This window comes from Rhinolophus sinicus, chromosome 12 (assembly GCF_057876585.1).
Source record: "Rhinolophus sinicus isolate RSI-liver-muscle chromosome 12, RSI-T2T, whole genome shotgun sequence".
Lineage (NCBI taxonomy): Eukaryota > Metazoa > Chordata > Mammalia > Chiroptera > Rhinolophidae > Rhinolophus > Rhinolophus sinicus.
In genome coordinates, this window is record NC_142512.1 from 36,358,481 (window position 1) to 36,419,428 (window position 60,948).

General features: G+C 50.7%; 1 protein-coding gene and 1 long non-coding RNA gene across 3 annotated transcripts; one reads left to right on the forward strand and one right to left on the reverse strand.

Moving 5' to 3' along the window:
* Positions 1 to 26,090: 26,090 nt before the first annotated feature.
* LOC148756545 (uncharacterized) lies at positions 26,091 to 44,954 on the reverse strand. Its single transcript, XR_016018078.1, has 3 exons — positions 44,395 to 44,954; positions 42,950 to 43,010; positions 26,091 to 26,806 (listed from the first exon to the last, which is right to left on the reverse strand). It is a non-coding gene; the product is annotated as an uncharacterized LOC148756545 (long non-coding RNA).
* A 2,453-nt stretch (positions 44,955 to 47,407) lies between these two features.
* On the forward strand, positions 47,408 to 57,322 carry PHB1 (prohibitin 1). 2 transcript variants are annotated; one of them, XM_019740669.3, is made up of 7 exons: positions 47,408 to 47,525; positions 48,633 to 48,747; positions 50,090 to 50,251; positions 52,410 to 52,552; positions 52,703 to 52,819; positions 55,084 to 55,179; positions 56,965 to 57,322. In XM_019740669.3, exons 2-7 carry the CDS (start codon positions 48,660 to 48,662, stop codon positions 57,175 to 57,177), a joined length of 819 nt encoding a protein of 272 aa, XP_019596228.1. In that variant the 5' UTR covers positions 47,408 to 47,525; positions 48,633 to 48,659; the 3' UTR covers positions 57,178 to 57,322. The 2 variants fall into 2 exon arrangements, with proteins under 2 accessions (XP_019596228.1, XP_088658341.1); XM_088802215.1 differs by lacking the exon at positions 47,408 to 47,525 and adding an exon at positions 47,528 to 47,693.
* The last annotated feature ends 3,626 nt before the right edge of the window (positions 57,323 to 60,948 follow it).

Below are 60,948 nucleotides of genomic sequence, written 5' to 3' on the forward strand. Positions count from 1 at the left end.
TCACAGTCAGATGTCACTTGGGGCTGCAGACATCTGAAGGTTTGACTGGAACTGCAGGATCCACTTCAAAGATGGTGCACACTCACCTGATGCTGGCTGTTGGCTGGAGGCCTCGGCACATGGGCCTCTCCATGGGGATGCTTGAGTGTCCTCCCAACATGGCGGTCAGTTTCCCCCCAAGCAAGTGGTCTAGGAGAGAACAAGGAGGAAGCCACTTGTCTGTTATGTCACTTCTGCAGTAGTCTATTGGTGGCCACCAGCTTTTCCTAATGGAATATTTTTCCATTACCCCTTGGCCCTGTGCAAGTGGGAGGGGACTCAGAAGATGAAAACCAGGAGGGTGAGGTTCACGGGGAACACATTGGGGAGTAGCTACCACACGAAGTCTGACCACCTCCATTTCCTGGATGGAGAAAACGGAGGCTCACCCAGCGTTACTCCAGGCATCCAAAGCAGAGGCCTGAACGCTGCTTTTCCTCTTCTCTGAGCCCAGCAACTTTCTACCACCCCCAAGCTCCTTGGAGAAGAACCCGCTGGTGGTGAAGCCTAGGTCTGCGTGCCCCCAGCTGGGGGGAGGGGAGGGGTGACAATCTGGCCTCCCAGGCCTGCGAAATAAATATAATCACATGTTTGCCTCAGCAGAAAGAAAGCTTCTAGGTGGGTGAGGGAGGGAGGGGCTTTCTTCATCTAAACATGCTTCTGCCCTCACGGGCTATGTTTTCCATTTAAAACCACACTCGGGATGGCTGGGAAAATACGCTTGATCCGGGTGCATTTTTCGGAAATTCAACCTGTTGGGGTTCTTGCCCCTTTCCCAGTGCCTCCAAGCATGGGCTTATCCCACCCTCCACAGCCTTCGCGGCTCACTCACAGGGTGGTCTCAGACCCCTGTCTCTCCCTCTCTGAGCCCCCAGGAGCTGGGGTGGCTGCCAACGCCTCCTGGTGTTGGAGCAACGTCAGTCTTTGTGTCTCGATGTCACAGACTTTGGGGGAGAGCTGCCTTAGGCCAGGGAGACCTCTGCTTTCAAAGGGCTTGAGGGAAGCGGCTGTGCCTCCTCCATTAGACTGGGGCTCCCCAAGGGCCTGTGACTCCCAGTAAGTGGTATCCCCCCCAGAGTAGGGCTGTACCTCCTTCCTCAGCTGACAGTGGGTGGGGAGAGATGGTTTATGGGGAGGTGGCTGGGCGTCCTCCCATTCCTTCTGCTGTTTTCCTCCATTGCCTGCTCCCCAGTTTTCTTTCTCCCAAACAGCACCCTTGGGCTGGGGAAGAAGAGGGTCAGTGGAGAAATACAATGAAGAAGACGAGAGAGCAGCCAAGGCAATAGGTCTCAGAATGGTATCCAGGCTGTTCCTGCTGGTGGGCACTCCCCTTATCCGCGTGTTGACCCCCTCCCCCAGCTCTCCAGCTACACGGACTTCACAGAATAAAAAGCTGCAGAGCTGGAAGGGACCCTTGGGCTCACTGTGCAAATGGAGAAACCGAGGCTCAGAGAAGGACCAAAGTGCCCACTGAGTTGGCTATGGAAGGCAAGCAGCTTCCTCAGGTGTAGGCACTGGACAGCTGGCAGTGGCCACCATCAGGGTCAAAGGTCACCACATTCCTTCAGGAAATCCAGCTCTCCTAAGGGGAGGAAGGAAAACAGAAGGAGAGGGTGCTTAGACTTCTCAGGGAATCCTCCTGGTGGTGGAGGGAGAGGGGAGGGGGCAGGAAGGCATATCAGGCTTTAGGCAGAGGGAACCAACCCTTCGGGACTCAGTTTTACCATTTGAAAAATGGGGGTTCGTTTCTCCAGTCTGGCCCACTGCTGATTGCAGATCAGAACCTTTCCTTGTTGGCCCTGGCCTTTACGCACAGAGGACATGAACTTGGCCTCCTCTCTCCTGACCCCTGACCCACAGTTTCCTCTGTAGTGGGCTGGGGGGAGGCAAATAAATCCTGTGGGAGGATTAGGGTCACTCAGGTCACTTGAAAGCTCCAATTGCAGCAGCGTGGAGGGATACAGGTGAGAAGGACTTCCTGGCCCAGTGGGCAGTGACCCTGTAGGGTGTGGCCACCCCCAGCTGGCAGGGAGATCCTCTCTCCCAACACAGCCACCTGTTGCTCCTCTTCCCTGGGGACAGGGTGGGGAAGTGATGGTGTGGCGGGTGGGATGCCCCTCCCCACCAGCTTCATGAACCCACAAGTCACCTGTCCCATTACAAAGCCACAGAGACCTTGAGCAAGGGAGGACCATCCTCTGGTGATCACTCTCCCCACGCACACACAGCTCTGGCCCTAGGTTTCCTGAGTGCTGGAGGCAGTGGAGTAAGATGAGGTGGGGAGAGAGAAGGTAACCGTGAAGGGGTTGGACTGGCCATAGGAGACGGCCAGCTAGCCAACCATGGGGAAAGGGCATGGAGAAAACAAACATTTCACACAGAAAGAAGAAGAATAATATTCCATTAGGAAAAGCTGGTGGCAAGACCTGCCCTTTCAGTCCTTCATCCAACCTGGGAGAGACCCAGATATCCCTGAAAAACAGGGAAGGCTCAGGGGACAGGCTCAGGGGACAGGACTCAGGGGAAGAGGGCCAATTTACAAATAAATGGGAATTTATCAGGTAGTTTTAAGGCTTTGAAGACAATAAAATAGATTGGTATGATAGAGAGCCCCTGGGGGCTACACCACATGAAGTGGTCAGGGAGGCCCTCTCAGAGGAGGTGACATTTGAGCTGACACCTGGAGGCCAGGAAGGAGCCCACCATGTGCAACACTGCGGGTGCGGGAGCAGCATTCTGGGCAGAAGGAACAGCTGGTGCAAAGGCCCTGAAATGGAAATAAGCTTGGTCGATTTTGAGCCAGAGTAAGCAGGCCAGAGTGAGTAGGGGTGAGGCTGGCTGGACATGGGGTCAGAGAGGTAGTCAGGGGCCAGATCACCTAGGGCCTTGTGAGGTAAGGCAAGGAGGTTGATTTTCTGCTAAATGTGATGGGAAACTATGAGAGCGTTTTGACAGGGCAGTGATCAGGTCTGACTTATGTTTTAAAAGATCCAAGTGCTGTGTGGAGAATGGATTATAGGTGCCAGAGAGAGGCCGGGAGGCAACCTGGGCTTCTGCAGTGTCCAGCCAACAGCCTCTGCAGGCAGTGGAGACAGAGAAGAGAGCCTGATGTGGGTTTGGTTTAGAATAAGAGCCAGCAGGCCCTGCTGACAACTGGATGTGGCTGAGGGTCAAAAGGAAGAGTGGAAATGATGCCTGGGCTCTTGGCTGCAGCAGCCAAGAAGCTGGTGGTGCCTCCCTCTCTGTGGACTATTCTCCATTCATCTCCTGCTGCAAGCCCAGGCCTCCATCTGCAGAGGCTGCAGGACAGTTATTCATTCATGGATTCCTGCAGGAGGTATTTCTGGAACTCCAGTCAGGCCTCTTCCAGCCCCTGCCCTGTTTCTGACAGTCGGTAGACAGCTGTCTTCCATCCAGCCTGGAGGGTGTGGCCTCGTATGTTGCCTCAGCCCAGATGTGGGGTACAGACATTAGGGGTCCTGGAGAGCTTGAACATCTCTGTGTAGTAAGATGCTCTGGAGGACGAAGGGGCAGGGAGTGTCCCTGTCCAGGGAGTGGAGCTCTCTATCCATCCCTGTACCTGGGAGGGCAGGTACCCGTGGACGCTTTGCCATTGTGGAGTGTAATACATGACACTTATAGGGGTCTTGGGTGCCTGGACTAAGACACTGCCAGAGGGATGTCCCCAAGAGTCTATGCGCAGGGGTGATTGTCTTCTATTAAAGGTCCTGAGATATGGAGGCTCAGATTGGTTAAGTGACTTACCAAAGGTCACACAGCAATTTCTCAAACAAAACCTCAGACCTCTTTTGTCGTGTTCTGGGCAACGTAAGATGAAGCTTCAGAGTACTATGCTACAGCTCTCTGCTCTGAGTCACTCGCCAGCTTCATCTCTCACAATTCCCTGTTCCCTTTGAGTCAAACCCTCATTTGCTTCCAAGCTTTTGCCCAAGCCTTTCTTCCTGCCCCTAATGCTCTGCCCATTTCCAACTGCATCCTATCTCCCCTCTTCTAGAAAGCCACCCCTCACCACTCACACCTGCCTGGATGTCCCTAGTGTTGCTCCGGAAGACCTAAGGCCCCAGCTGCCCTCGGATGCCCCTCCGTGGCTGGGGTGGGGAAGGAAGCATTAGATGGCAGTTCCCTACCGGCGTCCCCGCCCCCACCTCAGAGGCCCAGACTGTCAGCAGTGATGGATGCCGGGCAGCGGTCCCTTGGAACGGATCCTGGATCTAAAAGCCTCACGCAGCCATCCTGGGCGGGAGGCGGGGGAGGGACACGGGGGTCCCTCAGAGCCCGGCTCCCCGCCATGAATCAGGCTGCCGGCAGAGCCAATTAGCGCAGACAAGAGCCCAGCGATGAATCATAAGCCCATTAGTCCAGCCAGCTCGTTCCTCACCCCCACCCAGGGGGGATCCTGGCCAGGGGTAGGGGGATGGGGGTCCTTCCTCCCTACAGACAGCCTCTTCCTCCCCAGAGCCCCTCCCCCTAAGAACTGCTGAAAGACCCTCCCACCTCGGAAGCTGCTTTGGACAGGGTGGCACTACAGTCATTTGCATTCATTTGCATGGTGGAGGACACTGGAGGCTCCCAGACATGCCCCCCCACCCCCACCAGACTGGTTCAACCAGATAAAAGACCTGGTGGGTGACCCCTTAGCCAGGCCCTTTCCTCCATCCTCCAAGGACAGAGGGCTAGACCTGGGTTGGCTGGTGATATGAAATATGAGCCCTGGACCCAGCTTCAGGGGTCACCCAAGTGAGCCCCTCTCATCCAAACCTGGCCCTCCTCCGACACAAGCGAGGTGAAGCCCACAGAAGGTCAGGGGTTTCTCAGAGACCCAGTTCAGCCAGGTAGTAGATAACCACACCTGTCAGTCTAGCCAGTGCCGAGGGCCAGCTCCCAGAGCCCTCGCCAGTCTCTGTGTTTGTGTCATTCGCAGCCGGCTGAAGCCCCAAAGTTGGACTCTGGTGACTGGTCAATGATTGGCATCAAGCCCATGTTGGGCAATGGCAGGGGAGGAAGGGAGTGCCCTCTGTGTGGACACTCTTAGGTAGTAGGATCAGAGTTGGAGATCTAGAGATTGCAGAGGGGTGTCAGAGAAGATGGAGGGAGAAATGCAACAGCCAGAGCTTTGGATGCCACGTGACAACTGTTGGCCAATGATGTGGCCCTGGCCTCTCTGACCTGGACGATTCCAGTGCTGGCCAATGACCAAGTCAGTAATGAGGGGTTACGTTCATAGTTGATCCTCACTGTTACTTTCTCCATTTTATAGGTGAAATTATTAGGTCTGGAGAGGGTGAGGGACTTGTCCAAAGTCTCAGAGCAAGAACATGGGAATCAGATTTGAAGCCAGGTCTGGCTGACTTCAGTGCTTGAGCAGATAATGTCTGAGCCCCACGACTCTGATCTGTCCTGAACTTAACCCCCTTTATCCAACTGCCTAGTTGCCATCGCCAACCAACTGTCCCACAGGGGCCTCTAACGCAGTGTGTTGAAATCGGAACTCACCGTCCCTCCCTCCCCAGCCCAATCCTCTCTCCTGCAAAAGGTACCTTCAGCCACTAGCTGCCCAAGCCAGCCGCCTGGGACTGTTCCTCCCGCCTCCCTTTCTTCCTCCACATCTGAGCAGGCATGTGAGTGTGGAATCTGGTCCATTCCTCTATGGCCCCTTCTCCCCAGCTGTGTGGCAGTGTGGCTCAGGCCGTGGGCCTCTCTCACCTGGGTGACTCCAAGACTCCTAGTGGGCCTCTAGGATCCCCCCACCAATTCCTTCTTCCATGTCGCTGCCACAGTCCCTGGATACAATCTAATCTTTTACTTCCTACCTTAAAAGTGTTGGTTCCCCATTACTTTCAACATAAGGCGTCAAGGGGCCTCCAAAAGTGGGCCCAGCACGCCTTTCTAAACCCACCTCTGACCACTTCCTTCTGAACACTCAGCGAGCTCCTGGCCACATGGGATTGCTCAACTTGCCCAGCACATACCAAGGTTTGCATTCCTCTTAGCTTTTGCTCTTGCGGTAACTCGGCCGGAAATGCGCCTTGCCCCATCTCTGCCTGGAAAACTCTTCCTTCTAGGATTGGTGACATGCCACTTCTCGATGAAACTTCCCCTGCCCTGCCCTGCCCAGGCAGGATGAATTGCCCCCTCCTCTGTGCTCCCACAGCACTTTGCTCAAACTGCTGGCCTAGCATTTCCCCACCCAGTGGTGCCGTTAGCGGATGCCTGCCTGCCCGACCCCCCTTGCCTGAGAGGCGGGGGTCATGGCTTGCTTAATTCAGCTTTCCTGATAAGTCTGACACGTCAGAGATGTTCAGTAAAGGTTGGATAGTTGGGTGGACTCACTCTCTAACTTCCTGTTCTTCGGGCCTCACTCCCGAGTTGAAACTGTCCAGTGAAAGGAGTCGTGCTGGAAGGCAATCCCGAGAGTTGGCCGTGGTCCGTGCGACCCCTGGGACGGCAAGTACCTGATCTGAACCACCACACGGCTCAGCAAACACAGATTGGAGTCAGGGACTCCGGATTCTGAACCTAAGTGTGAGACCTTGAATGAGTCACTTCTCTTCTGTGGCCTCAGTGTCCCCATGTTAAGTGGGGGTATGGGTAGAGGGCAGATGACATTTCTAAAGTCCCTTCCAACTCTGATAGTGTATGATTTATTGCTTTATGGTTCCATGGCCTATGGAGGGCCTTGGATAGTTGCCATGTTACATGGATGAAAAGCAAGAGCTATATCTTGGGTACGGGCTGTCTAGGGCAGACAAGCAGCTGTCTGGGAGGTGGCTCCTGGGAAAATGAGGGACCAGTGGGAGAGGAGATCAGGGCGGGCACACACTGAGAGGATGGCTCTTGGTCTTGAGATCCAGTTAATTGTGAAAATCAATGGTCTGGCGGGAGGCTGGAGCCAGGGGAAAGCCTGGGGGTGGAGACTCCCTGAGAATGAATGGGATGGGGTGTGGCATTCCTTCTGTATCCTCAGGGGTTCTATAACAGAACAAGGTCCCGGATGGCTGGAGCTCAGGGGAGTAGTGCCAGGGGGAAAGCCTGCTGTTAGAATTTGGGGGGATAGGGAAACTGGGGGTACAATGAAAACAGTCATCATATGCACTCCCTCCCCACCCTCCAGACCTGGATTCTAGTGCTGGCTCTGTCACTGACTCGTGGTTGTGTGACCTTAAGCAAGTCCCTATTTGCTTGTGAGACTCTGTTTCTCCATCTGTAAAATAATGGTTGTTCTTGACCATTTGTGAGGGCCGAGGGCCTGACACAGTATGTGGTCCCACCAAGGGTCCTGCCAGCCTCGGCCCCAACACCACGTTGACCACCTCTGACCCCTCCATCCAGGCGTTACCCGCAGGACCTGGGTTCTTTTTCTGGGCTCCTTCTCAAAGCAGCCCTTTCTCCCCTCGGCTTCCCTGTTTCCTACTTCCTTCCAGGCAGGCAGGCTTTCCAGCCTCTTCCAGACCCTGGTTTTGAGTCAGTCAGAAGGCAAAGCCAACTGACTTGATTTTCACAATCAGGCTAAGAGAGCACAGGTTGTGGTAGGACAGCCCAGACCTCCCACCCTTCTCCCCTCCTCATCCCCCAGCTGATAGCACCCCAATCGTCTCTCACTCCACAGGAGGAAAAGAACAGCCACTGGGGGTCCTGGGGGAGGGGAAGAGGAGGACCCTGGTGGTGATGGCAGGAGACTAAGGGGACCCTGGTGGGCGTAGGGGAGGACCTTGGTGGAGATAGGGGAAGGAGGAAGAGGAGGGAGCTGCAAGAAGCCGCTCTCCTGTAATTAGCAGCCTCCCAGGATGAAACAGTACTCCATTTGCTGGGGTAGAAAGGAGGTGCCAGTGTTGAACCTGAACCTGCAAGGAACCCTCAGCAGTGGGCCCCCAGCCCACCTCTTTGATCGCCCCTCACCAGCTCCCTAAGAGGTTGTTAACATCTTTCTTTATGGGGCTGGGATACAGCCAAGACTCACACCTCATCTGGGCCCTAGGCGGCTGCCTTTGTACTTCTCCCCATGCCAGGCGCCTGTCATGGGGACCAACCTGGCCCCCCTCCACAGGACTGTAAACGAGCAGTAGTTAGGTGATCTGATGGGGGTTCCCAGTCTGATGGGGGGCAGGTGGGACACGCACCTCAGCTAACAGATTGAAGAGACAGACGGTCCAGCAGGACGAACTGAGTGAGAACCTCTGGCGGGCTTCCTAGAGGAGGAAGCAAGGAGAGGCCAGAGGAGCAAGGTCAAGGAAAAAGAGGAAGACTCTATGGTGAGACTGAGTGAGGGGAGAGCGGTCTGCAGGGGAGGTAGGGGTGGTTTGTCCATCTGGAGTGCGGAAGAGGTGGTAAGGAGGTGAGGCAGGAAGGTGGGCGATCTCAGAAGCTCAGATGGCAGTGCTGAGTCTCAGTTGACTCATCTGTAAAAATGGGCCCGACGCCTGCTTCCCCAATTGCTCTGAGAATTAGCCAAGACCCTATCTATAAAGGCCCTGGCTAGAGATCACACTCCCTCACTCCTTTCCTGTCCCTCCTTCATCCCCCCACCCTTCCAAGCCCAGAGGGGCCAGCCCCTTCCCCCTATCTCAGCATCTGGCCTCATCTGGAAACATCTGCCTCTCCGCATGCAGGAGGTCTCAGTTAAGGCTCTGAAGGAAGAGCCATTGGAGGCCAGGGCTGAGGTGGGGGCAGCTGACGGAAGCAGCTGGAGGTGCATCTTCCTGGCCCCCACCTCCCGCCGGCCTCATTCAGCACAGATTTGCCCTTCATCTCTTCATGTCCCCTCCCTCCTGGCTGCCCCTAACACACACCTGCTTTCTCCATCGGCTCCTCGGTGTGGCCCCTCCAGGGCCCCCAGTAGAGGCCTCCACTTGGCTTCCTCCAGCTTGTCCTTCAGTGGCTGCCCCACGATGGGTTTTCCAGTTTCGTTTCCAAACTTCTGGCCAATTTTGTATTTTACTCTGTAACACATCCATGTTGTTCTATAAACAAAATCGGATAAAATAGGAAAATATTTTATCTCCCAGGTAAATTAAAAAAGCTTTCCCTGAAATATCTTTGTGGGAGAAGCAGTACCCTTTTTTACTCTGTGGCTTTGCCTGACAAGGACTCAGGGGGCCCGGTACCCCCATTTGAGCCATGCCGCGGGGTTCCATGGGACACAGACCCCACCGGTCCCTCTGTCCTGCCCCAGGAAAGGCGGCAAGGGCATGAAATGGAGCTGCGGCGTGGGCGTGGGCGTGGGGAGGGCAGAGGCAGGGAGAGGCGAGGAGGCCGGCGTTCCTGTGCTCTGCCCTGCCGGGCTCGTCAGATCCAAGCTGTCCTCAGTGCCAAGGGCTTGGACCTTTGACAACAAGACAGACTGGAAATAAAATAGGCAAGGCCACTTCAACCTTACAACCAAGTCTCCTGACTTGCGTCCCAAAGTCCCAGTAAGGTAGCAGGCTGACCCCACATTACTCTTGGGGATGAGCGATCAACCCCATCAATGAGGGTGAAAAAACAACACAGGACCACCTGAATGAATCTCAAAGAATTTATTGATTCTTGAAAAGAGAAAGGAGAGGAAGCCAACCAAAGACAAGGGCTGCCAGTTCAATACGTCATCAGGAGTCTTCTTGGATCAGAGATGTGGTTCAATTGGCAGCAGCAGTCAGCATCTTCTGCCTCGGAGGAGAGTTCCTGGTGGGACTTTGCCTCGCCCCTTGCACCCACTGCCCGACTGCAAGCTCACTGAGGACAGGAACCATGGTTGGCAGGGTGCCTGGCTAGCAGAGTGCTCTGCTCCCCTTTCGCAGACGGTCAGTTGAGCCTAAGTGCTTTCTCTGCCTCTGTCTTGGCTCCTGCCGTGTACCCACCAATCTTCCTCAACACCAATTAGATCCTCTGACTCCGCTTAAATGCCTTCAGGGACTTTCCACAGCTACAGCGATCATTCTCAAAGTGTGCCCTGGGGCACATCAGTCCCAAGAAATACTCCTGAAGAAACAGTTTGGGGGCCAAATAAGTTGGGAAAATGCTCTTTACTAGAGTTTCCCACCCCTTGGAGACTCACATTCCTCTTGAACATAATAAAGGCTCTGAGAAGTCCTGCAAGATTAGCATGCAGCCAGTTTTGACAGTTTTGCCAAACTTATTTCACCACACACAATCATTTTAGCAAGAAATACCTATAAATAGCCAGTAAACAACCCCATGGAACATACTTCAGGAAGCAGTGAACTGAACAGTAAAGCGTGAAGTCCATTTGGGGAGAGGAAGGACAGCTGTGACATGACAAGCCCCTGCCTAAAGGAGCGTGGGTCTATGGGAGCACTCAGAGAACAGCACTGGCCCAGGGTGCCAAAGGGTAGGTATGGCTGCGGGCAATAGGACAGAGACTGTGGGTCAAGAGATTCCATCAACAGCTCTCTTCTCTGAAGATGGATGTCCTGGGCAAGTGTGTGTGTTTCTGGACCTGGCATATCCTGAATGAATCTTGGCCTCTCGTTGGACCCAGCAGTCCTCAACTAGAGGCTTACTAAGATGGCATGCAATTATGAGATCTTCCCCCAAAAGAATATTCCAGCTTGTCAAGTAGATAGTCGTGGATACCATGTCTCAATGGATCAGTGACAGCAGGAGCCTTCTATGGTAGAAAAATCACAGGCTTTGGAGATGGAATCCTAGGGTCCCATCTTGATCCCATCACTTACTCGGAGCTGTGGGGCCTTGGGTAAGTCATTCCATCTCTCTGAGCCTTTTTCCTCATCTGTAAAATGAGGAAATAACAGCTGCTTTCAGCTTGTTGGTGGAGTCAGGATTCAAACCAAGATCTTGATGCCTCCAAAGCCAGGTGGGTTCATTGCCCTGTGGCTTAAGTCTCATCACCTTGAAAGTTCTAGAAGTTCCCAAGGGAAGGATTAAGTCTCTTGGTTCATTTGTTAATTAATTAATTCATTCATTCATTCATTCATTCAATCCATATATTTATCAGGCACCTATAACGTGCCAGGCACTGGGGCGACAATGCTAAAAAACCAAACCAGCACGGAGCTCACAGTCAGGTAGGGACTGAATCATTCATTCACTTATTCATTACTGAGCCACCATTGTGGGCCAGGCAGTGTGCTGGGCTTTGCCTTTATTCTTCCATTTGTTCCCCATGACAGTCTGATGAGATAGGAAGTACAGGGGTTAATCTTCCGTTTTGGAGACAGGGAACTAGAGGTTCAGGAAAACCAAATGGAAAACCGAGCTGAGAACTAAAACCTCTCTTCTCTCCACCAGAATTCCCTGAAGGCCCGCCCTGGGCCAGGTGCAGTGTCACAGTGTGTGCAGGTATTGAGTCTGGTCGTGGGGAGCTGACAGCCTTTGTTTGCCTGTGTGTCACTGTGGTCTCCAGTCCTCTCTGAGACTCTGATCCTCCCCCCACCAAGCCCTCAGCCATAGACCATCCACAGAACAGGGCGCATATGAACTGATTCCTCTAGTTGCAGCCTCTCAGCTGTATCCCCTTCGCAGCCCAGGCAATCCATCCTGCCCTTGAATTTCCACATTTTACAGGCCACGGCTGGTCCCTCCTGGGGCCTCCTTTGAGTGGAGCAATATTCAGGGAAGACTGGGATGATTCAGTCCTTCCTCAAATGCGAGCGAGTGAGTCAAAGGCACAGCAGGCCCTGCACCGTCCGCCAGGTGGGTGCTCACTGCAGGGCCACCCTGGGCCGAGGGGAGGACCAGGAGCCAAGCACACAGATCGTACGAAGCCAATGGGGTAAGCAACTGGAGTGGGACAGGAGGGAAGAGCAATGAGTCCACCATTATTTTACGTGGGGCCTAGAAAGTGACGGCAAGATGGAGGGAGGTGCTGCCGGGGAGACGGGGTGGGCAATATCACCCAACACCCCACTAGCTGTCAGCTTAAATGAGTACATGCCAGCTGAGCCAGAGGACTGACACATCCAGCAGTCCCCAAACCCCTTCTGAGTGCCCCCCTTCCTCCTCCACCTCCTTCTTCTCCCCATCCTTCTCGCTCACCTCCTCCTCTTCCTCTAGAAAGACATCTCAGATCATCTCCACGCCACGGGAAAGTTCCCTGTGTATCTGCCCAGCTCCTATACCTCCAACCTCCTCTCTCTGTGTTCTGGGCATGCTCAATCTCCTCCATCACACATGGGCTCCAGTACGCAGGCCAGTGCCCATGAAACTGTGGAGGTTTCTGGAGAGCATCCCCTCTGCAGGTACAGAGTACAGAAACTCCTTTGAAGCTCCCTTCACCTGGGCTCCCCTGCCTCCTGGGCCAGCCCAGCACCAGCTTCAGAGACCACCCCCCACCCCCATCTCCACCAGATCCTGACTGTTCCTCAGGTGTTTACAGCCCCTCTCCTGGGCTTCTGGCACATGGCCCTCCACCTGGAACCTGTCTCCTCTTTCATTCCCTGCCCCTGGTTCTTACCATTATTCCTCCAGCCCTGCTGGCGAGGGGCAGTCTAATCTAAATCACGCTCCCTGCAGTTTTAGGTGCATATCTCCTTACCTTCCAGGTTCCGTAAGGGCAGGGGTAGCTTGAAGGATTTGGGGTAGGTCCAAGGTACAACTCTCTGGTTGCGGGCAGTATGCCTATGCTGTTCTTACCGTTCACTCCAGTGCCTTCCTGAGGGGGAGAATTTTTGTCTCCATTAACTTATTTCCAAGAAATAGGAGAGCTTCTCTCTTCCTTACAGGGGGGATCCTGCAGGCAGGAATCCAGGAGTCATCCTTGACCTCACTGTCCCCCCCTTACTAATCCCCGCCAAGTCCTAGTTCAAACCAGCATCAACTCTCACCTGGACCACTGCCGTCCCCTCCTAACAGGTCTCCCACCTCCATTCTCATTACCCCTGGTCTTCAGCCAGCCTGAGATGATCACATCACCCCCTCCAACACAACCCCAAAATACCACGTGGCTGCCTCTGCTCTTAGATCAAGGTTTTACACATGACCTAGAAGACCCGCGTGGTCAGTCTCTGTTCACTTCTCACTCGACTCATTTCCCTTTGCTCTTTGCACTCCAGGCACATCTGTCCTCTCATAGCCCCTTGTACATGCTCGCTCCTGCCACAGGGCCTTTGCATGTACTGTTTTCTCTGCCATTTCTTTGGGTTTCAGGTTGGGCGTCTCCTCCTTAAGGAAGCCCCTCCCCTTCCTGGCTGGTCAGATGCTCCCTATCTACTCTCAGAGCTCTGTGTTCTGCCCTTTCTTTTCACTAGCCACAGTTGTCATTCTGTCTGCATTTGTGTGGCTATTTAATTGGTGTCTGTGCCCCACTACATTGCAGGTTCCATAAGGGCAGGAGCCAAGTCGGTTTTGCTCTCTCTGTATCCCCATGGCTAGCACAGTACCTGGCACATAGTAGGCTCTCAGGGAATAGTTGATGTTTGAATGAGTGAGCCCCAAATGAGTGATACACCTGGGGGATGTCACCCAGTGAGGCCTCAACCAAGCCAGCACTAGGAAATCAGAGTCCTTGGGTTAACTCCCAGGGGCCAGTTGGGAAAGCCACCACTCCATGCCCTATGGATGAGGACACCTCCGTCTCTCTGCTTGGTCAGCAGTTAGTCACTATTTGAAAACAGAGTTTGCTGCATAACAAGCAGTCCATCAGGGACTGGGTGTGGAGGACCGTGTCAATTAGACCCCACGGCTGCAGCTCCCTCTCAGCGGTCTGCTTCTTGGCTTTGAGAGCCCAGTGCTTGCTACCCCTTTACCTTTGAAATGATCCTCCCCAAGCCCATCCTAAAACAGAGAAGTGGGAGGCTTCCATAATTGCTTGAAGTTGGGAGACCTGGTGGGAAGAAGGATGCAGAGAAAGGAAAGGGACAACGGAGCATCCATGAAAAACTCAGGGTGATGGGAGAAAGGCTGGTGGGAGGCAGGATGTTGGTCATTTAGGGAGACACCTTGGGAAAGTGATTCACTCTCTCTGGTCCTTGGGTTGCCCCGGGGGCATCACAATCTCCATCTTTAGCATCTCTCCCATGGGAAGGGAAGAGAGAATGAAAAGGGTGTCTACTGTCCACACAGAGCCAGACAGGCGCCTCTGAGCAGTCCTGGAGGGCTTCCTGGAGTTGAGGAGCTTCATAGAAGACCCAGGCAGCCTGAGAGGGCACCTGAGAAGCAGGAGGCAGCAGATAAGGAAACGTAGTGTGACCAGAGTGGAGGGAAGAGTGCAAGGGTGGCAGAAATCACCCTGTTGCACTAATATGTTCAGTCACGCCATTCTGCTCAAAACCCTCCAGAGGCTCCCCCTGTCACTCAGAGAAAATCCAAAGACCTTCCTCCCTGCCCTCATCTCCTACTCTCCACCCACCCTGATTCCCACTGTTCAGCCACATCGGCCTCCTCTCCGGTCCTCAAACACATGCTCCTTAGGCTGTCTCCTCCTCCTGGAACCAGTTTCCTTAGACAGCCCCTTAGACATGGCTCACTTCCTCACCTCACCCAGTGTCACCTTCTCAATGAGTCCTCCCCCGATGATGCTATTTAAAATTGCACCCCTTCCCCAGCCCCACCCTCGGCACTCCCCATTCCCTTTACCTTGAGTCCCCACCCCCACGCCAGCTCTTATGACCTTCTAACATACTCCAGGATTCACTTATTCTCTCATGAAAAAGCAAGCTCCACGGGCAAGAGTTATCGTCTGTTGATTTGCTGATACACATATACCATCAGCACCTGGGACAGTGCCTGGCACATAGTAGGGGCTCAATAAATATTGGCTGAACAACTGACTTAGAGGAGTAGAGGGTGTAAGTGGGGCTGGGAATGGAGTGGAAAATAATTTCTTCAGTCTCTTTGGTCAGCTGGGGGTAAAGAGGACCAGAGTGGGCGGCCAGCTCATGAGCTGCCACCCCCTATGCCAGGGACAGAACTGTCCCATTTGCTGTCACGTCTGTCTCTGCTCTCCCTCATCCCTCCCTCCCTCCCGAGTCCTCTCTGGGTGATGGTGCTCCCGGCATCTGGCATCCATCAGTCCCTTCCAGAAGTCCCTGTGAAATGAGGGGGGTGGCTAAAGCGTTCCCAGATTGGGGGCTGGCGGGTGTGGGTGGGCAAGCTGCCCTGTCCCCAAGCCCCCCCACCTCAGCCCTGCCCAGAGCTACCAGCCCACTGGCTTTACCACCCCCAACACCCCACGGGTGTGGAGGAGGTTGTTGCCAACCACACACTCTTGGCTCCAGATTTGAGGGAGGAGGAGGGGAGCTGGCAGGAGGGAACAGGGGCAAGCAAATGGGACCTGACAGGGGCCGGGCACCTCGGGCAAAGAATGTAAATAAAAATCAGTAAATATTTAGGGGAAATGGAGCAGGAAGTGGGAGCGGGAGGGGTGGAGGGGACGTGTTGGGTTTCCAACAACATCTGGAAGGCAGTCCCCTCCCCTCCTCCCCCACACCCCATCCCACTCCATGTGGGAGCTCACAGTGTGAGAGGGGGTGCTGGCACGGGGGGGGGGGTGTCTGCGCTGGGCTGTCTGGATGCGTGTGTGGGGGTGAGTCTGATGGCTTGGAGTGTGTGGTCAGCGAAGTGCACACAAGGTCAGCCTCATCCAGTCCCAAACTGAGTGCTTCCCTCTGAGTCGTTAGTATCCCCCTTCCACAAGGCCCTGCTCTGAGCCAGGCAGTGGGCATTCTGGGATGAAAAACAGGCTCCCTATTCTCAAGGAGCTGCTAAATGAAAGGATAGTGATAACTCATGAGAGCCTGGACAGAAGTCAGCTTAGGGGGCTACAAACCCAGGCCAGGGGGTAGTGACATGGAGTAGAGATCAGGGAGGGCTTCCTGAAGGAGGGAGAATCATGAAAGCACAGGGAGACATGGATGACAAAAGAATGAGTGTGTTGTAGTGGAAGGCTAATTTTCAGGGAGAAGTGGCTGTATAGATGGAGAAGGTAACAAAGGACAGTAGATCGGGGAGCAAAGAGGGTTGAAGCTTTGCCCAGCCCCAGAAGAAAATCTAAACCAAAAGCCCCACTATGCAGCCAACGGCACAACCAGAGACATGGCAGGATGGGCCAGGCTCCCTCTCACCATCCTTTTCTTCCACAACTTCCTGATGAACCTTCTCCTAGGCAGAGATTGTGTCTCTCCCGTTCTCTGTAGCTTCCCCCTTCAGCCACTGCCAACCTTGGAAGCACAGCGCAGAACCCGGAGCCCAGAGTGTCTCATGAGTCCCACTCCACCAGCTTTACAGGGGAGGAAATGGAGGCCCAGAGAAGGGAAGTGACCTGCCCACGGGTCCGTGGGTGGCACTAAGTGGCAGAGCTGAGGCTAGAATCCGGGGCCCCTGACTCATGGAGGAGGAAGTGGGGGTGGGTGGAAAGGCCCTCATTGCTCTGGGACACTCCAGGCTCTGCCTTGGGCACTCAGTCTGTGCTGGGCTGTCGGCAGATTACATGTGATAACCCGTGTCCAGCCCACCCCTCAGTCTCCTTGCTGCTCAGCGCACACTGCTGATGTTCCTTGCTCTGGCCCTTCCCCCCAGGGGACGTTGGACAGCTCCGACGTGATCGAAAGGGAGCTCCTGAGATAGAGATGGACATGCTGGGAAGTAGGAGAAGGCCCTGCCCAGGCCCTAAGAGAACTGAGCACAAAACCTCATAGCACATGGGTGAGGGGACCTTTTATTCATTCATTCATTCCTTCCTTCGTTCAGTCAATCAACTAGATTTTAAGCACCTGCAGGGGACCGGCCCCTGAATGCTTGGGGGACAGCAAGAAGCAAAGCAGTCTAAAGTGGTGGTTTTCAAACTTCCCTTTGTGGACCCGCCCTTAGATGGTGTGGGGTCTAGAGGGATAGGGAAAGGGGCTTGAGGAGGTCTCTGCTTCCTGCCCCACCATTCCCACCACCTCAACCAAAGTAGCTTCTACCTTTTATTTGCTTTACTGATCAGACTTCTAGGAAGGTTTCATTTGAAGGTTCCCAATACTCCTGAGGGAAAAAATGTGAAAACCACTGCTTTCCCAGGTCAGAGAAGACAAGTCTTCCCCTCCCCTCCTCCAAAGAGAGGTCACTGCTAGAAAAGAGGACAGTGTCTGCTTCTAACTTCAGAGCAGTGGGTTTCAGCGTCCTGAGACTGACGTTAGACCCTAGGAAGGACTTAGATTTTCCAGGCTTTTCTCTTGCCATCCATATTGAGTCAGCTTCCCTGAGTGGGGCCTGCCTCACTGCGCCGGCCCACCCACCCTCACTGAGGCTGCATCGGCCACAAGTGCAGGGTCTCTAAAGAGGGTCCCAGGATTGAAGTGTCATCCTCCCACCTCCTGCTTCCAGGCTGGGGAACAATTGGGACCTTTGTCCAGCAGGGGGATGCCCAAAGGGTGAGGTCACCCCCAACATGGCTCTCTTTGTCCCAGAGCCAGGGAGACACCAAGGCTGAGCCCAGGCACCGCCCCTCACCCCGATCCCCAAGCCTCCCATGAAGGGCTTCCCCAGGGGCACAGAAAGGAGCGCTGACAAGGAGGGGGGCTAGTGCGGCCAGCACTGCTGGAGGTGAGGAAGGTTCGAGATGGGTACCCTTAGGAAAGGGGCTGGGGAAAAAGTCTGTAGCTTAGAGGGCGACCGTTCCTCACAGGGATCTCCAGGCGCTCATGCAGCTTGGCCAACAGAGACGGTTCCAAACCCAAAAGGAAAACCTGGACTCTGATCCTAGAGGTCCCAGAAACTTGCCTTGACTTCCGACGAAGAGGCCTTTGGGGGGAAGGGAGTGAATTGAAAGTCCCCACAGGTACAGTCATAGGGAGGGCTTTAAAGGGACTCACCTGGTCCAGCAGTTCCTCCCCCATAAAAGGGGAGTCTGGGGTACAAAGAACAGAAAAGGCTGGGGGTGGAGAAGGCGGGGAAAGTGTCTGCAGCTTGGAAGAGCAACAGAGCAGGAGTCAAGCAGTTTCTGAGGAGCTGAGATGGGGTGCCCTCAGGAGGCACTGTCGGCAGGAAGGGGGAGGTTCTAAGTGGAGTTTGGAGGAGATGTCATGGTGGTGTCACTGAGCACTAAGCTGGGCATCACGGCACTGGGTTCTGGTTCTGGCTCGGCCTCTAACCCAAGAATCCTTGCTTGTTTCCCTCTCTCTGGGCCTCAGTTTCCCTTACCCACACAATGAGCTCCATCTGGAGCCAAAGTTCTAGCTGTTTGGACTAAGGCATTCGAGGCAGCAAGGTGCAGTGCAGATCTGAGGCACAGGATGAGCGGGGCTTTGCAGTCACCTGGTGAGACCTGGTGAGGACATGGCAAGACACGAAGGGCCCCCCAGAGAGCTTCAACTATGGGAGCAGCTGCTGGTGGGGAGTGGGTGACGGGCAAAGCTAGATAGGAGCCAACCTAGCCAGAAAACAGTGGTGCCATTGGTGGAGAGTGAAGCTGTCCAAAGGCCACCAATGTTGGGAACCTGGAGGGGTGGGTCCATCCACAGGGCTGAATGGGGAGCCGGAGAGGGCCAAGAGCATGCTGGGAGCAGGGGCCAGTGACAGGACACTGAACAGTGTGACCAGGTCAACCTCTAATTATGGATTCTCAGACTTTGGGAGCTTCTCAGACTTTGGGAGCAGGCTGCCTCCCTGTCCCCCCACCTCAATTCATTCTGGACCAGGCCCCACCCCGACATAGTGGAATGTTGTGTGAGCTGAGAATAGTCATTGCTGGGGTCAAGGAAGGGAGGGTCACCAGGGACTAATTGCCCTAAATAAATGAGCAATTAAGTCTGTTACAGGAAGTATCCAGACCCCCCTCCACCCACCACCCTGAAAGATCACCATGGCAACCACTGTGGGCTCTGCCCCAGGAAAGGCTGAGCCATTTGGTTGGCCCACATGGCTGTCATTCAGACAGTGGAGGGTGGAGAGGGCGTGGTTTCAGTCAAGAAAAGCCCAAAAAGGTAAAAGAAAAGATTGCTTTGAAGAGGGGGCAGAGGGGTGACTAGGTGACCTCAGGATGAGGATTCTGGGTGATGCCTCCCAGTCAGTGGGGAAGAGAGGAAGAGTCTGGAGCACACTCCATGACTGCAGTCTGTAGGACATCTGTCCGTGTGGTAGGGGCTGGGGGCGGCGGGCAGTAGCCAGGAGAAGTAGACCTTGCCAGTTCCCCATCTCCTATCAGCACCCGGGCCCCTCCCCCTACACTTCCTGTAATGGCGTCTCCAATGGGGAGGCCATTAGTCCTGCTCAGGGCAGCGCCTAAGTACTGTGGCTGATAAATATAACATGAGCCCATCGATTAGAATCCTCTGGTCCTGCAGCAACTCAGCTCCCTAATGGCTCCTCCTCCCCTCCACACACCAACTACCCACCCCCACTCCCCATCCACGGCTGCTTTTCTTGCTTACTTGGGACTGTGAGACGGACTATTTAGAGGAGCCGAGTGAAGTGATGGAGGCAACACCCAGGGCCCAGTTGGATGGGCTGCTACTTGCAGGGAGGCTGGACCAGTCTGGGCCCCAGGGTGGCCTGGAAGCCCTTCTGTCAGTTGGGGGAGCGAGGAAAGGAACAGCCCTGGCTGGGCACACAGGTCATGGAGTGCAGAAGGCAGAGGGCCCTGTTGTCTATGAGGTGGATGGCATAGCTCCTGCCTTTGGGGCTCTCCTGGTGACTTACAAGAAGTCTACAGTGAAACCAACTTACACCGTCTTCTTCCCTGATCTCTCAGCACCCCCACGACACATGTCCCAGCCCAATGGAGCAGTCCCCTCCCTGTCTCTCCCAACCCTGATGTTCCCATCTTTAGTTCACCCATTTCTGGGGTGTCCACACTCCCTCATTAGATTGGGAGCCCTAAGTGCAGGGGCTGTGTCTCTCCCATCGGCCTGGGGCCTCAGAGTGGTAGGACGTGTCTTCTCTAGACTCGGGGGCTCTGGAGATCATGAGTTATCTCTCCAAACTCCCATATCTGGACTGGGCTCTGCCCTCCAAAAGATAACCAGACCAATTAGAACTTTAGACTTCAGCAAGCTCAGTGCAAGGAGCTGAGACAGCAGAGCTGAGACAGCTCCGCATACCCCCCTCCGATCTGAGACCCCCTCAAGGCTCTGGCCAGCTGCTCAAAGACATCTGGAAAGGTCTTGGCAAGAGGTGGAGGAACAGCTCCTGCCTGGGCGCAGAGGGGGCTTTAGTGGGTGGGGGCCCAGGCCTGGGAGGGGGCTGCGGTTTTGCAGAGCTGTGTCTCTGGGCAGAGGCTGCCCACAGAATCTTCTAACAGGAAGGCTGAGCCAGGCTGGCTGCAGCCAGGAAGTGAATCCTTAATGTGCCTCTGGCCTGGCTGCTGTGCAAACTCACCACTTAAACACTCCAGGCCGGTGGGGACAAGCCACAGAGCCCACACTCCTCGGGGTGGGTTAGGTACCATGGCAAGCTGAGTACCCGCGATGCTGGGTGTGCTACAGGGGTTCCTGGCTATCTGAGTGGCTTTGTGTGAGAGGAGTGGGTGTGCGAGGGGCCAGTCATGTGGGACTGGTGTGTCCCCCACCCTCGCTTTGGTGCTTCTCTTAAGCCTCTGGCAGGCATTCCAACAAAGAAATGTGTTTTTGGGGGTTGGGGGTTTGAGCACCGTTCTTGTTTCCCATGTATCTAGTGGCAGCTGTAGTGATAAAGGTTAGATTGCAAGAAGAACTTCCTCATGTGTGCTGAGTGGAAGACTAGGTGAGTATCCTTTAGGGAAGTGAAGGATTATCCTTTGAATAAGTTTCTGGAAGGGAAGATGATTTGGGAAGAGATGGATAGAAGTATGCTAAAGGGATGGGCAAGTAGGTTATGCTTCCAAGATGTCTTAGTCAGCTCAGGCAGCCATAACAAAATATCACAGACTAAGTGGCTTCAACAACAGAAATGTATATTTTCACAGTTCTGGAGGCTGGAAGTCCAAGATCAGGGTTCCAACCATTTTAGTTTCTGGCAAGACCTCTCTTCCTGGCTTGTAGATGGCCTTTCCTTTGGTGCATGTGTGCAGGGGGACAGGAAGGGGATGAGGTCTCTAGTGTCTTTTTTTGTAAGGACACTAACCCTATGGGATCAGGGCCCCATCCTGATGACCTCATTTAACCTTGATGACCTCCTTAGAAGCCAAATGTACATATCTGCAAATACAGTCCCATTAGGGGTTAGAGCTTCAACATTTAAATTTCCAGAGGGACGCAATTCAGTCCACAGCACAAGGTGAGGAATATTTCTCCTTTTTGTCCCACATTGTACCCCCATTTTTGAAGATGAACTAGCTTGGATTTCCCCTTTCAACTTGCCAAGCCAACTCTCTGCCACCGCTCCCCACCTCCTGGGAGGGCCTACACACCGGATCCCGACCCTACTCCCTTCTTTCCCAGCCTCCTCTCCGCCAGTTCTCTGCAACCCGGGCCTGGGGCAGGACAGCTGAGAGCCTGGCCCCTCAATAGCCTGAATTCAGCCCCCAGCCCAGACTATATTTAGCCTCGTGCCTCAAACACTGGACAAAGCCACTTTGCAAGGAGTTGGTGGGGACAGAGTTGAGAGGGAGCTGCCCTTCCTGCCCCTTCCCCTTCCTGATATGGATACCCCTTGGTTGCCCTTCTGGGGTTCACAGGGCCATGGGCTAGGACTTTGTGGGACTTGCATTCTATTTCTAGCTTGTCCGCTGGGAAGGGAGTTCTGAACCCCCTGCCCCAGGCTGAATGGGGACATTCTGGACCAGTTTTTCTTTCGTGTCCTCACTGTGTATCAGAATCATCTAGGGAGCTTTAAACTGACGGAAGTGCAGGCCCTCCCCTAAGCAGTCTGATATCATAGGTCTGGGGCAAGGCCCTGGCATCCTTTTTTTCCTTTTAGAAAAATCTCTCCGGGAGACTGTCATGTGCAGCCAGGTTGGCGAACGACTATTCTAGATCCTTGCCACTCAAAGTGGGGTTCCTACATGGGCAGCTCGAGGGGAAGGGGAGGCTCGTTAGAAATGAAAATTCTTAGGCTCCCCCGCAGCCTGCTGAATCAGAATCTGCATCTTAACACCATCCCCAAGGGATTTCCAAAGCAGGTTGAAGTTTGAGAGTCACTATTCTAGAACCTTCGACTCCAGTGGCCCAGACTCCAGATCTCTGCTTCCAAATTGTTTAACTACCAAGCGTTTCCGTAAGGCGGGAGCTCAAGAGGTTCTGATGTTCACCCTCCTTGTCTCTGCTTTATTCTTACAAGAGGATTCTGGTTTCTTGAAAGGGTCCAGCTCTTTCAGGTCCAAATCGTGGACTCAGAGTGGTACCTAGGTCCTTTCTTCATTCTCCCACGCGTCCTCACACTCATACATGTCCACACACACGTCCCAGATCTTAGTTCACATCCCCAAAGCAGGCAGGATTTCCACTACCCGCAGCTCAGGCTTAGAGAGGTCCAAGAGTGCGTCTTGCGTCTTATGACTAAACTCTCTTCCTATCAGGAGCAAATGTTGGTGCTCAGCTCTCATTTCCACCAAAGAGCTGTCCACTTGCTCCTTCAACATCAACAAAAGGCTCCCTTATTTCCCCTGTAAGAAACCCTAAGGGTCCCCAGTCTTCAGAAATTCTGTCACACATCCAACCTAAATTCTCAGAATCCACTTCACTGAGAGGGTCTTATATGTGACTCATGTCTTGTCTACTTAAAACCCTTCACTGCCCTCCCCGCGTCTCTAAGACAAAACGTAAAGTCCTTGGAGGAGCATGAAGGTCCTGCAGGATCTATGAGATCCTGCCCCTATACAGAGCCTCACCTCTTGTTAATGCCCCCGCCCGCCCAGCCCCACACCCAATAATAAAGCCAGACCCAGCTCCTCCTGCCTGCACAACACACACTGTTCCCTTTGCACTAGAGTACTTTGCATTTACTCTTCCCCAGCTGGAGTGGCTTTTTATTTCTTCTTTGCCTATCTCCCTGACAGGATCCTATTTATCCTTCAAGTCCCAGAGCAGGTCACCTACTCCAGGAAGCTTTCCTTAACCCTCCAGACACAGTACGTATTCCTGTGGCTGTACAGGCCCCTCCCCTAGCACCTATTACATTGTCTGTCTATGTCTATCTCTTCCCCTAGTCTCTTCAAGGGAAGAGGCAGTCCCATTCATCTTTGTAACTCCGGTGTCTTAGCCCAGCACCTGGTAAGAAGTAGAAGACCAATAGCTCACATTTATTGAGTTGTTCATGCCACAGTAGGCAGCATACAAACCACTTCTACGTATTGTGTCATGTATTATTCACAATAACCCTACAAGACAAGTACGTTTATTGTTCCCATTTTATTGATGCGGAACCTGAGGCTCAGAGTGGTAAAGCAACTTGCCTAGGGTCACACAGTGGGTCATGGCAGATGGGATTCGGACTCAGTCTGTCAGGCTCCAGAGTTCATGGTCTTTATCACTCCCCTCTATCGAGCTCCTTAAATGGGTGACAGAATTAACAAATGAACAACTCAATGACTCCCGGTGGGAATTGCCTAGAATCACCACTCTGTCAACACCTTCTTCTTCTTCCTCAGGGGCGATCTCATCGTTCTATTCTCTTTGTTACCTGCATTAACAAGCATTCTTTGCAGAAGTCCTGCAACTATTGACCTGGCACAGTTGGCCTATCTCAGGGATTAGGATGCCATCAGTCCCTGGCTTCTGCTTTAGTTGAATGAATCTTGGGGGTCAGACTGCTTGTGTCTAAATCCTGCCACTTCCTGCCTGTCACTTAACCTCAGGGTGTGTCACTTAACCTCTGGAAGTCTTTGAGCAAGTTCTTTAATCTCTCTAAACCATGGTTTTATATACTGGGGCTAGGAACGGTGCCTGCCACGGAGAACTGCTGGAAGAGACAGTGGGGTATGTCCGTAAAGGCCTGGCCAATAGTAACAGCTCAGTTCGTGTTAGCTAGTGAGCTAAGGCCACGGGGAGACGGTGTTATTAGGGGAAGGTGAGTTTCCTGATTCAGACCTCTCTTCATCCCGCCAGAGAGCCAGGACCTGATGACTTGGTGGCTGACCTTGATAGAGGGACAGGGTGGTCACACGGTGTGGAATTCTTTTACTCAAACCGAGTTGAGTGAAGCCATGCCCTCTCCCTGATTACTCCAGGAAGACCTCCAGAGGGGGAGAGGAGAACTTTCAGAATGATGGAGATAGTGTCTGCGAGATGGTCCTGTGGACTGAGGATTACGGACACAGGGAAGGACGCAAGGGTGCCTGGCCTGGGAGGCCACCACAAGTTCCTGCAGACTCTCCCCTGGAGGGCCACCTGCCCTGCTCTCCCCCTCCCCTGCAGTGTAGTGGTGCTCAATTAAAACCTGGAGGTGACCCCTACTGCATCCCAGCCTCATGCCTTCCTTCTTGGCCCTGGGACAGAGCCTTGTTGGCACCATTCCCTGGGTGGGTGGGGGACAAGAGGACAGAGAGCGGGAAGAGGAGACCTTTGTCCAAGCCCCCAGCGACAACCACTCCTCGGGTCAGGGCCAGGCCATGGGGCCAATGCACAGCCCCCTCCCTTCGTCCTTCCCTGCCCCTTGAGGAATGTGTCCTCGGAGGCTCACCAGCTTGGTGGTAGGCTCCAGTTCACAGAGGGGGCTGTGTCCTGCCACCCAACCCCTCTGAAGCCCCCATTGTCAGGCCAGGGGGGTTGGGGACAGGCTGGGGGTATGCCTCAAAGACCTAATGTTCTCAGAGGTAGGGAGGCCTAGGGGCCTCCCGGAAGGACTAGGCTATGGGACACCTGGCTCTTCTCTGGTCTCTGCCCAGAGCCCACACTGGCCAGAAGGAAGGCTTCCCAGGAAGTGGGACAGTTACTGGGCATCCTCTGCGTTTGCCGGCCTTATGCGGCGCTGTTTCCCAAGGCTGGCAGACAGGCTAGGGAGGATGAAAAACAAACAAGCAAGCAGGCAGATAAAACACTACAAACTGATTTTGCAAAGTTTTACCAGGGAAGAAGAACACTTATGGGTAAGAGTTATGCAAAGGGTAGACGATGCCCTTTTGTGCCTGGAGCCAGCCCCCGTCACCTCCAAGGACCCCAGAGTTCTCCCAATCACAGCTGAAAACACTGTTTTAAATTTTCTGGGATGCTGCCCTCAGTGGGGTTTCTAACCCATGGCTTTGATTGCTTTGGTCCAGGGTCTACTGGGGTCGAGGGACAAGGGGTGTATCTGCCCACCCATCCCCCTTTACTGCAGCTCCACCAGCTTCCACCAAAGGCCCCTCCAAGCTGGGTGGAAAGTACTAGTGCATTTTTTCCCTGGGGCATGTAGCCAGCACTGCTGGAGGAAATAAAGGCCCTGAAAGGAATGCACAAGATGTCACTGATGGTTTTGATAAAAGCACCAGGACTCACTCATCGACCAAGTGTGGTCCTTTTCAAAGCGATCTTCCTAGGAGGCCCCTAACATTTTGGGAAACTCCTACCGTGGGCCAACCTTAGAGCTAGCCGCTCAGGCCTCTGGCTTTCCTGGACAAAGGCAAAGCTTCCTGCTCTGAGGGGTGAACTTGGGGACAGCCAGGAGCCACCAGAGTCGTGTGGTGAGCAAGAGCTGCCTCCGCCGTTTGGGTAGGTAAGCATCGTTCAGCACACAGCTGTGGAGCAGGCATTCACCTGGGGCGTGGGGCCAGGCTGGGTGTAGTGGGGGTGGCCCCAAGATGAACAAGGAATCCAGGACACTCATCATTTGGTGGGGAGGAAAAAACCCACCCCAAGCAGCCCAGGGCAATGTGGGCAACACGTGTGAGGCCTTTCTCAGGGCAGGCCTCATCTGTATAAGGGGCTCCAGGACAGGGCGAAGAGTGGAAGTGCCGCCATGGGATTCAAAATCAAGTACACCCGAGCGATTATTTCCAGTGTCTGGAGAGGGGCTTACAGAATCCAGGATGGCTTCCTGGAGGAGGAAGCCTTTGCCCTGGGCTTAAAAGGATGGGTAGGATTTGAACAGAGTTAAATAGGAATGGGATTTCAGGTAGAGGGGACAAGTTAGTTGGTGTTATTTTTATTAAAATAAATCAAAAGATAAAACAAACCCTAGCCTGGAATAGTTGCCACAGGAGGGTGGGAGGTACTCTTTTTTTTTTTTTTTTTTTTTAAAGATTTTATTGGGGAAGGGGAACAGGACTTTATTGAGGAACAGTGTGCACTTTCAGGATTTTTCTCCAAGTCAAGTTGTTCTTTCAATCATAGTTGTGGAGGGTTCTGTTCAGCTTCAAGTTGTTGTTCTTTCAGTCTTAGTTGTGGAGGGCGCAGCTCAGCTCCAGGTCCAGTTGCTGTTGCTAGTTGCAGGGGGCACAGCCCACCATCCCTTGCGGGAGTCGAACCGGCAACCTTGTGGTTGAGAGGATGCGCTCCAACCAACTGAGCCATCTGGGAGCTCAGCGGCAGCTCAGCTCAAGGTGCCGTGTTCAATTTTAGTTGCAGGGGGCGCTGCCCACCATCCCTTGCGGGACTCGAGGAATTGAACTGGCAACCTTGTGGTGGGAGCCCACGCTCCAACCAACTGAGCCATCCGGGAGGCAGCTCAGCTCAAGGTGCCGTGTTCAACCTTAGTTGCAGGGGGCAGAGCCCACCATCCCTTGCGGGACTCGAGGAATTGAACTGGCAACCTTGTGGTGGGAGCCCACTGGCCCATGTGGGAATCGAACCGGCAGCCTTTGGAGTTAGGAGCACGGAGCTCTAACCGCCTGAGCCCCCGGGCCGGCCCGGGAGGTACTCTTAAGTCACATTTAAAGTTCTGGCTGAGAAGTTAGACCTGAGTTTGCATGCAGCCTCAGTCATGTACTGGCCGTGTGACCTTGGACAAGTGACTTAATCTCTCCCAGCTTCAGTTTTGTCATCTGAAAAATGAAGACAATAATAGTGGCTTCCTCATAAGATTATTTGAGCATGAAACCAGATAAGTTCTGAGAAGCGGGTCCTCGGTGAATGGCCCATGCATGGTAAGGGCTCAACCAGTGTCAGTTCTTATGACAATGGTACCATCTTCTTAAGAGGCTCCTAAAGGGACTAGAAGGGTTAGTTCTCAGAAAGGGGTCCCCAAGCTGCTGTAAGTCATGGGAAACATGTGAGATTCCCCATTACCCTGTTTCCCAGCAGGGCCATTGAGGAAAGGGATGACCCCTTATGGGTTCCACCCTAAGCACATCGTCCCCATGGATGATTCCTGCTTCTGACCAGTTATCAGATCCTATGGATTCTTCTAAAAGAATTGTCCCCCTCTTCTTCTCTCTCTCTACCTCCAACACCAAAGCAGTAGCCTCCTTAAATGCACACCCATCCTAGTCTTTTCTCGCACCAAACCTCATCCTCTCATGGCCCCCCGAGCAGATCAGATGATGTCTCCCCAGCTCAGAAACCTCCCATGGCTTCCACTGTCCAGAGACTGGAACCCAACTCCATAGCCTGGCACCCAAAGCCAATCTGGCCCCTGCCTGCCTTTCCAACCTCCTCTCCCATCACCCACACACTGGAGCCTCCACTCACACTGGGCCAGTCCCCTCCAGGTCCCTGAACAGCCTTGTACAGCCCTCCCTTATAGCCTTCTTTTTACAAGCAGCCCTTCCTTTCCCTCTGCCTGGAACACCCTTTGTCCACTGATGGTTAAATCCTACACATACTTCAAGGCCCAGCTCAGACATCTCCTCCTCTCTGGAGCCCTCCCAGACTCTGTTCCCCAGCAGGGACCATGGCTTGCTTATGGCTGTCTCCTTCTATAACTGGGTGTGGAATATGGTTGAAAGCTGGGCCACACTGTGCAGCTGCCCAAAAGGACTGTTGGGGACCACCCTGGGGGCAGAGATCGCTGCTGAGAGAGGCTCTACCCCACAGCCCCCTGGAACAGAAGGAGCAGGGTGGGGCTGCAGAAACCTCCACAGAGCCTGGCATGGACACCAGCAACCGCCCGGAGAGAGCCTAGGCAGTGGTGTTGGCACGGCTCCGCCTCCGGAGATGAGGGTGAGACAAACAGCAATTAGCCAGGCACAGGCTGGGCTCTCAAGGCTAATTACCAATTAGATGGGGCTGGGCGATTAGCAACATGAAAGAGACAGTCAGCAAATAGTCGCTGGCGTGGCAAAGTGGAAGATGGGGGGGCGGGGATTGGAGGGTCTATTTCTGCTAACAGGCCTGGCCGTCTAGTGGTTAGCGCAGTGCTGGTATTGGGAGAGGCTTTCCAGCAATGGAGGCCTAACTTCCTAGGGCGACTTGGGCAGATCTGCCTTCTTCTTTTGGGTTCCCAGAATCATCTTCAGAGTGGGGCTCACGGCCTCTGTTTGGCCTCTGTTTCTAGGTAGTGTCAGGGTGATGGGTGATGAGTGCTTTAATACCCTTGGCCAGGTGAGCCCAGGAGGACCTCGGCGCAGTTTGGAGTCTACACTCAATGGGATGCATTTGCGTCTGGAAGTTTGCCTGGCATGGCCGGGCTGAAGGAGGGAGGGGGCTGATAGCTTCCTCTCCACGTCTCTTGGCTCAGCACTTCTATACTCTCCGTCTCTTCCAGCTCCCTCTCCCTCCCCCCACCCTTCCTCTCCTTCCTTCTTTCCCCCTCCTTCTCATCCCCTCTGTCTCTCCATTGCTTACCTCGTGGGCTTTTTCTGTCTTTGTTTCTCTCAGGGTCTCACTCTCCCTCCATCCCTGACCTCCACCCCCCCCCACCATCCCTGCTTCACTTAGGGTGGGGCCTCCACCTGCACAGGAAGAACAGAGATTGGAAAGATACATTGATTGCCTGACAACCAAGGTCAGGCCACTCAGGGGTGAGCTGTCCCTGGGTCAGAGAGGGTGGGAATGGGGAATGGGCCTGTCACTTTAGAATGGAGGGAAAATAGTGATTTGAGTGACTGATCCCACAAGGAGGCTGGATTGAAGAACCCCTGTCATACAAATTCATAATCAAGCTTCAACCCAGAGTTTGGTTTCTAGGCTACCCCCTGGCCAGTCTCTTCTCTGTAGACCCTGGTCTGCTTGAAGCCTGGCAGGCTGAGCCAGGAGGCCTAACCTGCTGGAATGTCTGGTGCCCAAGTCTGCCCACCTTACAAGCTCAGATGAGCCTTCCCAGGCCGGGAAGGTGGTGGGTGCTGTGTGTGTGATTTGTCTCAGCCACCATTATGGGATCTGTGCTGTAGAGCAGACCCTCTGGTACTTACAGAGATTCGAAGCTAAGGGTGCTGCTCTCCCAGAGAGGGGGGCACTCAGAATTGGGGGAGGAATTCAGTGAGGAAAGATCATTCAGGGAGCAGAGGGAGGGGCTCCCGAAGGCCAGGGGCTCAGTGAGGAGGAGAGATTTCATTAGGGGAGGGGGCTCTGGAAGAAGAGGAGGGCTCGGATCTGGAAATTAGCTTAGGAACGCAGAACTGGCCCCAAGACCTGGTTTGCTCATCTCCGTCCATCTTGGCAGCCCACTCCACCAGCGCAGCCCGCACAGAAGATCCAAGCACCCTGGGCTCTCATCTCAGTGGGGGTGGGGATCCAGGGGCGCTCCTGCCCCCAGGGACAGGTGCCACATCACTGCCACATCACATCACCCTTGCTGTCTCTATGTCCGGAGCCCCCCGGAAGGTGAGGAGATTCTGCCTCCCAAGCTCTGAGCTCCTGGAAGGAAAGAAGGGAGCATCTGCCCGCAGGAATGCGGAGAGGAGAGGAGACGCTGTTATCAATTCTGCTGGGCTATTCCGAGGGCAGGTGTGTGTGTGTGTGAGTGTGTGTTGGGGAGCGCTCAGAGGGCGTGGCAGGTATGAGGATGGCAGTGTCTGGGCTTAGGGCACTGTGCATGTACTTGTGTGCCGGCCCCTTTCCCCAGCGAGCAGCCCGGCGATTGTCCCTGACTCCCTACTGCTGCGGCCAGAAAGCTGGGGAGCAGCCCAGTGGTCGACGTCTCTGGGCTCTGAACTCACCCCTCAGCTATGCCCCCTGGACAATGGGGCTCTTTCTGCACAAGATGGGCACGAGGGACCCTGTCATGGACTTGTGACCTGAGGAACAGGGCTGCCCCAGGGCACTTGTGGACACTGACTGGCCTTAAGCCAGGGTGGACCAAAGAGGAGAGGCCCTCCTTCCCGCCTGTCCCAGGAAGGCTCCTGGAGGAGGGGTCAGAGCGCCACCAAGCTTCCTGGCCCTCCCACGCCAGGCTTCCGGTGGGCATGCATGCATGGGACACACAGGAAGTGGACCAGGCACCTGCCCTCCAGCTGACCTATCTCCCAGAGTGCCAATAGTCAAGTGCCTTGTGGGTTAACCCCAAGTGGAGGGCTGGGAGATTCAGGTAGAGGAAGAATCAAATCCAGGTCTGATGGGGGAGACGCTGCCCTGCCCTTGGGACCTGAAGTCTGGGGGAAGGCGCTGCGTCTCCCGCCCAAGCAGCTTGGCCCCTGCCCCCTCCCTGGCTAAGTCCACCCCACTCTCAGAGCCTCCCACCCCTCACTGATGGGGGAGTTTGCATCCACACACATCCCAAGAACAGAGATAAAGGCAACCCAAGGAGGTAAGTGTGGGTGAAGAGCCTTTGAGAGCAGGATGAAAGGACCCGTCCCATCAAGAGAAGACTAGGAGGCTTGGGAGGCTGGGGTTTGGAGCTGGGCAGGCAGCTCAGGCAGTGTCTGGGCCTAGGGAGACCCCTGGTAGGGGCTCAGAGGAGGGTAAGATGCAAGGAGGAGCTCCTGGGGTGATCCCCTCCCCGTTATCAGCAGCACCCCCAAAATTGGCACAGAGGCGGGTGTCAGACTCAAGGCAGCACAGCACAGGAGGAGGAAAGGCACAAGATGTCAGCCCAGGTTTCTGACTTGCCCAAAGCCTTTTCCTATCCCCTTCCTGTTCCCCTGCAGCCCACACCCCTCGGCACCCAGCGGGATCAGTGGGGGGCAGGAAGCGAGGTTCCAGCGCTGTGCGCCCTCCCTCGGAGGGACAGCTGTTCTACGCAGCTGTTGGGGGCTCTGGGGGCTGCGGCGGATTTGATTTGATTCAGGCCCCAAAATAGCCCTCGTAGCAGGAAGTGGCCCCCCTCTCCCAGCCCCTCCAGGACTCTCCAACTGGGGGTTGAATTGACACCTTACAGGTTCTGCCCCCTCCTCCTCCCCTGCACTCAGCCCCTTGTCTCCGGAGACCTACTGCATTTTTTTCTTCCCTTAGCCCATAGCCATTCTCCTTCTCGTGTCTCCCCCTCTGTCCAGCTCATCTCCACACTCCCCTCCTCCAGGAAGCCAGCCCTGGTCACCTCCTTTCCCCATTGTGCCTGCAGCAGCTCTTTGCCCACACACGATCCCCAAGCCCTCCCCCACCCTAGCCTTCCCCTGGGGGGGCGGGGGTAGTCTAGGGCTGGGGGCCTGTGGCCAGGCACGGGCGGGCTGCGGAGGGCACACAAAGACGCGGGCTGCCCTGGCCTTTGATGAGTAATCGCTGTTCCCCGGAGCCACGATTCCACTCGGCCGCCTGGGCCCCCTGCCCCCACCTCCCTCCAACTCCTCAAATAAGACTCGTTTTTGTTCTGAAGACACAATGCGAGAAAATGTCACCCAGGGGGCGTGCCCCTTGGCCCCAGCCCTGACAACCGGAGCTCTTAATCACCCGGCCTCCTTCCTCCCCAGCTTCCCTCTCCAGCAGCTGGCTGAGCTGGGGGAGGGGGATAAGAGGAGGGCTAGGGGGACAGTTACCACCTTCTGGGGCTGAGACTTCTTCCAGCTGGAAGTTTAAGGCATTTGTTTTTTCTCCTCCCTGGGGTGCAGCCCCTGTGCCAGCCTCTCACAAAGGCCTGGACCTCTCTCCGTTCTCAGCTCTCTCCATCAAAACCTGCCAAGGTCCAGGAAGCAGGAGGGATGCTCAAAAGTGCACCAAAAACTCCAAAGGGGGCTGCAGCTGAGAACTCTGCCAACGCTTTAATAAGTGCCACAAAGAAAGCAGGAGTATGGTAGAAAGTGACGGGGGTGGGGAAAGTCATCTCTCCAGTGAGGCTCCCGCAGGAGCCTTCCATGCAAAAGCCCTGTGGCCTGTGGTAGTGATAAGCAGTGATTTGGTAAGGTGACCCGTCCCCCTCCATTATCGCCCTAAGCATCCCTCTTCACCTACCCCGAAGAAATATAGTCTAAATAAGAACAGTGTGCCTGCTAGGCAAGTTCTCTGGCCCCCGTCCAACCAAATGACTGCCCCCGAAACGTTCCATTTAGAAATTCTGGAACATTCACTGCTGAGGTCTTTTTCTCTCCTGCTCGTCACATCTCGTACACTAGCCAGTCTGCTTTGCTCTCCATCCAAAACCTAGGGCCACCTGTCCAGTTTCTCTTTCTCCACTGCCACCCCCCAGCCAACGCCATCTCTCATTTGTGCCACTTCAGCAGCCTCTGTCTGGTCTCCCAGTTCCATGTTGTCCCCTACAGTGCATTCTTCACAGAGCAGACAGAGTAATCTTTATAAAATGGAAATCACATCATGTCACTCCCTTCCTTAAAAGCCTCCAAAGACTTCTCATTGCTTTGAGAATGAAACTCAAATTCTCTGTAAATAGAAGTGGAGAGGATGGAAGATTCACATGAGATAAATATTGGTGTGTGAGGAGAGAGACCAAAAAAACAAAGCAAGTGATATGATAGTGACAATGAGAGTGATTATAGTACGTCACTCTGAAAAGCATGAGTTAATTGATGAAATTTGTGTATGTGAGCTCCAATAAAGAAAAATCCAAATTCCTTATTTTGGTCCCCAAGGCCCTGGCTGGTCTGGCCTCCCCTACCTCCCCCACCTTCCCCACCTCTTCTCTACCACTCTTGTCTTTCCTTTGCTCAGTGGGCTCCAGCAGAGGAAAAGGGAGGATTTCAACCCAGCATGCAATTTCCCATGCCGTTCACATATTTATTCATTCATTCAAACCCCTGTATTGAAACCTTGCACACATCATGCACCGATTAGATACGGAGATACAGCACTAAATAGATGCAGACAGATAGTGGGGACGGCAGACAGATAACAGAGACATAGAAGAAGTGTGATGGGAACCCTTCCTGGGGTACTTGGGAAAGGCTTCACAGCCTTGAGCCCAAGGAGGAGTCCAAGTTCACTAAGCAAAACTCAGGTCAGAATTCTCCGCTGAGGAGACAATGTTGGCAAAGGCAATGACCCTAAAAGCACATGGGCTGATGGGGGGAGGGAAGAAGCATGGTATGGATGGATCAAGAAGCATGCTGGGAAATGAGCTTGGGCTGGAAAGCAAGGGTAAGACCATGAATGGACTTGGAAGCCTTATTAGGACTTTGGATTTATCTTTAGGCCACAAGGCTACGGCCAAGATTTTAAAGCAGACATGTGCATAATCAGATTTGTGTTTTAGAAAGAGCTCTCTGGCAGCAGCACAGATAGATGATAGATTAGAGAGAGGACAGACTGGAGTCAGAGAGACCAACTGGTTCCGGAAAGAAATAATACAGGCCTGAACCAGGGCAGGAATGGCGAGAGGGAGTGAGAGGTAAGCCTGTCTGCACTTTCTGGCCACGTGGATATGGAAAAGGAAAGTATAAGGAGAGAGGGATTGATGTTAATACCTAGACTTCAGGCTTGGGTGATTGGGTGGGTGGTGGGGCCACCCCGGAGATGGACCACCAAGAAGAAGAGCAGCCTGGAACCAGGGTGGGGGGTTCAGCCTGGGGTGTGTTAGGCTGCAGGTGCCTGAGAGATGTGCAGGTAGAGAGGTCTGGTTGAGAGCTGAGAACTCAGTCTGTGCTTGGGAGTGAACTGTGAATGAGAGAGAGGCCTAGGTGATGCCAGCTGCATGGGTCTTGACAGAGGTCCCCGTCGCCCAGAGATTCTGCCTCTTACAAAGCACCCAAGGCCCCTCTCCCCCAGGAATGTTTCTGCATTGGGGACAGGGGAGGGGTAAGCAGGGGCAGAAAGCTCTACAGTGTGGAAGGCAGGTGTGCGCCTGCAGAAATCAGTACGGGGCCAAGGGGAGAGGAGAAAAGACAATGCCAGGGCCTGGGGACTGCAGGCCCCTCAGGGCTATGGAATCCTTGCTTTAACTGTAGCAGAGGGCTCAGACATCATCTTACATGTGGGAAACTGAGGCTTAGATGTGTAGAATGACCAAAACTTAGGGGCCAAACCTGCCCCCCTAAGTTGCTCATGCTATGGGTTGGGCACGTGAGTGTAATTTGCTTTAGATTTATGTACAATCCGCTTCTTTCCGTGGAACTTGGAACTCACTCCACACCATCACCATGTGTGTGACAGAGGACACAGCCCAGCATCAAAGAGCAGGTGTTTGGGGGAGGCCAAGAGTCCCGGAGGCCTTGACATTCTCTGTGTGTTGCGTCTGTTGAATGCTCGTCTCCCTAGAGAGCACCACCCTGCCGTCCACTCGAGACGTCCACTGGCTCCTCCTAGTGGTGATAAGGAGCATTGCTCTTGCTCCCAGGTCTGCTTCGAGTCCAAATCCCTGGAGACTTCACTTCCCTCGGACCAGTCTCCAAAATTGGCTGATTCCCAGTTATCCCAATAGACTCTCCACTTGCCTCTGTAGGAGATATTCGCTCTCATCAGAGCTGAGGCCTTGCCCCAGTAAGATGCTTTCTTCTCCAGGTCAGACTCCCAGGCTGTGACTAATGTGTCTCCAAGGCTTAGGATGAGGGTGGGACCCATATTCCACCCTGTCATATGCAAATGTCCTTCACCAGGCTGAGTGCTGTTTGAGGGAAAGAACCATGCTCCCTTCACCTTTGTTTCCTTATGGTCTGACAGGACGCCTCACATGTATATGTCCTGGGGGCTCAATAAATGTCTGCTGGAACTAACAGCCCATCACCACTCTGCCATCCTGAGAGCTTAAAGATGCCCTCCCCACTCCCACGCACTCTCAGGACAGGGCATCTACACCCCTTGCATTTCTCAGTTTCAGCTCTTCATGAAGTTCTCCCTTTTGGAAAAATATCCAGATTACTCTGTGTGGCTGGTGCCAGGTCCCTCCAGGCTTCCTCCGACATGGAGAAGCACCTCCCAGAAACACATCCAGCTTTCTGTTGGGGTCCCCACCTAGCTGCCATCTCTCCTGCTCCCAGTGTCTTCATCTCCTTCCCAGCCCCTCCACCCCTTCCTTCTTGGAAGTCAGAAGAGAGCCAGAGGCCTGAGGCTTCCTCAACACTTCCCAGAGCTCGTCTGTTTCTTTTTCCACGTGGTCTTCTAGAAGCTGAAGATTTTTGCTTATTCATCCATCCTGGGGCAGGGGACATGGTGCAATTTTCATGACTTTTCTTCTATTTTTCATGCGAAGAGTTAGTTGTGTGCGGCATTCAATTTGGGTGAAACACTTTCCTCACTCCTAGCTATGACTGCGATTCTGAGGGAGCAAGAAGGAAAGGCTCCTGTGTGAGGAAGGCATCCAGCCTGGGGCCAGGGCTGATGTGACTATAACAGCAATGAACATTTGCACAAGCCTGGAGGGGCTTCTGTGCGCCACTTTTGAACATGACAGGTGTGTTCTCTCATCCCCATCTACCAGAGGAGGAAACTGAAGGAAATGTGTTGATCGAGGGTCATAGAATTGGCAAAAGTGACAACGCTGGGGCTTAACCCTACTGATTCTCAAGTTTAGGTCTTTTCCCCACAACAGAGGTACCCCCTTTACATGATCTGTGACCTTTCAGAGACCTGTTTGTTTATGACCTCGGGCTTGGTGACCTGGAGAGAATGAATTCATAGGACTGACTCAGACACAAGGTTCGTCCTTCCTCCCACTCTCCTTCCCTCCCTTCCTTCCGTCCTTTTCTTCCTTCCAACAAATTCTGCCTTCTGTGTGTCAGGCATTAGGCCCTGAAGTCCAGGAGGTCCTGGAAGGCAAGGGGCCGTGCATTTGTCACTCCTCTCTGAGCCCTGCCCCAGCCCGGTGCTGGGCACAGAGCAGCTGGGCGGAAGCTGTGTTGAAGGAAGGGAGGAGTCAACACACAAACGACTGTCTCCTTAGGCCGCTGCCAAGGAGGCCCCTGTGGACTGAACCAAGGTTTGAGGCCCTGGGATGCTCAGAACAGTGTCCCCAGGTCCATGGGTGTTGGGTGGCAGGGGAGGGAGGGCACAGGGGAGTATCATCACCGAGGTCACTTGAGAGCTAGAACCATAAGGAGGGGTGGACCTTTAAGGCTGCAGTCATGCCACTGCCAGCAGCACAGCCCAGAGCAAGGAGGGAACAAAGAAGAAACGCTCCAATTTCTCTCCCACCCTATCTTCTTCTACCAGTGCCTCCCACTGGCCTAACCCACTTGGAAGGAGCTGGCAAGTGTGCTGGGGTGATGTAGGCCAAAAAGACAGGCCTCCCTGCCTACAGGCAGGACACAGAATGGATCTGGGGATTTGGGGTTACACCAAGATGGACTGGCACACTCATATATGCTTAGTATTCCCCGGGTGTAACACGGCGTTTGATACACAGTGGACACTCAACAGATACTTGTTAAATAGACACATAGAATAAAATAGGTAATAATATCTATCCAATGAGGTGTTTGGAGAAGTAAACAATAACCCCTAATAATTGCTCAGCGCCAGTGCTTCGCCAGGGCAAACACAGGCATGATTTAATGTGGTCTAACATACGCCTGGATGTGGAAGGCCCTCATTGACCATGATCCCGTCGTCCCCTTTCTTGTCCTGAACAAATTCAGGTGAATCAAGCACATGCCTGGGGAGCACCTGCCTTGAGCACGACAGGATCCAAGTACAGGGACACAGAGCTCAATCTACGTGGTCTTGGCCTCCAGGCCTTTAGGGACGAGGGAGACAAACAAGTTAAGACATGAGTGATCTGAGGTAAGGCAGTGCCCTTCGGTGGGGAAAGCCCGGCACTTCCAGATTTTGTTGCAGCAAAGAAGACAGATGAGAGGAAGAGAAGGAGCAGGAGACAGAGTCTGGGCACTCTCGTCAGTGACAGCGGAAGGCCAAGCCATGGAGGAAAGGAAGCAGCAGGACAGGAAGAGACCCGGGCCCAAACCCACCCAAAGACCCCCAGACCAGTCTCCCCAGGCTTCACTCCCTCTCCACCTCCATTCCCACCAGAAGTCCAAGCCACTGTGGTCACCTCCAAAATACCCCTCACCTGCTGGCAGCCTCTCCTGCAGCCTTTTTAATCGAAGGCTTTTCTTCTTTCACACCCTGAATACCTTAGGGCTTGGATGGAAGACAAGAGTCCTCCTTGCTTCCTATTTCTTTCTTCCTTCTTCCCTTCTTTAAAAATCCCAGACCTTTGAAGCTCCTGTGACCCACGCACTTTCTCCCCACCTTGTTACTACCTGTTCCTACCCCACCTCCCTGAAACTTATCTTCCGCAGAAAGTCCTCGGAAACCTCTAATTTCAAACCCCACTTCCTGGCCACGACCTCCTGTCCTTCCAGGTCTCTTGCTTGGGTTCTCCTGTGGCCACACGTGCGCAAGCTTGTTGAGACGTCCTGGTCAGGTACCAGTTTCTCACTAGCCATCAGCCCTTCCTGACTCCCCCCTTCTTGCCCCACCTAGACTCTAAGGTCCATCCCTTGCAATCCCTCTACCTAGCCCCCCTCGTCCCCGCTTCCTGCTGTCATAACCCACCTGGCGAAACACCAACCCTGGATGCCATCGACCGTACATTCTCCAGGCCCGGCCTAGTGGCTGCCTATTGCTGGAGAGGCAACGCAGCTGACTGGACTCACTTGGTATTTATGCTCACAAACCTCACATGAGCTCCATTCTGTCCAGCAGTCCTGCTGGGTTTCTCTGCTGGTCTCGCTTCCACTTGACAGACATCTCAAGCCTTCTCATCTTCCCTCCAACCTGCCACCCCTCCTCCTCTCCACTGACATGGCTCTGCCATCCCCACCACCAAACCCGAACCCCTCCTGCATTTGCACCAGCCCTACCTCTTCCTCCTCTCTTCTCACAGGGCGATGCCTCCACTTACGCTCCAAAGTCGACACCCCTCACCTTTCCAAAGACTGCTCCTTCAGTGAACCCTTACCCCACTTTGAACCATCATTCTCACCACCAGATCATTCCCAGTGGTCTTCAAACAGGACTGAGTATCTCCCATGGGTGGGGAGACCCCCCCTTTTCCCACATCGTCCTTCAGCTCCCACCTCATTTCTCCCCTTCCCCGAAGAATTGTTGATCCGCTCAATTTCCACTTCCTCACTTCCTATTCTATTTTTCTTCCCCCACGCTTACAAAGAATATTTAATGACAGGAAAATTCTCACACGAGAATGTAAAGTGAAAAAAATGGCAGGATATGAAGCTGCATATTGTCTGATTCCGATTATTTCTACATTAAAAACAAAGGAAAGACCACATTTCTAACAGTGATTATTCCTGAATGTTGGGTAGAGATGATTTTTATTTGCTTTCGTATGCTTTTCTCTTTTCCTATTTCCTACAGTGAACACAATTTGGATTTTACAATCCAAAAAATATATATTACACAAAAGATGAGAAATGTCCCTCTAGCGAAAAGTCAGTTGTGTTTCTGTCGAAGAAGAATGTATGTCTTCTTACACTGCCTAATTGTCATGGCTTTCCCCCCTTGGAATTGTTTGTTAGCAATTCAGGGAGACTTTTGTTGTATAGTCATGTGTATGTTCTTTCCTTTGTACCCTCTTGCTTTCTTCTCTTATCAAAAATATATATGTACATAGTTATAGACCTCAAAGAGGTCCAGCCAGCTTATAAAGACAATCGGAAATCCCTGCCCCTTCTCTTCTCACTCTAATTCCTGGCCCCAGAGACCAACACTTTCAATTCTAAATTTTTTGGTATTTCCCTTCATGTTTGTAAACCACATGGTTATACAACTATTCACGGAATGTTCTGCTGTAAATAGTGCTTACTGTCTTCCTGGTCTGGAAACTAGAGCTTCAGCTCATACGTACACACATCAGCTTTCTCCTCCCTCATCCTCCCAATACAGCTCCTCTGTCATCTTTTATGAGATCATTAAGTACTTATATTATTATGACGGTGGAACTATTGTTCACAGCTGAGCCACATTGTACACTATGACACTATTTCCTAGTTTGAATAACTTCATTTCCCCTGGAATTAAACTTGTCACTTAAAAAAAAAATTTTGCTTAGTTTTCTAGGTACTTATTGCTAACTGATCCCTGCATTCTCTGACAGAGACAGACATTAAAATCTTTCAGTACATTCAAACAACAACAAGAAATTTTTTGTGCAACATGCTTTCCAGACTTCGGCTCCCTCCTGCTCCCATCTCGTCTGGGTGCTTTCTGAGCTCTTGTAAGTTCCCTTGACCGTCATTCTAGAGATTCCTTTTGCCTCTCTTATGGTTGGACCTCCTGTTTCCTGAATCCTATGTCTTATCTTTAAAGTTTTTTCTCACTTTTCTTGCGGCAGCTCATCCTTAAGTAGCTTCCTGAGAAGTGGTCCATTAGAGGTAAAAATTTTTGAGACCTTGTATTCTGAAAATGTCTTGATTCTCGCACTTCACTTGATCACTTGGCTGGGTATAGAATACTAGGTAACAAATCGGTTTCCCTTAGAATTTGAAAGCATTTTGCCGTTGTATTCTAAGTTCCAGTGGGGCTACTGAGATGTCCGTGCCATCCTGATTCTATTTCTTTTCCCTCTGGGAACATTCAGAATCTTCTTTTTGTCTTCACTGTTCTGCAAGTTCCTGATGATGGGTCTTGGTGTCAGTCTTTCTCATTTGTTTTGCTCTACTTGGTACGATCTTTTCACCTGAAACTCATGTTCTTCAGTTCATGATACTATCTATTTACTCACACCTTCCTCCTCTGTTTCATCTGTTCTTATTTTCTGCAACTCCTATTAGTAGGATGTCAGACCTGAATTGATTCTCTTATCTTTTCCCCCCTATTATCGATCTCTGTATCTTTCTGTTTTATTTTCTGGGAGTAATTTTATCTCCTAATCCCTCTATTGAAATTTTTATCTTAAATTTTATCTCAAAATTTTAATCTCTTAGAGCTCCTTATGTTGTCAATAATTCGTTCAATGAATATTTATGAAGAATCTACTGTATGCCAGGCACTGTTCTAGGTGATAGAAATATAGCAGTGAATAAAGACAAAAACCTCTACTCTTAGGAGCTTCCTTCTAAAAAGAAAAACACCTCCCTTTAAAAAAAAAATCAACTTCATTGTGGTATAGTTTACATGTAATAACATGAACCTACTTAAGTGTGCATTTAGATGAAACTTGATAAATTAATACACCCATGTAACCACCACAATCAAGATGTAGAAAATTGCTGCCCCCCTAAAAAGTTCCCTTGAGCCCCTTTGAGTCAATCACCCTCTTATCCCGGTCCCAAGCACCCACCAACCTGCCTTCTAACACTACAGACTAGGTTTCTTTTCTAGCGTTTCCTATTGGAATCATATAACTTGCCCTCTTTGTGCCTGGCTTCTTTCACTCCAGTGGTGACTTTGAGATTCCTTCACACTGCCGCTTGTGTCAGTAATTTCTTCTCATTGTTGAAGAGTATTCCATTACATACCACAGACTTCTGTCCATTCACCTCTTGGTAGACATTTGGGTTACTTCCAGTTGGGAATTATTAGGAAGAAAGCTGATGTGAACATGTGTATACAAGTCTTGGCGTGGACATCGGTTTTTATTTCTCTGGGGTAAATGTCTAGGAATGAAATTGATGAATTGTATAATAAATATATGCCTAATTTTATAAGAAACTGCCAAACGGTTTCCTAAAGTGGTCATGCTATTGTACATTCCCACCAGGTATTGTCTGTTAGTCTTTTTCATTTTAATCATTTTAGTGGATGTATAGTAGTATCTCATTGGGGCTTTCATCTGTGTTCCCTTGATGACTATTGATATTGAGCACCTTCTTTTGTTAGCCATTCTTTGATGAAGCGTCTGTTCAAATTTTCTGTCTATTTAAAAAACTTTTTAAATTGGGTTTGTATTCTTGTTATTGAGTTTTAAGAGTTCTTTATATATACTAGATGCAAGTCTTTTGTCATATAAATACATTGAAGATATTTTTCTCCTAGCTTGTGGCTTTAAATTGTTTTCTTCTTAATAATGTTTTCCAAATAGCAGAAGTTTTAATTTTAATGAAGTCCAATTTATCAATTTTTCTTCTTCTATGGCTTGTGCTTTTTGTGTCCTCTGTAAGAAATCCTTACCACGGTCATAAAGATTTTCTCCTGCTTTTCTTCTAGAAGTTTTATAGTTTTAGCTTCTATGCTTGGGTCCATCATCCATTTCAGGTTAATTTTTGTGTATGGAGTAAGGTAAGGGTCAAGTACTTTTGTTTTTTCATATACATATCCAATTGTTCTTGTGCCATTTTTTTGATGAGACTATTGAATAATTAAATAGTATTGTCATCTTTGTCAAAAACCAATTGATCACAGATGTGTGGGTTTATTTCTGAATTCTCTATTCTGTTCCATTGAGAACAAATGCCACACCTTCTAGATTACTGTAGCTTTATGGATGAACGGACACTATATCCTCCATGTACACTAAACCTTGCAACCTTGTTCTCATTTTCAAAATGGTTTTGCCAATTCTAGGTCCTTTGCAATTCCATATAAATTTTAAAACTAGCTTGTCAATTTCTACCAAAAAAAAAGGCTTGTGGAATTTTGTTTGGGATTGTTTTAAATCTATAGACCACTGTGAGGAGAATTGATATTTTAACAACATTGAATTTTCTCTTCAGTGAATATGGTATATCTCTCAAGTTGCTTAGGTCTTCTTTATTTTCTCTTAACAATGCTTGTGGTGTTTATCATATAGGTGTTATTAAACTTATTCCTAAGTATTTCATGTTTTTGATGCTATTGTAAATAGTATTTTTAACTTTAAATTTCTAAATGTTTATTGCTGATTTTTATACATTGACTTTACATTTTTACATCCTTACGAAACTTATTTATTGGTTCTAATAGGTTTTCTAAATATTATTTTTTAGGATTGTCTACATCCACAATAGATAAAGGCAGTTTTGTCTTCTTTTTCAGTCTGTATGCCTCCTGTCTATTTTTCTTGACTACTGTAGGCTATTGTACTGGCTAAGACCTCCTTATGTTAAATAAAAGTGATGCGAGTGGGCATTTTTGCATGTTCTTGATTTTAGGGGAAAACATTCACTCTTTCATCTTTACCTATTTTTCTTAATAGCATCTAGTTCCAGTTTCATGGATGGTAGGATCTTTCTCTTTATTTGAGAATATCAATTATACGGTTGGGTGGTTTGTTTAGATTTTCCATGTTCCTTGCCTTGCTGATTCTGCCAAGTTTTGTGTGTGTGTGTGTGTGTGTGTGTGTGTGTGTGTTGCCTTTGTTTGTTTTTTTGCTTAGTTGTTTTGGTTTGTTTTGTTTTTTTCTTGTGGCTTTTCTCAAATGAACTTATGTCACTTGTCTGATTGTTCATATGTGAGAGTGAGGTACTGCAGACTGCTGGTTAGTCCCCAAATCTGTTCTTTCTGGCTAATTGGCTGCCCAGCTAAACAATACATTTTCCAGCCTCTTTTGTGACTAGATGAGGTCACCTAACCAAGTTTTAACCAATAAAATAGAATTTATATGTGCTGCTTCTGCCTTGTTTGCTTAAAACAAAATTGCTGCCCTGAGTTTCCTCCCTTTTCCCTTCCTGCTGGAACACAGATGGCCCATGGTTAGATGAAAACAATCTTTTAAGGGCTGGCAAACCAATGAAATGAAAGGAAACTAAGTCTGTAAGTGACCTGTGGAACAAAGAGAAATTAACTTGCATCTTTTTGTCTTTCTGTATTTTGGAATCTCAGTACAGCATCTTAGACTTTGCTCTAACTAACATCCCAAGCAATACAACCACTGAAAAACTGGTTGGAAGCTTTGCATGCATGAGTGCCTGAGTGCTTGTCTAGTGGTAGGTTTCACTCTCAGGTAGCGGCTCTCTACATGTGGTCCAGGTAACCCTAAAGGTCCTTGAGACTCTTTCAGGGGTTACCTGAAATAAAAAATATTTTCATGCTAATACTAAATCATGACTTACCCTTTTCACTCTCATTCTCTTTTCTTTTGAGTGTCCAGTAGTCTTCCAGAGGTTACATGACCTGTGATAGAACAACAAAACAAATGAAGAACCTAAGATTTGTGAAAGTGTAAAACAATGCTACTCTTCTCATCAAATATTTATATTTGGGAAACGATAGTTGTTTTTCATAAAACTATGTTAACACATAATGAGTTTGTTATTGTTATTTTAAATGAGTATTTTTAAATTTCTCATATTAATTTTTAATATATGCATATATAATTCATGTTTTAAATGCTCTTTGTGGTACTTAATAACTTTTCAGAATGTAAAGGGGTCATAAGATCAAAAAGTTGAAGAATCATTGTGCTAGGGTGACCTGCTTGGGCTTTTCAGTGGAGATATCCAAACATCAGAATGTATAGGTTTTTCTCTCGGGTTGGTTGTTTTCCCCCCCAGAGGAATTATCTACTCTTCTGCGTAGAAACTTTCAGGACTTCTCAGTGCACTTAAAACCAAATTATTTTTTTAAATTTATTTTTTAAATTTATTGGGGTGACAATTGCTAGTAAAATCACATAGATTTCAGGTATACAATTCTGTATTACATCATTTATAAATCCCATTGTGTGTTCACCACCCAGAGTCAGTTCTCCTTCCATCACCATATATTTGATCCGCCTTACCCTCATCTCCCACCCCCCAACCCCCAAAACAAAACTTTTCAGCAAAACCTACAAAATCTTATTTCACTATTGCTGTCTTGTGTCACTCTCCCATTCACTCATTATGCGTTGGCCATATTAATCTTCATTCGGTTTCTTTGATGGACCAAGTTCCTACCTGCCTCAGGGACTTTGTACCGTAGGGAAATGGCTCCACCATGATGCCCTGCAAACTTACACATCTCCACATAGTCCACGTAGGCAAGGCTGGAACCTCAGCTGAATCTAAGTCTTGGCAGAATGTCTGTGATCCTTCTTGAACACAAGGAAGGCTTGTGAGGAGCTGCTGCAAGGACATTTCTCATTCATTTCCCTATCTACCGGGAGACTTGCCATGAGATAGTTTCTCATAGCCCCTGGGTTCTCATGGGGTCTGTAGCTCTCTGTCTCAGTCCCCTAAGGCCACAGCTGCAAACTAATACTGCTTAGCAGCAGCAGGCCATTGGCTCCTCAGCAACAGGGTATCCTAACATCTGTGTCTCAGCCATTTGGCCCATTTGTTTCAGTGTCGTCCCACACAAGGGGCACTAGGAGCTGGCACTTTGGCTACTCTTCCTGTTTCAGTGTCTATGTAAGTAACAAACTAAATGAATCTAAAAAGGGCTCCTTGTCTCTTTACCAGCCATCTCTAGCAGTTGTGCCTTACCCGTGCCTGACGTGTCCATGCTATTCCTTCTGCTGGAATGCTCTCCTCCCACCTCACCACCATTTTCCACATCTCATTTCTTTAGATCTTACCTTAAACGTCATCTCCTCATAGAGGCCTCTTGACCAGCTTGTCCAAAATAGACCCCTTGTGGCAGACACACTGTTGATTGCAATTCTAACATCCATTCTCCTTTCCATCCTGTTCCTTGTTAACAAGAACCCCAATTTTGATTTGTTAAGGTTTAGGTGGCCACGTGGTTTAGGAGAAGCCAGGCCCTACCCAGTCTCAGAGGTTGACTCTTGATTTAAGTTCCAACATGGCAGTGTCATTCCTTTGCCAACGACTGGTCTAGAAATGGGCAGATGATAAAATTCTGTGCAATACCACATAAGGGGATGTCTGGTGGGTGCTTCTGGGAAACCTCACTCTTATAAGGGGACCCAAAAATGTAACAAGCCCTTTTCCTGCCTTCTGGCCTTTGGTTGTTGTTGTGTGAGAACATTGAGCTTGGACCTTCTGCAGTCACCTTGTGCCCCTGAGGGTACAAGCACGAGGACAAAAGGCAACACCTGAAAATGGCAGAGCTAAAAGATGGAATGACTCTGCTTCATGGATGGCCTTCGTGAGTACTAAATTAACCAAAACCCTAGAACTGCTCTAACCTGGGACTTGTTATTGCATATAATGTATTTCCTTATTGCTTAAGCCAATTGAGTCCACTTCTCTGTTACTTGCCATCAAGGCTCCCTTACTAATTCGCTCATATCCCCAGTCATCTAACATGTTGTCTGGGACATGATAGGGCTCCAATATATGTGTGTTAAATGAATGAAGAAAAGAGATGTTCTACCATTGTTTAATTACCACCCTCCCATGTTGGCATTGAGCTAGGGAGTAGAATCAACCTTTGTTTGGGTATTACTTATATGGCACCCATTCCCATATCTTGGAAGAGCACAGGCCATGGTATCAAACCTATCTGCCACTTATGAGCTGTGTGACTATTAGCAAATTACTTGACTTCTCTGAATGTCCATTTCTTCATTTCTAAAAATAGTGATATGAAAACAGGGTTAAGTATTTATGAAGCAACTGGCCCACACTCAGTGTTCAAGATGTATTTGTTTTTATCCCTAGTCTGCACACCTGACTGGAAAAAGGGACTGAAGGGGAAAATGCTGTATGTAACAATGAATTGGACTCACTCATAGAGCTGATGCACCAGTGCTGCTCTATCCCTAATCTTTGTCTCATTACAATCAAATTATTCCCAAATACCCTCCTTAGTATCCTTACCCTTCATCCTCACCATCTCTCTACCTACAACTAGCCCAGGTCTACACAATGCTTTTGTGTCCCATGGGCTTTCACATTGCCTTTGCTGGGAAAGTGAAACGAATATAGGGCTTAAACCTAGAAGACCTGTGTTCCAGCCCAGTCTGGCTCTAACTAGATGAATGACCGTGAGTAAGTCATTTAGCCTATGACCCTCAACTTCCTCATCTGTACAATAGGGACAATGAGTTGTAATGAGGCCCAGTGGGATATTCTAGATACACAGACTTGAAAATTATAAAACATTATACAAAAATTAGTTTAAAAAAAAATATTTTCAGCATTCCTGCTAGTGAGATTAGAATCGAAGCAAACAATACTAAGGCTATTCCTGCAGGATTCTGGAGCATCCTGTTTGTGTTTCCTGGCCACAGCCTGCCTAACCAGCCACTTCAACACCCTTCATTATTCATTCATTCAGCAAATACTTATCAAGTTCGCCCACTGTGTACCAGGCACTACTTTATGTTCTGGGACTAGAACTAAACTTTCAGTTCTCATAGAGCTTGCATTTTAGTAGTCTGAGGAAAAAATTGTGATTGGTTAGGGCAAACTCATACCACCTGGAGAGTGCTGCCATGACTATATCAGGTCAGTTGATGGTTCCAAGTGGGAACAAAGAAGGTGGTCAGAGAGGACAGAAATGCAAGAAAAAGAAGTTGAAAGAATCCAATCCTACTAGAATCCAAAAATGGGCCAGGTTTCATCAAAATTAAGTGTCCATACACAACTTAGAATGCAAAACCTGAATCTAATCATGAGGAAACATCAGACAAACCCAAAATGAAAAACATTCTTCTTCTTTTTCTTTAATGCAATAAAAGACAGGAAGGCTGAGGAAATTTTTCGGATTAAAGGAGACTAAAGAGACATGAGAAATAAATACAATACCTAATGTTAGACTGCATCCTGTATGGGGGGTGCGGTCTATAAGGCTCATTATTGGGTCAATCGACAAAACTGGAAAGCAGCAGGTAAATTAAAGTTACTCAAGTTATATAAGAGGATGTCCTTATTAGAAAATACAGAGAGAGAGAGAGAGAGAGAGAGAGAGAGAGAGAGAGAGAGGAGGAAACAAATTATAAAGCAAATGGAACAAATCGTTAGCAATAGATGAAATGTTATACACATGAGTTCTTTGTACTATTGTTGCAACTCTTCCAAATAAGACTTTAAAAAAAAAAAAAATGTGTCCATGAGACCTGGACTCTAAGCCAAGCCCCTTTGCTAAAAGGGTGCTTGACCCTGAATGAATCCCTTCCTCTCTCTGGGCCTCGTTTTCTAGTCCAGCTGCTTTCTAAGATTCTCTCGGGCTATGACAATGAATGTCCCAGGACTCTGAGGACGTTTCCAGGCCGGTCTGTGAATGAAGACTGCCCCCGCGGTTTCCTTCAAGGTCTCTCAACCCACCAATTATTTTACCACAGCTTTCTCCAAGGTGCGCACGCATGCTCTTTAATCAGCTGTAAATCTGCCCCAGCCCATCTCTGCCACCAGCCGCAGGCCCAGCCGCTCTTTCGGAACACCCGAGGGCGTATCTTCGGGGAGGATCTAGCATCAGTTCAAGATAGGCACGTGCATTTATCCCCAACGAACTACAGCCCCCAAAAGGCTTTGCGGGAAACTCTCGGCGTTTACCACCAAAGAGAAAAGGCTTTTTAGCGTGGGCCCGCAGCTGCATGACTCTTTGGGAATTGTAGTTCATCTGCGAATTGCCGAGCAACCAGGGTACTGCTGCAAGACACCCTTCCCAGAATGCACAGCACTCCTCCAGACCAATCAGAGGCGCGGATCTTGGAAGGACGGAGGGGAAGAGGAGGAGCTGCCAGGCGCGTGCGCAGTATGTGTGGCTGTGGAATTCATGTGGAGGTCAGACTGGAAGCAGGTGAGAATGTTGGGGAATGGCTGCGTACGTGTCTGGCCAGCTCTGCAGTCCCTCTCTGCAATCTCATTCGCAGTTTGGGCTACGGGCGTGCATGCGTGGGTCTTCCTCGTGGGAAAGGGGAAAGAGTGTGAGCCCAGGACGATCCAGGAGTTGAGTAGAGTCAGGAAGGTGTGTATGGGGGCAGGGTGAGGAATAATCCAGAAGCTATTAGAAATGGAAATGCTGAGTGGTAAGGGCTGGGCGTCCTGGCCTTGGGAAAGGAATATTTAAATGCACCAAGGTAGTCTGGGAAGGAAGGAGGGAGGATTTGAGGCTGAAGTTAACGACGACCAAGGGGCGGGGCATTAAGAAGTTAAAGCGTGCTCCCGCCTCAGCTCCTCTCCCACTTGTTCTTTGTTACCTTGGTCCCAGAATGTCATCCAGCTCTTGCTACCATAATAACAGGTCATTCTTAATACCTGATGTTGAGAAGCCGTATGATGAGGAGTTAAGCTGTGCGTTCTAGAATTAGACCTCTGGGTTCTAATCCTGGTTCTGCCACTTAATAGCTGCGTGATCGTGGGCTCCTCATGTAACCTCTCTGTGTGGCTCAGTTTCCTCATCTGTAATAATCTACTTCATAGGGGTTTGAATGAGGATTAAATAAATTACCGTTAGAAGACTGATACAAAGGTTAACTATTGTAATTTTTGCTGTGGGAATCACCATGTAGTGCATTCTTTGGGTTATTTTTCTGAACCAAAATTGCACAGAACCAGCCACACAGCCTTTCTCTTTGGGGCCTTTTTTTGTCCATAAAATGGGACGGCGATTTAAGGTGATGCTAAGTTCCCTATGGGCATTGAGCGCATGCCTTGTTCCCATTATTGAATTAAGTGCTCCAGACCCCTTTTCTTAAGTGATAGAGAGAAAAAAAGCAGAGGAATTGATATTACAGTTTTTCAAGCTATAGAGTGTTATTTATTAGGAGTCTTTCACTGGATGATTCAGAGCTCTCAGGAATGGGGAAATAAATAGCCAGCTTGAGAAGTGAATATTGTGAAGCGGAGAGGGCTTTCTCTGAGGATTTTGGAATCAAGTTGTTTTGTTTTGTTTTTACCCTCTTAGGTGTGAGTGGGTCCAGCAGAAGGAGACATGGCTGCCAAAGTGTTTGAGTCCATTGGCAAGTTCGGCCTGGCCTTAGCCGTTGCAGGAGGCGTGGTGAACTCTGCCTTGTATAATGGTGAGGCACCAAGGGGTAGTGGGTCACTGCCTTTTGCGGGAGGATTTCTATAGGTCTGCACAGCCCATGGGACACTTCTGATGGTAGTGCTGCAGTCTGACCAAGAAGATTCCCCTGCTGCCATCCCACACCATATGGTTGCACTGTCATCAGAGCCCCTGTTCTTTTAGCAGTGGGTTCTCTCAGAGCCTTTATTCACAAAGAGCCTCTCTGCTGGTTGCATGTTTCCAGCTGCTCTTCTTCGTTTGAAGGGATGCTTCCCCACTCAAATGCTGCAGCAGAGTGTTGGGATTTCACTAGCTAGCAGAAATGGAGATCTCATTTGTTCTCTTCTGCCTGGTGTGTGGAATAACTAACTCAGCAAGGGCTGTAGACCTGTGGTGACCTTGTCCTGAGCAGGAGCTTTTGTTCTGCTGCAGTTGAGTTGTTGCACAGAAAAGATCTTTGTGATGCATTGCCCAGCTTTTTGGTAAGCGTTGAAGCTGGTTTTTCTTCCATTTTGCTGTCTGACCTTATGCAAGTCACAGCTTCCTCGTTGATCAAGCAATGGGATTGAACTCGTTATCTCTAAGACCCTGCCAATTGTGGTATTCTCGAACTTTCATTGTTGGAAAGCAGTAGTGGATTGACCCACCTCGGGTGTGACGTGTGTGATGTCCAACAAGAGGACGATTAATTTCAGAGTGAAGGTATTGGACCAACTGAAATGTCCAGAAAGGCAGAGACAGAAAGCAGCTGATCAGAAAAGGTGGCTTGGCTTATATGGCACAGATTATGCTCTGATCTTTTTGGCCACCGCTGCACAACTGGACAGTAATCACCATCAATTTCTCTCTGAATCAACAAGACAGCTCTATAGCCCCTTGAAATCTTAGAGAAAACAAGCTATTGGAAGGAGTTGTGGGACCTTCCAAATTTTAGGATTCCCATAGTGAGGGTGCTGCTGCTGGGAACACTGGGTTAAATTGCAACTGGACTGCAATGTGGTAACAGTGAAGATTTGGGGAGTTTTAGAAGTTTTGGGAGACGATTTATGGAAATGTGTTGGTGGGAGTTTGGGGATGGGGTGGTTAATCAGAAAATCAGCAGTCAGTTGTTTCCAGAAGAAAGGATACTGAGGAATAGATCCTATTACCAAAGTCCTTGGAAAGACACATGGAACAGGAAGTGATTGCTTAGTTTTGCAGCTATTTAAAAGCCTCTAGAGACCACAAGTACAGGGAAGATGGAGCAGGAGAGGGGAGACTTGATAAAAACAGAAAGCATCAGGGATCTGCCAAAGGCGTAATTCTTTTGGTTAAAGAGTGAGGGGATTTTCTGACCTGTCATCCTTCATTCCTAGTGGACGCTGGGCACAGAGCTGTCATCTTTGACCGGTTCCGTGGAGTGCAGGACATCGTGGTAGGGGAAGGGACTCACTTTCTCATCCCTTGGGTACAGAAACCAATTATCTTTGACTGCCGCTCTCGACCACGGAATGTGCCAGTAATCACTGGTAGCAAAGGTGAGTCTTGGCTGTGGGTAGGGTGGAAGGAGTGCTGTGAGATTGGGAAGAGGTTGAACTTCACGTAAGAATTCCTAGCATGTTTTCTCTGGAGAGTTTTATAGGGACTCACAGAAAGAAATACACTTTAGATACACACAGACAACGGTATAAATTTAGAGAAATACACAAAGATCTATTTCAAGAGTTACATTGTGGTCCAATTTTAAAGAAATCTAAGTGCCTTTGCTCGCTCAGTTGACCTTCCCATCAGTTCTTTGTCCCTTGAGTGACTGTATAAAGCGATCTCTAGCTGTGCCATTTGCCTTCACAGCTGCCTTACCCGTGGCCTTGCTTTCTAAGGCCTCTGCTTGCAGCAGCGCTGCCCTCACATTGTTATCTCACAGGCGGAGGCCCACAGCCCTGAGAGCAGTCTCCTGATGTCCGCACACCACTGGATTTCCAGCTGGAGCCTAACGTGAATTGCTCTCACTGTTCTCCCCCATCCTACACAGCGAGGTGCACAGGCAGTAAATGGAATAGCAGAGGCTGGCTTAGCAGTGACATTTCCACACAGCAAGAGGAGAGGGTCACATGGACGTGGGTCTGTCATCTCAATAACAGGCGCTGTCTTCCGTGCTGTTCCTCGGCAGGTGTTTGCTTACCGTGACTGTGCCAGGCTCTGTGCTGGGTCGGAGGGTGGGGGCAGTTCAGAGATGAGTAAAGCAGGGGTCTTCAGGAGCTCAGTCTGGCTAGAAAGACGGACAGGTGAACAAGTAGGTACAGTGGAGTGTGGTGAGTACTGGAGTCAAGGTTGCATGGACTCTCAGGGAGCAGAAAGGAGAGTCCTTGGAAAGACACATGGAACAGGAAGTGATTGCTCAGTTTTGTAGCTATTTAAAAGCCTCTGGAGACTACAAGTACAGGGAAGACGGAGCAGGAGAGGGGAGACTTGATAAAAACAGAAAGCCAGCTCCCACAGTGTGGCTGGGTGGGCTCCTGCAAGGAACTTAGGTCTAAGCTGGAACTAGAGAGTGAGCAGTGTATGTGGCAGAGGAGTGGAGGCTAAATTGGTATTGTATAACCTGTCCTGTATCTCCTGGCCAGCGAGAGGAAGGAGCCTCCTGGGAAGGGTCTGGCCTGCCTGCTATAAAAGAGGAAATCAGAGGTGGGGTGGGGTTCTTCGAGAAACATAACAATTGAACTTAAAAGCCTACGTCTGGACTTCCCACCTCTTTGGGCTTTCTTTCTCTACTGCTTTGCAGTTGTTTTAAGGATGCATTACGTTCCTATCTTCAGAACTGTTCATAGGGACTTCCAGAGACCAGGGACTTGTGTGTATACATTTCCACGTTTCTTGGTGCCTGGTTCAGGACTCTTATCTCATGGACTATTGGTCCATATTATTGATGACCGCGGGCAGCTGTGACAGTATTTTAGCTCTGAGCAGGCCTGAATTGTCAGGGGAAGTTGTATTTCCCTCCCTGGGTCCTTTGACTGGTCCAAGGAATGAGAAGCAAACTCTAGATAAGTTTCTGATAGCCTCTTACATCTGTTGGGCATTAATAGAGTGCTTTTATATCTGTTTTCTCTGTCAGTTTCCCCCCGACGTGTCTGGAAGGCAGATGAAATCATCCCTATTCTTGTAGACAAGGAACTAAGCTGAAATTGGCTACGGCTTAGTGAGGTCACATAATTAGTAAACAGCAGAGAGGGACGATAGCCCAGGCCTTTGGACTGCGGGTCGAGTCCAAAGTAGAGTGTTTCCTCAGGACCCATGGAAACCTCACTGAGGCAAGCTCCTGTCTTGGGCCACGTTCACCAGGCCTTGGGAAGGCCTCACCCTGGAATTCTTGGCATTGGCCAGTTTTCTTAAGATGCTCAGTATTTGGTTGAAATAACCCACAGCACCTACTGGACATACAATCTTCATTGCTTATATCAGAGGGCATTCAGGATATACTGGAAAGCCGTTATCACCAGAAACCTTTACGAAGTTCTAACTGGTGCTCTGCTGACTTCCCTACCAAGGAAACCATGCATATGTGCTCCTTGCCTTCTAGGATCTTATAATCCGCGACTTGACTTAGAAATTATAGCACCTTTGGGGTAGGAGCAGTCGTACAGAAGGCCACTGTGATTTTTGTTTTTAACTGCAGTGTTTGTCTTCTGCCCTCAGATTTACAGAATGTCAACATCACCCTGCGCATACTTTTCCGGCCAGTCACTAGCCAGCTTCCCCGCATCTTCACCAGCATCGGAGAGGACTATGACGAGCGCGTGCTGCCCTCTATCACTACAGAGATCCTCAAGTCGGTGGTGGTGAGTGGGCAGGGCCTCAGCCCCAAGCCCAGAACGCTGGGCAGCAGGGAGAGCTTGGCAGTGGGTGGGTTGGGATGTGGCTGGTAGTTTCCTGGCTCCCTCTGCTTCCTCATCATCCTGACCGGATCCTCTGCTCTCCCTTGGAACCAGGCTCGCTTTGATGCTGGAGAACTCATCACCCAGAGAGAGCTGGTTTCCAGGCAGGTGAGCGACGACCTTACAGAGCGAGCCGCAACCTTCGGGCTCATCCTGGATGACGTGTCCTTGGTAAGATCCTTGGGGACCCTGCAGGGAGGGGTTTTATTGCTTGTTGAGGTACCTGGCGCCATTTCTGGGTAGATACTGCTAGTTCCTGCCTTTCCCTTGCCTAGATGTGAGACTTGAAAACATGGTAACTTCTTGATGGATTGAGGCCGTCTCCTTGGGTTTGTTTTCAGACGAGCGTTCTTTTATCTCACCTCTGCCACCCACACTTTTCTTTTGACTAATGCCCCTACCCATGGGGGTAACCTAACCATGAGTTTTTTTCATTTTCCCCAATTGGTGAGTGTTCCCCAGCGCTTCCCAGAAAGTGGTATCTTGTTAACTGTTTGACACAGGAAGAAACTGCCTGGTGAGACCAGAGAATCACTCAGATAGTCTTTCTCCCTAGCGCAGACCTCCCAGCCTGACCCCTGGGAATTTCCTAGCTCTTAGGGTCTGAAACTCAGTGAAGTGAGCTCTGGGAACCCCAGTGAAAGGTGATAGAGTGTAAATGAATGGTTCTGTTCCCCAAAGCCTGGTATGGGGGGCAAGGGACATCTCTGAGGCGTAAGCTATCCTCTTGAGACTGCATATCTGTGTATTTATATGACACTGAATGCCATAACTCAGATGGAAAGCAATACAGGCGGGATAGCATTTCAGATGGAGGAGGTGAGGGGCAGGGTCATGTTTCTAGATTCTCTGGGAAAAGTCATTTGGAGTGATTTGTTCAGGTGGTGAGGTAGAATGTTTCCTGTTCAGTTCTCCTGTGCATCGCTAGGGAAAGGCACTATTTCCCCCTCAGCATCTGTGCAGCTGTTTCAACAGTCACACTCTACAACACCCAGTGCTAGCCGCACCACCTTGCATCCTTGGCTGGCAGTGGAAGGGCTTGTGGGCTCCCTCTACTGGCAAGATGCCAGACTGCAGCCATTTGGCTCCTCTGACAGCAATTCCTCCGGCTCTCCCACTTGCCTCCGGCTCTCCCACTTGCTGTTAACCTGAGCACCTCGGCTGTGAGAAAATGCTAAGCAAAAACCTAAGGAGAAGCTTGGCATTTTGCTGAACTTGAACCACGTAGTCCATTCTGGGGAAATGTGGGCTGACCACAAGAAACCGTATCTGAGAGGTGTGAGAAGAAAATTAGATTTCATGGGGAATTTGCTGCCCTCAGCTGGCGCTTGTAGAAAGAAACTTTATTCCTTAATTGCACATTTCATTTTTCATCTCTCAGGATTGTATTTTCTTCCCCAAACTTTGAACAAGAGGCCAGAAACAGATCAGGCAAAGGAGAACAGCTGCAATTTAATGGTCAGGAGTGTTAAACATTCTGGAAGGCGGTGGGACTAGGATTTACTCTTCAGGAGAAATTTTGAGCTACTTATATTAAATCAAAAAGAAGAAGACGAAGAAGAAAGAAAAGCAGAGGTTGGGAGGGTAGAGGAAGAAATGAAACAAATAGAATTTGATAGCAAAACCATTGCTGTTCTTCCCTTTTCTTTCTTCCTTTTAGTAAAAAGTGGGATAAATAAGTAAATCATTGTGACGCGGCCTTAGGAGTTCTGAGATCCGTTCCCACTGTTTGCACGATCATTAAAGACACTTCAGCCAAGTCTCAGTTATTTATGTTATCAGGCAAGGTCTGTGGATAATCAAAATGTTAAACCCTCTCCCTGAGCAATAGCTTTACCTGCCTTCTCTTTCTTTTAAACTCTTTACCAGAAGTACTCACACATAGAGAATACCATGAGTTGCGTTCCACGTTCTCTCGTCCTCTTCCTGTTTTGTGGTGGAGGTGCTGTGAGAAACAGTGGCCTGGTTAATCCATAAGCACGGAGCTTCAGGCGCTTGAATCCCTGAGAACCAGCTGCATCCCTCACTCTCAGGGGCTCAGTTTTCCATCTGGCCTCTCTGGGGGCTTCAAACAGACCATCAAAGGACCTTGGAAGAGCACTAGTGAGTGGAGGGGGCCCTAGAATCCACAGGTCTCCCCACCTAGGGAGGTGGTCAATTGAGTAGATACCTTCAGTGCCCGTGGGCTGTTTTCTACTTCAGATCATTGCACTGAAGGTGACAGAATGATGTACAGGAGCAGTTTTGGCAGCTGAGGGTTCTGGGGTGTAAACTCAGTTTGGACACGGATATGGAGGTGGAAGGGTGTTCTGGCCTCACAGTGCCTCCAGCTGCTGGAGCCATTGCTGCCCTCTTCCTTCCAGCAGCCATGGGGGCCTTGCAGCGCGCTGTCTAAGCAATTACACTGCCTCATCTTGTGCTCACTCTCCCCTTAGACGCATTTGACCTTCGGGAAGGAGTTCACAGAAGCAGTAGAAGCCAAACAGGTGGCCCAGCAGGAAGCGGAGAGGGCCAGATTTGTGGTGGAAAAGGTGAGTGTTCGACCAGATGGCAGGAGCCTCTCTTCCCTTTCTCCTATGCTCAGGCTCCCTGTTTGCTGGGTGGCCTGGAAATTCATCATCTGTCATCTCTTCTTCCGGGATCATTGGAAGGGGATTGAAGGGACTGGACTATTGCAATTGGTTCCAGAGTCTTTGGGGTCTAGTCAGGGATATGTAAAGTTATGTTTCTAAATCACTGAAGGGTCGTTTTTTTTCCACTTCCCTAAGATCAAAAACACTCCTACAAATAAAAATGTTTCTCCTGGAATATTTTCAGCTTCGCTGAGAAGTCATTTTTAACTGTAGTTACACAGTGAAAGCTGACAGCAGAAAGGATCAAACGTTGCGCCAGATGCACTATCGTCACTGGGTTTTTTTCAAGAGCTAAATCCATCCAGATGTGTCAGAGTGCGATGGGACACAGTATATTTGCATAGCAGCCTAGTCTTCCTGGTCTGTTTATAAAGGTGTATTTATTTCTTGCTGTCCCCTTCTCTCCACCACTGATTCTATCGGGTTGGTATTCTAACCCAAGACCCCTTAGTACTTAAAATCAGGGAAAATGGGATTATATGGGTGGCCGGCATTTAATTTTAGAGAATGTAAACTCTGCAAGCAGGGACTTTATTTTTTTCTTTGTATCTGCCTGTCTCCAGAGCCTAGAACATGTCTACGACTGTGCCTTGGGTTACTAGATGCTCAATAAACGTTTGTTGAGTGAATAGTCACAGAGCCTAGCAGTTCAGCGGTTTCAAAATTGTGTGTTGGGGCCAGCCTGGTGGCTCAGATGGTTGGAGCATCGTGCTCCTAACGCCGAGGTCGCCAGTTCGATTCCCACGTGGGCCAGTGAGCTGCGCCCTCTACAGCTAAGATTGTGAACAACAGCTCTCCCTGGAGCTGGGCTGCTGTGAGCAGCTGGAGGTTGGGCATGAGCTGCTTAGTGCTGCTGTGGGCTACCGTGTGCTGCTGTGGGCTACCGTGTGCTGCCAAGAACGGACGGCAGCCGGCAAGAACTGCTGTAAGCAGCCAACCCGTGACTGGTGACCGACTTCCTCAGCCGGGGGAAGCGCAAGGCTCATAATAACAGCAGGGGCCAGGGACTGTCCTACACAACTAGACTGAGAAACAACGGCTTGAACCGGAGTGGGAGGGGAGGCGGAAAAAAGGGGGCAGGGAAATTGTGTTAATTTCAGAGAGGCTTGGTGCTGTGCTCCTCCCACGCTTCTGAAGGTCATACATGTAGGTAGATGTCCTGCTACTGATAATGTGTAGGGAAGACCTAGGAGATCTTATTCCGAGTTCCTGGTGGGGAAGCAGTTTCGCTCACAGGCAGCTCTAGCACCACGCATGTGTCACACGTGCCCGCTGCTCCTGCGCAGCTGCACTAGGTTTGGTGAAAGTCAGTTTGACTTGGGACTGGAGGGAAAGATGAATGTGAGGATTGGTTCCACCTTTCTTTCTCTCCTGTTTTTCTTGGCCTGGGATGCTCAGAGTAGGGCAGTCAGACTACGATGCTATTAATGTTAATGAAGATTTTGAAATAAGACAGATATTTACGCAGCCGATAGAAATGTATTCCTACCGTGCTGAGAAGTGGGCGGTACAGGACGGGGCGATCGGATGGACAGTGCTTTAGACCCCACTGAGCGGAGGAGGCAGATCCCCAGAGTTCCTCCAGGAACCAGTGAAGGTGCCTAACCTGGACCTTCAGGCTGTAGCCTGCCTTCCAGGGCCCTGAGGTGTGATCTTGGTCTCTCTCCACTTCCACTGCCCTAGGCCGAGCAGCAGAAGAAGGCGGCCATCATCTCTGCCGAGGGCGATTCCAAGGCCGCTGAGCTGATCGCCAACTCGCTTGCCACTGCAGGCGACGGCCTCATTGAGCTGCGCAAGCTGGAAGCCGCAGAGGACATTGCATACCAGCTCTCACGGTCTCGGAATATCACCTACCTGCCGGCCGGGCAGTCGGTGCTCCTCCAGCTGCCCCAGTGAGGCCTGCCCTGCTTGCACCTCCTTGGGCCATCTGGGCCACAGCCCGAGGATCCTTGACACCGCCTTCCTTCCGTCCCCACCCCAGAATCACTGTGAAATTTCATGATTGGCTTAAAGTGAAGGAAATAAAAGTAAAATCACTTCAGATCTCTAATTACTCTATCAAATGAACCCTTTCATTCTTCTCATTTCCACCCACTTTTTATCCATGTCCCTACCAAACATTGCCAAGTGCCTACGCCGATCAGCTTGGCTCTTCAGGGCCTGCTGAAGTTCCAGCCTGGACACTGGCAGTTGGCAGAAGAAAAGCAGGGCCACGTGTGTGTGATGGGCTGGGGAGCACTGTTGTCAGCCTGAATAAACTTGTAGTCTCCATCCATCATTTATTCAAGATCTGAAGGAGATGGTATTCACAGCTGAATCGAGAACGCAGTTCCTGCACAGACACAGCTGAAGAGAGGTGCTGGGGAGGGTCGCAGGGAGGTAGTGCGTCCCTTATTATAAGGCTGATTCTCTCCAACTGTGGGGCCAGTGGAAGCAGGTGTGTACAAGCAGGGCCTGGATTAAAGAATCTGTCCCTGTGAAGGTGGGTGGGCCTCATTTGCTGCCCCCCAAGGGTTCTAAACTGGGATGGGCTTGGAAGAGAGCAGGCCTGGACCCAGATGTGAGTCCTGTGGAAGACTTCCTCTCCACCCCCTACCTTGGTGTCTCAAATACCCAGCGGAATTCCAACTTGAAGGATTGCATCCTGCCGGGGCTAAACAGGCCTGCCAAAGACGTGCATCCTGCGTTCCTGGCTCCCTGGCTCCAAGACTGCCCTTCTTTCTAAAGGGCTCTGCCTGTGCTTGGAAGGAAACGACCACGGGAAGAAAACAAATGTATGTAAAACTGCTGTCAATAAATGACACCCAGACCTTCCAGCTCCATCTTCTGGGATTGTTTGTTTGTTTGTGGGAGCCCTGGGCTCAGAACAGAGCGTTCTAGCAGTTTTTGTGTGCACATGTTTTTATCACCAGCTGGGACAGAATCTCCAGCAAGGCAGAAAATGCTTGAGTTTCAGAAAACACTTTGTGCTGTGTTCCAGATCCACCCCCCACCGGAGTGCTTCTCAGTGGTATCAGGTGAGATTTGTCAGGAGATGGGCTCGGGTGAGTGGAGGGTCGTTAGCTCTTGGTACCAGGACTAACGGGGGGTTGTACTTGGCCACCAATTGCCCGCAACACTTGACCCTGACAGGAGGGAAAAGCGACTGACAAAACACGAATGCGATAGCCCTCCGTGTGCTCTAGTTTGATTTTTATATACATTAGAGCTTCAGGGGCTCTGCTGTGGATTTATGTTACTGCTTGTGCTTTGCTTTGATGTGGGAATGACTTGACATTTGAGAGGGCCAAGTTTATGCATTTGGGATGGTGGTGAGGGAAAGCAGACCTACAATTGAGATATGAGCCATCCCAATCACCCACCTCAAATCAATTCTGTTAGGGACACGACGGAAACAGCAGCAAGCAGTGAGTGCTCACATTGACCGCGCTGTAACCTCTGCTCGCAGTTTAATCCCTGAGCGCAGCACCTGGCCAAGGCCGGCCATCTCTGACCTGGGTTCCACATCTCTCTGGAGTGATAGGGCCAGCTGTCAGCTGAGAAAGTCAGGCACTGATGTGCAGAGTTTGGACCTGGGAGCTGCGTTCTCCCATCCCTACACCCCGTCTCCTCCCAGGGCCTCTCAGCAGGAATCAAGCTTCCCATGCCCCCATGGACAAGTGTACACTGGGCTCCTGACCCTCGGCAGAACCTCAGACCTCCCACCGAAGCTTCATTCTGCTGTGTGCTTCCACCAACCTCCCATCTAGCCCATCTCCCTACCACCTCCCTGGCATTGTTTATCAGGATGTCTCTTCCTACTTCGTTTTTTGCTGTAAGAATAGCGAGACCTGCAAACAATGTGATCTCTGACTCAGAAAACGTGTTACAGACTGGCGCAGAAAGAGCGTAATTCCTAAATAGTTTCCAGACCAGCTTCCACTCTGGCCGTCCTCCTTTCCTGCCATTTGTGGCTTTGGACACCCTTCTGGGGGGTGAAGGAAGAAGCCTCTTTTCTCCAGACCCATTTTAAAGGAGCAGTTGTGTCTTGCATTTGGTGGGAGACAGGGTTTCACGCTCCAGGTGTCTGCAGGGGAGCCTGTGTTCCTTCTGCCTCAGGTCAGCCCTTTTTGCCATTAGCCTCCCTGCATGGGCGGTGCCAGTGACAGCCTGAGGGCCTCAAGGCCTCTTTCTCCCTTGAGATCCTCTTTCTGCCTTGAGTTCCGCCAAGTAGTAATTCTTTTCACAAATGTTCAAGGGCTGTTAACTGTCTGCTGATGGCCTCTGGGTTTCTCCAGAAGCTACCACAATGGGCCTTTATCAGCTTGGGATTCTCTGGGTTGTGGATCAAAGGCCATGTCCTGTCCTGGCCAGGGAAGGGGGATGGCAGGGAGGGTCTTCCTCTCTCCTTTGGTCAGGCTGAATAGTTGCCTTGTTCAGGCTTGGAGAGGTCGCTTACTAAGAACACAGTGGACCCTGGGTAGCAAGGGGAGAGAAAAACCCGCAAAGCGTTGCCGTTTTCCTTCCTTCTGGTGTCACACAAATTCTGCCAGTGTGGACCAGTGGGGAAGGAGTTGTGTTGTGGTCATCCCCAGGTGGGTTGATTTGAAAGAGACAATGGAGCATTAGTCACATCCTGACTTGTCAAATGCTACCCTAATGGGGCAGTCCGGCAGTCATCAGGGAGATGTGCGTTAGGCCCTCCCTCGACCTTTTCCATCCGCCAGTAATTGTGGGTAAGCAGCCCACCCTGATTGAAAATAGCCTGGGTGAGAGGTCGCAGGAGGCTGTCACTGACTTCCCCGCCTTTCCTAGGCCGCCGTTCATCCTGCACACTGCTCCAAACTTCATTTTTCTAAAGCAGATCTCATCTCCTCCCTCCTGCAAACCTCTGGCGGCCACTCCTTGCTTCATAAAGTACAAGTGTCTTGGCCTGGCCTTTGAGGACCTCCATTGTCTGGCTGTCACTTTTCTAGTCCAACTTTGTGTTTTACTGCTTGCTTTCACAAACCCACCTAGTGGTTCCCATGGGATTGGGAGTGTTATTTTAAAGAGCAGATGGAAAGGGGCAGTGGCTACTGGCATTGGGTGAGGAGGAGGGAAGGTGGCAGGGAAGCTACAAGACCTGCTTTGTATGGGACAGATTCGTACAATGAAAAATTGCCCCCAAAGTTATGCCAGTCACACCCCTATTGAACAAAAACTGCACCACATGCAGACCTTGCTCTGGTCTGCATCCCATCGCCCTATGCTTTCACCTCACTCCCTTTGGTCACAGTGTCACTTCATCCTGGACAGCTCTGCCCCACGTTTCACAGGTCCAGATGTCCCCTATCCTTTGAGTCCTAGCCCAGACCCTTTGCCTTCCACAAAACTGCTGCTGATGTCCTGCCTCCCCCTCTCCATTCCCTTCCCCTTGGCTGAACGCCTTGTCCACCTTCCCATGAGGCATTTAGCACTTTCTCCATTGGGTTGTAGGGTGTGTTCTCTCTGCAACTCTGCATTTCTGGAGGGCAGGACACTTCTATGATTCAGTGTTCCTTTCCCTTAACGTTTCTTTCCCTTAACCACTCCTAATCTTTTCCCCAAGCCAAACATGCCCGGATTGAGCGAATTACTGAATCTTTGTCGAAGGACTAGATGAAGGAATAGAGTGCAGGACTGAGGTTGGAAGTGAGGGCTGGAAGT

What these genes read in the sequence shown, in the direction of transcription:
- PHB1 (XM_019740669.3), top strand. Translation starts at nt 48,660, where the DNA reads ATGGCTGCCAAAGTGTTTGAGTCCATTGGCAAGTTCGGCCTGGCCTTA. An exon ending in GAACTCTGCCTTGTATAATG is followed by an intron (nt 48,748 to 50,089) that starts GTGAGGCACCAA and finishes CTTCATTCCTAG; the next exon opens with TGGACGCTGGGCACAGAGCT. An exon ending in AGTAATCACTGGTAGCAAAG is followed by an intron (nt 50,252 to 52,409) that starts GTGAGTCTTGGC and finishes TTCTGCCCTCAG; the next exon opens with ATTTACAGAATGTCAACATC.